Source organism: Saccopteryx leptura, chromosome 3 (assembly GCF_036850995.1).
Source record: "Saccopteryx leptura isolate mSacLep1 chromosome 3, mSacLep1_pri_phased_curated, whole genome shotgun sequence".
In the NCBI taxonomy this organism is placed as follows: Eukaryota; Metazoa; Chordata; class Mammalia; order Chiroptera; family Emballonuridae; genus Saccopteryx; species Saccopteryx leptura.
The window spans coordinates 224819141-224888786 of record NC_089505.1 but is presented as its reverse complement, the minus strand read 5'-3'; the positions used below and the strand labels follow the sequence as shown (position 1 = coordinate 224888786).

At 45.2% G+C, this 69646-nt stretch overlaps 5 protein-coding genes across 8 annotated transcripts; all 5 read left to right on the top strand.

Annotated features, from left to right (window-relative positions):
- The first annotated feature begins 13786 nt into the window (after positions 1-13786).
- On the top strand, positions 13787-44105 carry LOC136400654 (interleukin-36 beta-like). Of its 3 annotated transcripts, none has more exons than XM_066377723.1 (5): positions 13787-13832; positions 14775-14862; positions 37717-37827; positions 40251-40390; positions 41137-44105. In XM_066377723.1, the coding sequence occupies exons 2-5, from the start codon at positions 14847-14849 to the stop codon at positions 41347-41349; spliced, it is 480 nt and encodes a 159-aa protein (XP_066233820.1). In that variant the 5' UTR covers positions 13787-13832; positions 14775-14846; the 3' UTR covers positions 41350-44105. The 3 variants fall into 3 exon arrangements, with proteins under 3 accessions (XP_066233820.1, XP_066233821.1, XP_066233822.1); XM_066377724.1 differs by lacking the exons at positions 13787-13832; positions 14775-14862 and adding exons at positions 35838-35905; positions 36667-36754; XM_066377725.1 differs by lacking the exons at positions 13787-13832; positions 14775-14862 and adding an exon at positions 37071-37256.
- Positions 13797-18600, top strand: LOC136400653 (interleukin-36 beta-like). The gene is made up of 5 exons (XM_066377722.1): positions 13797-13832; positions 14775-14862; positions 15833-15940; positions 16980-17119; positions 17893-18600. The coding sequence occupies exons 2-5, from the start codon at positions 14847-14849 to the stop codon at positions 18124-18126; spliced, it is 498 nt and encodes a 165-aa protein (XP_066233819.1). The 5' UTR covers positions 13797-13832; positions 14775-14846; the 3' UTR covers positions 18127-18600.
- Positions 24840-28000, top strand: LOC136397834 (interleukin-36 receptor antagonist protein-like). The gene is made up of 4 exons (XM_066372326.1): positions 24840-25055; positions 26357-26442; positions 27023-27150; positions 27332-28000. The coding sequence occupies exons 1-4, from the start codon at positions 25027-25029 to the stop codon at positions 27554-27556; spliced, it is 468 nt and encodes a 155-aa protein (XP_066228423.1). The 5' UTR covers positions 24840-25026; the 3' UTR covers positions 27557-28000.
- Positions 44106-49439: 5334 nt separating the features above from the next.
- On the top strand, positions 49440-52258 carry IL36RN (interleukin 36 receptor antagonist). Its single transcript, XM_066372325.1, has 4 exons — positions 49440-49468; positions 50770-50855; positions 51435-51562; positions 51744-52258. The coding sequence occupies exons 1-4, from the start codon at positions 49440-49442 to the stop codon at positions 51966-51968; spliced, it is 468 nt and encodes a 155-aa protein (XP_066228422.1). The 3' UTR covers positions 51969-52258.
- A 6359-nt stretch (positions 52259-58617) lies between these two features.
- IL1F10 (interleukin 1 family member 10) lies at positions 58618-61937 on the top strand. Of its 2 annotated transcripts, none has more exons than XM_066372324.1 (4): positions 58618-58828; positions 60533-60618; positions 60899-61026; positions 61383-61937. In XM_066372324.1, the coding sequence occupies exons 1-4, from the start codon at positions 58653-58655 to the stop codon at positions 61530-61532; spliced, it is 540 nt and encodes a 179-aa protein (XP_066228421.1). In that variant the 5' UTR covers positions 58618-58652; the 3' UTR covers positions 61533-61937. The 2 variants fall into 2 exon arrangements, with proteins under 2 accessions (XP_066228421.1, XP_066228420.1); XM_066372323.1 differs by having other exon boundaries at positions 61320-61937.
- The last annotated feature ends 7709 nt before the right edge of the window (positions 61938-69646 follow it).

Sequence of the window (69646 nt, the reverse complement as noted above, 5' to 3'; positions counted from 1 at the left end):
TGAAGACAAGGGTCATCTATTGGTGGTCATAGCAAAACTGTTGGTAGAGAAAGTGTGGAGTCTGGTGACAGACATGGGGGCCTCACTAGGCCAGCTGCTTCAGGAAGCTGTCATGTAGGAGGCTCTGCCTAGTCTCCTGTAACCTGCACAGTCCTGCAAGGCACAATGCTGTCACAGAAGTCACCTGTGGATCAGAGATGTGGGAGAACTTTGCCACAGACACAAGCCTGGAAGTTGCAAAGCCTAATTCTGAACACACGTCATTTGTATGTTTCTTGCTTTAGATACTAAACTAACAGCTTAGTGCAGGTTCTCCCCAAAATAGACCTGGAGAGCTCGTTTATGAGATAATCCCGAGAAAACTAACAAGGGGAATTCTAGTGAGCTGGTCAGAGCTGTGGGCAACGGGGGCTGGAAGCCCTCTGAGAAACCCCAGCCTGCTCCCACCAGAGGAGGGGGTGCTGGGACACATACCCACCAACCCTTTCTCCCCTTGGTTCAGAAAGCCCTGGAGGTGTGAGGCTGACAGGTGCTGGGCACTGCCACAGGGGCAGTGAACGCAGGTGGGCTGATGGGATGGGGCTGACAGTTTCTTCTGCAGACACCTCGTGTGCGTTTGCTAGCTCAGAGCACTGGAACGTCTGCGAGCTGGCCCCGTCACCGCTAATCCAGGGTCCCTGCAAGGAAGATGCCTGGAGCTGGCCATGCCCAGGTGAGGGGCCCTTGAGAGGAGGGGCAGCTGGCACACTGCCTCTGAGAAGCTGGAAGACTGAACCTTGCGGTGATTTTTTCTGGTGTGAGATTGGCACAGAATATGCTGTCTTGGACCAGGAGTGGCAGAAGCCACTCAGGTCTCAGGAGGCCCCTCCCTCTTCAATTTACCTTGCACCCCGAGGGCATCCGCTCGAATGAAACATGATTGCCCTGCGTCATTGTGCAGCAGCAGAATTCCATCATTGTTCCTGGGGCAGCCCCGGAACGTTTCTTTCCTCAACTCAATGCTGATGACTAATTTCCTGGATTTGCTCTTAAGGGCTTGGTGGCCCTCCTTTCTCAGCCTGCACAGACAAGTCACCCCATGCTGCAGCTGACATTTCTCACATAGAGCCTCACTGCAGCCCATGGCGCCAGGAACCAGCAAACTTCCAGCCTGTCAAGCAAGTCCCTGCTCCCAAGGGTGAAACTCCTTTCTTCTCCATGTGTGTAAAACATAATTCTTCACAATAAACATTTGAATATTTGCTAGCTTCTACTATTAAAAAAAACACAACACTTTAAGTTATAGGAGGATCACAAAACAGGCCTCTGTGTGTAAAAGGAAGTCCCTGACCTTGACCCAGAGAGCATAGGTAGACACTCAATTGGATGACAAGGTATAAAACAGTGATTTTCAGGGGCAATTGTGTCTCCTGGGGATTTGTCAGGTCTGGAGTTATTTTTGGTTGTCACAATACGGAGCCAAGGCTGTGCCCCTGGCATCTCGTGGGTAGAGGCAAGGACACTGTTACACATCCCCCATGTACAGGACAGCTCCTGATGACAAAGGGTTATGTCTCCTAGTCACACTGAGACTGGACTGATCTCATGGGAAACAACTATGTTTTAATTAAAAATTCATGGCAGCTTTCTGTAAATATTCTTTAGATTTCTCCATTTCCAGGCAACTGGTCATAAATAAACCAGTGCTTTGTATTCTAAAAAACTTTTATGTTGACAATGTCTTCTTTCAAACCTTCACATTAAGAACCATGGAAATTATGGCTAAAGTTTCAGTCCTAATCTTAGCATATAAACATTTGGGGCTTTTTTATTGTAATCATCGTGTGAAAGAGAGTTCTCCAGGACTGCTTTAATGTGTGGGGAAGGCTACCTTGGACAGGAGCTGTCAGTGTGTAAAGAATATGGAATAATTCAGGCAGTCATGTTGTACCTTGGGGTTTCCCCCTTGTCCTTCCAGAGAGAACACATGGGTCTGACCCCCACACAGAGCCCTGCCGCCCTTTCCCTCGAACCCTGGCTGGTTCATCCTCCATCTGTTCCAAAGGAGACTATCTCCTCGGTATTACACAGAACTGCAGAAAACCCACATCATCAATTTTGGGTTGACTCTCCAGTCAGTTCTCTGTATCCATGGGTTTCACCAACTGTGGGTCAAAAATATTTTTAAAAACATCTCAGAAAGTTCAAAAACACAAAGCTTGAGTTTGCCACGTGCTGAGCACTACATTGAGCTATGGGGATGAAGTGACGTGCAGGTACCCTATTGGTTGACTCTGCGCAAAAGTAGGTGATGTGCAAATTTACGTTTACTCCAGTTTACATGAGAGCCTCAAGCATCTGTGGATTTTCATACCTGCAGGGGGAGGGGCATCCTAAAACAAATTTCCTGCAGACAGCAGGGGCAACGGCACAGGTTCAAGGTCGGTGTGGAGGGGAAGGCTGTGCTCCTGGCTGAAACTCATGCCCTGGTTTCCTCTATTCTAGCTTGGAGGGAACTTCTGAGGTGAATATTGTAATACAAACCCATTCAGCAGGGTGGCAGAGTTGCTGAAATTCCATACAGCTTTCAGAAGTGAAACCAGGTTAAACGGGGAGAGAGCAGTGAAACCTACACCTACAATAGGAAGGCAGAATCTGTGGCCGGGCTTCCCACCCAAGGGCACCTTCCTGCTCCCAGTATGTCCATGCGGGATCTAAGTATTGAGTCAGGCTATGTGCCCTCTCCCAGAGGCCACAGGGCTAAACTATGGCACCTTCAGAAAAATGATAAAGAAAACATGACTTCACGTACTTACTAAAAATGCCTCAAATGAGAAATGAGGGTGGAGAGTCTTTCATTTCATGTCCAGGTGGTGCATTTTCAGATACGTTGCTCTGTGGAATCTAGCGTGGCCCACGGGGTCTTGAGCTATGCCGTAGGGAAGTTATAGATTCTGCTGGTTTGGATGAATTACAGTGTTGTTTAGGAAACTTTCTCCTAAAGCATCCTCATAAGATCTCATGAAGACTTAAATGGAATTCCTTGAGTGGAATTGCATGGCCATAATGGCCATAAAATTGACTGTTGTGCATTTAAAAGGAGTTTCATAGTTTGTGAGGCAGGTTCTAATAAAGTCTCTCATTTCTAGGAAGAAGCCAGGAGAGTTGTAGGGAAGGTGGTACCTTCCTCAACTTAGGTTTCTACTGGAAGGGGAGGTACAAATAGGGCCTTGTGACTAGAAATCACACTCCATATTCAGTGCTAATGTTGGTACACAGCTCACTGAAGAGTTACCATCCTATCCCGGGGAGGGTCTCTGAGCATCTCCTGTGAGTTTTTTGTGAACTCACAAACCATAATCAGATACACCTCCCATCCTGTACGGAATCACCCATCTAACCTTGAACCCTCTATGATTGGGATTGGGGAACTTCAGTTAAAAGCCCAGAGTGAATGTCTCTTGGATGCAAACACCAAGAAGCTTGTGAGTGAGTGACCTTTGTGCAGACACAAAGGAATGCATGTGGAGGGGCTTTACAAAATTAGCCTAGAGCTTCTAGATCGCCCCTTCCTTTGGGCTTGTTAATTAGCAAAAGAAAAAGAATGTAGTGACCCAAATTAGCCCTTTCTCCATGTCAGCAAAATGGCCATTAATCATTCTTTCCCCTTATCACCTAACCTCCCTTCCTTGTAACTTTGTTACCTTTGTTCTGCTTCTGATCAGTAAAAGCTAAGGGAGAAGAAAATTCAGGTCTTCTTTGTCTCCCTTGTCAGGCCTCTCCCTCTTCCTTTTGACATCAGTTTGTGTCTTGAGTAGGTTTTTTCCACATGACACTGGTAGTTCCCAGCGGGCTAGAGTGCTACAAGTGGTGAGCCCCGACATGATCGTGTGGAATCTGTGCGTGAAGATTAGTTTAGCAGCCGCATCTTACAGGAAATTTTGGTAAGGAACAGTCCCTACTCTCCTTGAAGGAGGGACTGACACACATAGGTCAGAGAGGGGTTTCCACATGGGTCAGGAGCTCACTGAACAGCAAACAGTGCATTTATGTTAGAAATTTACAACACTTGCCTGACAAGGCGGTGGCGCAGTTGAGAGAGCATCGGACTGGGATGCAGAGGACCTAGATTCGAGACCCCAAGGTTGCCAGCTTGAGCGCGGGCTCATCTGGTTAGAGCAAAAGCTCACTAGCTTGAACCCAAGGTCGCTGGCTCCAGCAAGGGGTTACTCGATTTGCTGAAGGCCCGCGGTCAAGGCCCATATGAGAAAGCAATCAATGAACAACTAAGGTGTCGCAATGCGCAAAAAAAAACTAATGATTGATGCTTCTCATCTCTTTCCATTTCTGTCTGTCTGTTCCTGTCTATCCCTCTCTCTGACTCACTCTCTGTCTCTGTAAAAAAATAAACAAACAAAAAAAAAAAAAAGAAAAGAAATTTACAACACCTGCTTCTCACTGTTCAGTGTACTGTAGAGCCTATAACGGGGGTCCCCAAACTTTTTACACAGGGCGCCAGTTCACTGTCCCTCAGACCATTGGAGGGCTGGACTATAAAAAAAAAACTATGAACAAATCCCTATGCACACTGCACATATCTTATTTTAAAGTAAAAAAAACAAAACAGGAACAAATACAATATTTAAAATAAAGAACAAGTAAATTTAAATCAACAAACTGACCAGTATTTCAATGGGAACTATGGGCCTGCTTTTGGCTAATGAGATGGTCAATGTCCAGTTCCATATTTGTCACTGCTAGCCGTAACAAGTGATATGACACGTGCGTCCGGCATCACCGGAAGTAGTACAGTATGTGAGCGATACCACCAGTGAAAGAGGTGCCCCTTCTGGAAGTGCGGCAGGGGCTGATAAATGGCCTCAGGGGGCTGCTTTCAGGGCCGTAGTTTGGGGACCCCTGGATAGCAACTCTTACTTGCTGTATGAGAACATTGCCCGTGGTTCTCTGATGAGGGAATGTTAGAATCTGAATTATGGCAGCAAGTAAATAGGTAAAGTTTTGAAAAGGCGGTTTGAAAAAGGATTAAAGGTTTCTGTTCTTCTTCTCACAACATGGCAGAAAGTAAAAGAGAAATCTCAGCATAGTCAACCTGAACCGCCAGTTACAGCAACAATGAAATCTGAGAAAGCCAATAAGGAGGACAAACACCTCTTCCTCCTCCCTTGCCTTCTGAGGAGCTTTCGGCACTTCCATATCCTCCTTCCACCTCTTCCCCTCAGGACCTGGGAAGAGTCATACTCCTTCCTTAATGGAAAATTGTCTCTGAGAAGGATTAATGCTAGGAGACCCAGATACTATTAAAGCGACAGCTTTCCCTGTTATTGTACAATACTGAATTTTTCTGATTTTGTTTAATGTTTTAGCTACAATCCTCTGAACTATCATTTTGTTTCTTCCCTATTCTTTGCTTTGAAATTAGTCCCAGACTAGGGGACCCTGGAGGATCTGACTACAGTACTTCCCAAGCAGCTGCTGAGTGTGTATTTACTCAGGGAGGTTCTGCTAGTTCCATCCTCCAGTGCACCTGTCACAAAAAACCCTGACTGAGGCTGGGCAGGCATCTTTCTGGTCTGGTTGCATGCTGAAATCCTGGTTCCTCTCTAGTTTGTCTGATTCTGGTTTTTTGTTTAGTTTTTGTCTGATATTGTAACAGAATGGATAACACCCTGTTCATTCCTAAGGATAGTCCCCCCAGAGTGAATTCTGACTAAATGGTCGACCTATGCTTAAAAATCTATAAAATATTATCAACTGAAAATAGCCAAAATGTGGCTTTTGAGGCCTAAGTTAAGTTCTTGCATGCAAAAATTGAAAATGCAAACTCTAATATTGAACTGAATAAAATAGTTTCATTCCTGCCTTGTTTCTTTAAAATTGAAATATATAAGAAATGCTCTTTTAAATTTAAGTAGAATAAAATTTTGGATCCTAAACTCATTTCTTTGGATAGTACTCTGTGAGGTCTTGCCGTACTAATTGCTGTACTCTGTGTTCTTTGTCTTTAGAGTTGGAGGCCAAGTAGCAACTTTGCTATTAGGATTAATCAGAGTTATTTATGTCATGTTTGTATCTCTGTACTGTAATTGTCTTGTTTGTGTGTAAAACTGTACTCAGATCTGTGAAACAGAGGGATAAATAATGGATGGCTGGTTTTTAATTTTGGCCTCTTTCAGTTGGAACTACTTAACTGGAAGTCTGAACAAAAAACTGGGAGTCTGAACAAGAAAACCCTTGCTGGATAAATGAGAGCCTGAACTTACTCAGCTCCAAAGATAAGGGGCACTTCCTCCTTCCAGCCCCAATCTCAGGTATTCTTGGGTGACTAAGAATCTCTGTGGAGGTGTTAAGAGGGTGCAGTGGACCAGCGTGGCTAGTAATTGTCCAGGTCTTGAATGAGAATGGTGAAGAATGAAGAAATAAAGTCAGAGAATAGAAGTATGGGATTGGGAGTTCTCTGCAAGCTGATGGCAAGCCAGAGCTGAGCAAAGCCCCAAGTCTGCTTTATTATACAGTGCAGAGCCATATTCAAAATAAGGAAGTCTCTGATACAAAGTCACACATCTGAGGCATAAACAGGAATCCCCCACCATGCATAACTTAAATCAGCAGTTGAACAAACAAAGGGTAAGAAGAAGGGCATGTAAATTGCATCTAGCAACTTAAGCAAGTGAGGTGGGGGGATGGGACTAGTAGAAACACTCAGCTTTGTAGCCAACATGGAGGTGTGGGGAAGAGCTTAGCCTTTAGCTTAAGCCTTAAACTGTGAAGACTTTGTCATCTTGTAGTCTCCCACAAGAGGGCATTCCTCATAACATGTAGGTTGCCCCATAGGGACTTATAAATTCAACTGTAATTTAAAAATTGGACATCTGGGGATGCACATATATATAAATACTGGTTACCTAGTGTTCCAAGTCCTGACAGCTGTATTAGGCAGCTGAGGAGAGAAACTGAGACATGTAAGAGGGTTTGAGGTGACTTGGGAGGTAAAATTCCTCTGGAGCTCAACCCACAGGTAGCACACTTGAACCCACTACACAATATCCTTAGACATTTGTTCAGATTCTGCAGATGTACAAAGAAAACTAAAACTAACATGGGGAATGGTACCTTTAAGGCCAACAAGTCCCAAGGGCATCAGCCCCCTATTAATAATCCTGTAGGTTAACTTGAAAGTATCTATTGAGATGGAAAAATTTCATTGTAAAGTGGCCAAAAGTGAGGACCTTGTAATCCCTCCTAAGTAATTAATTTCTGGGCACTTAATTAGAGAATGCCAGCTCTAAAGTTAATATTAAATGAACATAAAGAAAACATTGATTAGAAATAGAAACTTCTGGGAGAAGCACAGAAATTCTTTGGGAAAAAAATTTTTAGAGACTGTCTCTGAAGTAATAAAGGTCTTTGAATTTAATGCTAACCTCCCATTTCTCTTCTATAGCTTCTCCACTATTTGTTTTCTGAGCTTCTTTGTCTGGACTCTGCCTCCTCCTCTCTTCTTCCTTTCTCTTCTATCTCTGCCTCCCCTACTACCACTCACTACTGACCTAGGAAAAAAATAAAACAAGAATTCAGACAAGAATTATCCAGGAATTCTAGCAGCTCCCTTTGAAGAAAAACTGGTTTCAGGTAGAGAGGAACCAGGAATTGTGTATGTTCCTTAGACTAGAAGAGAATTAACTTAAATGAAAGATTTCCCTGATTTTATCTGGGACCCTGATGGGTTCACAAAGAAATTTAAAATTTAGCTGTGGGAACATTGATCCTGGCTATTCTGACCTATTCCAAATAATATGTTTACTGGTTTCTAGGAGCCAAACAACAGAATTTACTTAGCTCAAACTTTTGCAGCAATGATGACCAGGTCATCCTGTTTTAACTGTGGGAAGCTTGGACATATGGCTAAGGATTGTAAAGCACCCAAGTAGGAAGCTTTTTTTTTTGTCTGTTTTTTAATTGCAAAAGCCAGGTCACCTTAAAATTATAGGGAACTGAAATGAGATTTAAAATATATATATGAATTAAACTTGTAGTTGTACCAAGGAATATGGAAGGGCATTTCCCTTTCTCCTTACTAACAGTTTAGGAGAAATTAAAATTACAAAAGGGAAATTGTTAAGGCCTTTGCAAATAATGGGGGCTACTTAATCTGTTCTTAATTCTACCCAACCAAGTTGTATACTACTTCAGAGTATAGCTTATGTACAAATAGTAGGAATATGTAATCAACCAATTATTGTTAAATAAAAACCTATCCCTTTCCAATGAGGGAATATTAAGGGGTGATATATATTTTGTTAATCAAATTTGCCCTAGTGAACCTAATGGTAAAAAAATTTTTTAAAACCAATGATTGCCCACATATCTTCCAGAAGGGTAAAATGTATTTAAAAGTAAACCAAATACTGCACCAATTGAGAAAATAATAATTTAAAAGAAATTCCCGTGAAAAGAAAATAATTTTGAGACTAAAGGTTTGTTGCAGGACATTCCAATACAACTTTGGGCTTTTCTCAGTATAGATATTGGCAAGATTTGCCAATATTCTTTAAGATCTGATGCACTAATAGCTGGAATTAAGATTATTATACTAGATTACTTAAAAAGACATTTATAAATCTATGTACAAGCCTTTGTAATTCTAGCTTTCCAGTAAAATAGATTTATACAAAATCTTAAAACTATCGTTAAAGTAGTTATTCCTAGCCATCCTGTGGTTCCAAATCCACATAATTTATTACCAGCTATTCCTGTGGATTGCCAATTGTAAAGCCTGTGGCCAAGGCCACCATCACAGCCACCTGGCCCATGCCGGTTTGCATTGGATTCGGACAGATGGTAATGAAACAACGGAGCCAAGAACTGGTAGGCCATTAGCTTTAATCCTAGCTTGCAAGTAAAAACACACACTGGGCTCCAAAACCCACTCATTCAGTGCTCACAAAGCCACTGACTTATACAAATTTCCTAGAATCAAAGTTTTCTAACCTCACCAGTCTCATTCACCTCTGTTCCCCATCTCCTCTCTGCACAAACTGGCTTCTCCTTCAACACTCTGCCATCTTGGGTGCTTCTCCTGACCTCCTCCACGTGGCCTTACTCTGCTCTCCTCTCTAGTACTAATTTCAGGAACCAAGAGAGAGCAAGCTCCCGATCTGCCCCCTTTTATAGTTTAGAAATCAGAACTTTTAATCCAATATACAAACAAGGAAGTCTCTGATACAAAGTCACTTATCTGAGGCATAATGGGATTCCTCATGAGAGTGCACCACCCTACATCAAAAAAAGTGGAAAAGGCTTAGTCTTAAAACTAAGCCTTAAGGTATAACAACCCTGCCTGCTTACAGCCTGTCCCCCACACCCAATGCAAACTATAAGCGAGTAAACCTATATATAACATTTACCAACTTATTTGACCAACACTGGGCAATGGGCTTCTATGTGGGCAGCACAATCTTTAACAAAGTGAACATAATATATTTTATCTGCCCAACACCAATATTTTTCAATAATAATAAAGTCATGTAATGCCTCTTTGAGCATGTCTATAAAAGGATAGGGTTACCTCTTTGCTTTCACCTGGGAAGGTCACAAGTTTAGTTAGTAACACTCCAGGGATATACGAAGAGTCCTATCTATTGTCTTAGATACTAAAAGCTGATTTGAATAGTTCTGAATTTTCCAGAGATTTCACTCTAATCCAATTCATAGATAAGATACTTGATGCTCTAGGGCAGTGGTAGTCAACCTGGTCCCTACCGCCCACTAGTGGGCGTTCCAGCTTTCATGGTGGGCGTTAGTGGAGCAACCAAAGTATAAATAAAAAGATAGATTTAACTATAGTAAGTTGTTTTATAAAGATTTATTCTGCCAAACTTAGCAAAAATCCGACATAAAGTACTTGGTAAGTAATTATTATTATATGCTTTAACTTGCTGTAACTCTGCTTTATAGATTTTATAAAATAAAGTTACTTCCTTACTTTATAAATCACCATTACTGTGGAACCAGTGGGTGGTTAGAAAATTTTATTACTAGCAGAGATACAAAAGGGGTGGTAGGTATAAAATGGTTGACTCCCCCTGCTCTAGGGCAAGCTCTGATTCTCTACCTTTACTGAAATACTTGGGATATCTCACATTTAAGAATTGGCTACTAATTAACCCTGAAAACTCAGAGGAATGCCATCTTTAAAAAACTAAGCGCTTAGCCTGATCAGGTGGTGGCGCAGTGGATAGAGCGTCGGACTGGGATGCGGAAGGACCCAGGTTCGAGACCCCGAGGTCGCCAGCTTGAGCGCGGGCTCATCTGGCTTGAGCAAAGAGCTCACCAGCTTGGACCCAAGGTCTCTGGCTCCAGCAGGGGGTTACTCGGTCTGCTGAAGGCCTGCGGTCAAGGCACATGTGAGAAAGCAATCAATGAACAACTAAGAAGGCGCAACGTGCAACGAGAAACTAATGATTGATGCTTCTCATCTCTCTCCGTTCCTGTCTGTCCCTATCTCTGCCTCTGTAAAAAAAAAAAAAAAAAAAAAAAACAAAAAACAACTAAGCACTTAAAGGATTTCTGAGTTTGATTGGATATTGTCTCAATTAGGCTCCAAGTATTTATTACTAAAATCAAGTTTACATAAAATTTTAATTCAAGAACATGGAGATCATCATAGACCTATAAAATGTTATAGTCAGCAACTTGATTTCAGTAGGAAAAAGGCTCCCTCCCTGGATAAGGGCTATCTCTACTATAGCCATGTGTTATAAACAAGTAGAAGAAACAGTTATGGACTCTTCTTTATTGTATAGATTCCCATTCAGGCATGATCCGTGCTACACACCTGCTACTGTGGAAGCAGCATGTCATGCTATTTCTCACTTCTTGGAGTCCATTTCCATTTCTGGCTGCCCTGAAGTAATTAAAACAGACAATGGCTCTTACTATATTTCTAACACATCCCAAATAGTTTTACAAAACTGTAATATTAAAAATGTTACAGGTATCTTTTATAATCCAACAGGACAGGCCTGTATTGAATGTGCTCACCGCACCTTAAAAACCTGTTGTAACATGTGTGGTGGATAAAAATCAGAAGGGATATCTCAGATGCACAGGGATACCCTGAAAAGCATGAGTCTTACCCCAACACCTGACCCCCCCAGTCCAGGATTCCAATGCTGAGAAGAGAAGTTCCCATAACTTTGGGCTAAAAAACCTTGTGGGCATTTAGTCTGAGGAGGACAGAGGCTGGAGTCCCAAGCAATTCTTAAAAGATCATTGCACAGACTTATTTAAACTCACTCCCCCTGAGCTCTGGCACTGGTGCAGCAGTTTGAAGGGCATCAGAAACATATGAGGAGGGATAAAATTGTCCAGTATCAAACAAAAGCTAGAGAGTGTGGGGCAGGTTTCTCTCAAACGGAAGGGCTAGCAGAGGCCATTGTTCTTTTTCTGAGCCTACCCCGCATAGAGCCGGCAGGCAGGGGCCTTATATGAGATTCCATCAACCTGGCTTACACTGTTTGCCCTGTCTTGGTGATTCCCTGAAGCTTCACCCACCTAATTTTCAGGTGTACTTAAACTGTTCCCAGTGGCTTGTCTTCTTATAAAGTTATCTGAGTGTCTATCCTCTGTCGGGTTGCTTCCTGCTTCACCTACAGGACACCTTTGTCATCAGGTCACACTATCAAGCCCAGAAGATACAGCAGCTCTACCTAATACATAGAAACAAACACATAGAGGCTTACAAACTGAAGAGACAAAGAAACATGTCCCAAATGAAAGAGCAGAACAGAACTCCAGAGAAATAACTTTAAAAAATGGAGATAAGCAGTCTACTAGATGCAGAACACAAAACACAGGTTATAAGGATGCTCAGTGAACTTAGTGAGAACTTAACTTTAACAGCATAAAAAAGGACATGAAAACCATAAAAATGAACCAGTTAGAAATGAAGCTACACTAACTGAACCAAAAAATAATTTACAGGGTATCAACAGTAGACTCAAATCAGCCATTTGGAATATTAGAAAAAAACAACAACACCCAATCAGAACAACAAACAGAAACAAAAATCCAAAAAAATTGAAAATACTGTAAGGAGCCAACTTCAAGCCTACCAACATTCGAATTCAGGATGTGGCTAAAAGAGAAGAGAGAGAAAGTAATTGAAAACCTGTATGAAAAGATCATGACAGAAAACTTCCCTGACCCAGTGAAGGAAATAGACACACAAATCCAGGAAGATCACAGAGAGTTTCAAACAAGGTGAACTCAAAGAGGCCCACACGGAGACACATCATAACTAAAATGCAAAAGGTTAAAGACAAAGAGAGACTCTTAAAAGCAGCAAGAGAAGAGCAATTAGTTCCCTACAAGGGAGCTCCCATAAGACCATCAGTTGATTTTTCAACATAAACTTTACAAGCCAGAAGGAATTGGCAAGAAATATTCAAAATAATGAAAAGCAAGGACCTACAACCAAGATTACTCTACCCAGCAAAGCTATCATTTAAAATTGAAGAACAGAAAAGAGCTTTCCAGAAAAGAAAAAGCTAAAGGAGTTCATTACCACCAAACTAGTATTACACAGAATGTTAAGTGTCATGAAGAAGAAGAAGGAGAAGGTGAAGGAAAAGGAGAAGGAGCAGGAGAAGGAGAAAAAGAAGGAAAAGGAGAAGGAGATGATGATGATGAAGAAGAAAAAAGAAGAAGGAGAAGGAGGAGGAGGAAGAGGAAGAGGAGGAGGAGGAGGAATAAAAGATAAAATATTTAAATATTAAAATGACAAAAATACATATTTATCTACAATTAAATATAAAGAACAAAATAAATGAACAAGCAGAACAGAAAAATCTCACAGATCATTTTGATGGTTCTCTGGCAGAGGGGTTGGAGGGATGGGTGAAAAAAGTGAAAGGATTAAGAAGTACAAATTTGTTGTTACAGAATAGACATGGTACGCAAACTATAGCATAGGGAGTACAGTGGTACCTTGAGATATGAACAGACCAACATACGAATTTTTAAGATACAAGCTGCGACTCAGTCCATTTTTTTGTTCAAGATCCAAGAGAAATTCCGAGATATGAGTCGTGATTCAGGAAGCTGCCGCTAGTTGGCACATTGGCACATGGGTCCAGTATCGGCAGTTTGATAAACGAGTTGACTGACTTATGAGCTCGGTTACAGAATGAATTAAATTTGTATCTCAAGGTACCACTGTATAGTCAATAATATTCTAATAAGTATGGATGGTGTCAGATGGGTGCGAAAATTATTGAGATGATCACTAAGTAAGTTATGTAATGTATAATCACTGGGGTGTATGCCTCAAACTAATGTAATGTACGTCAACTGTAATTGAAAAATAAAAATGATAATAATAAAATAATATTAGTTATGTAACACCCCTTAGAGAGTGATGGTGAATTGTTTCAAGCCAGATGTGGATGAGGTGTGGCTCATGCAGTCATTGAATCAAGCGCCACACCTCAGTTTCCAAGGCAGTCCAGAAGGAAGTTCTCGTCTGAAAGAAAGCATCTGGCCCTGTCTGTATTTCTTCACTGTTGTTTCCTGGCACATGACCTGCTTTGGTTTCTCCAGGACCCCAGAACAACCACACCTGTATTTGATTGCCAGTCACCCATTGACACCCCTTGTGACCTCTGTGCTAGACAAGCTTTCATGACAAAGAGGGCACACCCAGACCAGGAAATGACCCTCTTCCTATGCTCATTTAAAAACTCAGGAGTCCTAGACAGCCTTCTAGAACCCTTGCTTGCATGCTGGTGGAGCCTAATGCCGGCCCAGGGACTAGAAGATCTCTTTGAACAAAGGTAACTTCTGCTGGTCCACACCATATGGTGGGCAGCTTCTTTCACTGCTCAGTGTCTAACTTAGAGGAACCTCTGGGGCTATGGGGGCCAGGTCTCAGACACAGGACATCAGAGGAGCTGCTCCCACGAGTATAGGTGGCTGCTTACTCCCTCGAGGGATAAATGTAGGATCAGTCACCAAGGGCTGAGGCAGGGAGGGTGGTGAACTACCAGTTCTCACTATGGGGACTCTGTGGAATTCTCAGGGAAATGTTCGGCTGTCCTAAGCACAAGCCTAGAGACAGATGTCCTCTGACAGTCAAACATCTAATGGAGCCTGTGGATGTCCATGGAAGGATCCTTAGAGATGCCTGTTTGGATGGGGAATGGGGGGTGGGATAGGGGTCAGAGAGACAGGATTGCTGCCAGTTATTTAGGATGTTCAAGCTTGAAGTTGGGATAGTTGGTAACTTACTGGCTGTAGAAAGCTAAAGAGAGATGAACACACACTCTTTCTTCCTTCCTCTAAACCTAGAAACTCATACAGGCGTCCCCAAACTACGGCCCGCAGGCCACATGCAGCCCCCTGAGGCCATTTATCCGGCCCCCCACCGCACTTCCGGAAGGGCCACCTCTTTCATTGGTGGTCAGTGAGAGGAGCACTGTATGTGGCAGCCCTCCAACGGTCTGAGGGACAGTGAACTGGCCCTCTGTGTAAAAAGTTTGGAGACCCCTGTAAATGCCTTGGGGGTGTTCTGGAATCTCCAAAGCCCTCACAGCCTGGAGAGCCAGGACCATCTAGTCACGACAGAGATGGGGGTTTCCGTTTGGGTTTTCTGGCTTTGGAACATGCTCTTCCCATCTTCAGTTGGAAATGTGCACCTGGGCCAGGATCTCGGGGCAGCCTCCTCCAGGGGAGGGGAGAGCAGTGAATACCTTGTTTCTTTCCTCTTTTCTTCACAGGACCAGCTGCTGACAACCTCCTCGCCACCATCTGATCTACTGCATCCTTTATACAGAAAGTCTTGACATAACATGTACACTCCACAGTGTAAGTGGAAAATTATGAACCAACTTGGTAGTCTCCTATCTGCCTCCCAAGGACAATAGAGTACAAGGGTCTCTTTCACTTGCTTAGCTATAGATATATTTGAAAAAATAGTCAGATCTTGAAAATCTCAGAGCACTTAGTTCTTCTCTTATTATGTTTATTTAGAATTATTTATGTGTTCGGATAAAGAAGGCAAAGAAAAGAACAAAACAAAACATACTGATGACCAATTTAACTGTTTTTGGTTTGTTAGTACCCAGAGACTGCCAGTCAGAAAAGAACAAGTCACCGATACCTGTTGAAAACCTACATGAATGCATGTAGATCCTTCTGAGATGCTTTGATGCACAAACCAGCCCCGGCCTTGGTTCCCTTTCCTTTCTCCTCATAGCTGTTCTTTCTCAGAACAAAAGCCAGTACGGTCACCCAATATTCTGAGGGAGACATGTTTCAAGACCCCCAGTGGTGCCTGAAACTGCAGACAGTACCAAACCCTGTATGTACCTTTCCTTTAATGGAAGCACTTTATAGCTGCTCTCTGGCATATCCAGATCACCAGCATCACTACTCTTGTGCTTTGGGGCCATTGTTAAGTAAAATAAGGGTGCTGGAACACAAGCACTGGGATAGCACAACAATACATCTGATAGCCGACTCTGAAGCATCTCATGGGTGAGAATGTTTACATTGTGGACATGCTGGGCAAAGGGATGAGTCACAGCCCAGGTACAATTCTCAGAACGGTGTGTGATTTAAAACACGAGTTGTTTATGTCTGCAATTTTCCATTTAAAGTTTTTGGACCACACTTGACAGTAGGTAATTGAAATTACAGGAAATGAAACAGTGGATAAGGGAGTGGGGGGACCATTGTATTCCTGTAGGACACAGCCAGGGCCTGAAAGTTTACAATAACCTCATGTGTTTTGTGTTTTATTTTTTTGTTTGTTTGCTTTTTTGCCATCTGACAGGGCAGGAAAGTCCAGGATCCTATATTATTCGTGATACTCAACAGATGGTGTGGGTCCTGAAGGAAAACTCTTTATTTGCAGTTCCTTCTAGCGGCAATGTCCAACCTGGTGAGTGACAATTAAAGCTACTGTTGCCTCTTAAAGGTGGGAGGTAGGTAGGAGGTTGGGGGAGCTCAGGCTCAACAGTCTTCCTTAAAGCCTTGAACGTACAAGTCCTTTTTCACACAAGGCTTTGACATTCCTTTTTCTCCCTTCCACCCCCTTCACTACCTTATCCCATTTTCTCACTTACTAGCCTCCCTTAGCTCTAAGGTCCTGGATTGACTTTACCTTTGTGGAGCGGTCTTTGTTGATTTTTTTTTTATCTAAATTCGGTCTCTTTCCTACTGTCCCAGACTTTGGTCACTTCCCCTAAAGCAGGTATTGCAATGTATTGTGGTTCCGGCCACTGCCCTGCTTACATAGTTTCATCTCCTTTTCCATGCGAGCAATGAGTAAGTCTGCCTTGTCCTAAGTGGGCATTGGAGAAAGCGATGGGTGGGTGAATTCCCCACCCCCTGCCCAGAAAGTTTCTTTTTGGGGGGCTCCTAGGCCCAGTTATTTAGGATTTAAATTCAGGTGATAATGACAGAAAACCCATGTGACTGGGACTTACATGAGATAAAGTGCATTTCTTTCTCATGTGAAAGAAGGCAGGCTGAGTCCAGGGTGCCTTATCAAGCTCAAGATCACCTCAACCCTCACCTCAGTGTAGGAAGACACAGAGTATAAAGAAGGAGTTCTTCCCAGCTGAGGCAGCTCCCCTAAAGAACATTCTTGGAAATGTCACACAAGTCTTCTAACTTACAGCTCATGGGCTACAACTTAAGCATATGGTCCAAGTTCACTGCAAGTGTGGTGGGGGATTTAATTTGTATTTTGGGAGAGCAATGTGCTTTGGCTATAGCTGGGTTCTAACATTAAGGCAGAAAACAGATATTCATTTCAAATTATGATGGAGGATTTCTACTGCATGGCTCTTTGGAGGAGCATGATGGGACAGACTTGGCTGGTCAATAACCCTGCTGGGAGGGGTCACCGAGTGTTAGGCAGAACTGGCCTCTCTGCTGCTTAAAGCATGATGCCTGTTTCCATCTCCCTGTTCTAGTCACTGTTCACACAATGCCATGTACAGACACAGAATTAAATGATGGAAAAGAAGGCAATCTGATCTACATGGGAGTCAAGGGCGTGGACCTCTGTCTGTCCTGTTTAGAAGTTCAGGGCCACCCAACTTTGCAGTTAAAGGTGAGTGGTTGTGTAGATAATAAGAGAAGTTCTGTGAGACAGACTTTTTATTTCATTCAATAATGTTACTGAATAAAAATAACATCTCTTCAAGCCTGGATTAGTTGGTGTAAGGAACCTTACTTGGCTGATCCCCAAATCAATATATACTGCTTTTGGAATGGGTGTAACACTTATTTTAATGTCAGAGCATCCTCTGAATGCCAGAGAGGACTCCCACAGGGACATTTCAGAAAGGTCAGGGCTGTTGGCTTCCCCATTCTCCATCTTCCTCAACTGCCTCCCAGGAATCCTCTGAGACATTGGGGCGCTCCCATATAAGCACAGGCCACACACGCAGAGGAGACAAGGGAAGGCCGTTAACCTGGGTTCTGTGGATTTCATGTCTGTGATCCCTGCACTGAAAGAAGCATTTGTAGTCGTGAAGCTCATCCTTCTGTTATGATGGACACCATAATGTATAAACCCACTAAAGACAGAATCTTGTGAGACTGGCCTGAATCTGCTGGTGAGTCCATCACTATAACACCTAAAAACACCTACAAGACAGTTAACCCTCCTCCTCTGGGGGAATAGGCTGTTGTCTCAACAAGGCAGGAACGGCTGGTGTTGTGGGGTTCCTGGGGGAGTCAAGCTGCTGGGAACCAGAGCATTCCCTATTCTCAGACCTGGCATCCTCTTATCTGCCCGTGTCCCTCCCTTTGGCAAAAGCAGTCACTGCCAGGGCTGACTTAGTTTAGCTCCTTCTCTAATAGGCCTTTTTCTTCTCCTAGGAGAAAAACATAATGGATCTGTACAAGGAGAAGACAGCGCAGAAGCCCTTTCTCTTTCTTCACAGCCCAGAGGGCTCCACCTCCTCCTTCCAGTCAGTTGCCTACCCCGGCTGGTTCATAGCCACATCCTCTCACGGTAAAGAGCCCGTCTTCCTCACCCAGGAGAGGGGCAAAACTTACATCACCAACTTCTATTTTGATCCTGAAGAAAAAATCTTGTCCTGGCCTTGGTGACTAATTAACTGATGCCCATCTATAGCCCACCTCATGCTCAGCACCAAAGTCACCTCCTCTAGACACGCAATGGCACACCATGTCCTCCCCTTGAACGCCATCCCTGTGTGGAACCTGGGAGCCACTTTTTATTCTTTCCTATCTTGTCCCACCATCCACTTAGCTGTTACTGCAGTTAAGTCAATATCCCAAATGCTCCTTGTACACAACCCTCTCTCTATTCCTCCTGCCAACCCACGGTCTATCAGGGGTCCCCAAACTTTTTACACAGGGGGCCAGTTCACTGTCCCTCAGACTGTTGGAGGGCCGCCACATACAGTGCTCCTCTCACTGACCACCAATGAAAGAGGTGCCCCTTCCGGAAGTGCGGTGGGGGGCCGGATAAATGGCCTCAGGGGGCCACGTGTGGCCCGCGGGCCGTAGTTTGGGGATGCCTGAACATTGTTGTTATTACCCTTTTAATAAAATATATTATTTATTAATTCCATGCATGTTCATTATATATATAGTAATACATACTCCCAAGATAAACCTAAAGGGTAGATTCACATGAAATAAAAATTTAACATGTTAATAATCATGATGAATTCTTAATATCATTAGTTAATAATTTGACACATAGTTTATACTTTGCTTAAGATTAATTGTTTAACAAAATGAATGTAAATCAATCCATGTTCAAATAATCACTTGTATAATTTTGAATTATTTTCAAGAAACTTCTTGGAACTCATTGTACTGTTCTTGAGTTTTACTTTGTAAAGCGACTGGAAGGAGAAGAGCCAGCTATGAGATTTTCTTGTTATTGTTCATATTTTTTGGAATTTTAGTTGAACCTTCCATCAATAGTTTCTTTACTGGGATGCTTTTAAGCCCATTGTCCTTTTTGAGAGGGTTACTTCAGTTGAAGCCTATAATAAAATCTACAAATTCACTTCACCAATCACAGATAAGCTGCAATTTGCTATAATATCTGGACTGAATGTGATCCTGACAGGTTCACCTGCCCCTGTCTCTAACATCCTGAATCTGCTTGAAGTGTTGGGAGGCCTCTCCTTTTCTCCCTAACTGAAAGCAGCATCTTAACTCCCTTGCAATCCTCAGCATTTTACCTTCTCATGTGATGTTTCTTTTGCTAGACTTTATGCTTTGCTCTCTTCTCCTCTACCAAATTCTAGGTACACAGAGAACAGAAGTGTGTCTTTTATGTCTATTTACTCCCTTAAGTGCCAACTATTGCTTCTTAAGTAACAGATTCTCAAATAATATAAGTACATTTTTTATTTTCAACAGATCCTGACAATCCGCCCTTTAACTTGGCTTTTCCAATTTATATCCCAGTGAAATGTTTATACTTCCCTGCCCAAAACTTACTCTTAAATTAAAAACTATTGTTCACCCAATGCTCAAAGGATGCTATTGTTACTTTAATTCATACACCCTCGATTATTAGTAATCCATTCACTACTCAGCACATTGCAGACTTGACTTCTAACTTTTACCCAGAAAACTTTCTTTTGACGATCAGCAGTGACATCTGTAATGTCAAATCCAATGGACATTCTGCCGTCCTCACCTGAATTGGCATTGGACACAGCCTGCCACTCTGTGTCCTTCTTACACTTGCAGCCACAGGCTCTGTGGCTGGTCACGCCTAGTTTTACCCCAGCCCCAGTGGCTTTTCCTTCTCATTCCTCTTCTCTATTTCCTCCTCATGTGACTTCAGAGGTTGAAGTGTTACAGAAAAGGACATCTCTGAGTCCTTTTCTCCTGTATGCTGTCTCCCTGGATGACATTAGTTATTCTCATGAATGGAAGTGTCCAGATGCATGGTGACACTTTGATCTGCACCAAGACCCTTGTTGGAACACCAATTTTCATTGTATCAGAGCATGCAGGTTGAGTATGTTCTAAGTTGAACCCTTGATTGTTGCCCAAGATACCCTGTCTTACACTCAGTGACTCAAGGCAGAAAACCTAAGCTCATCTTTGAGTCCTCCTTTTCCTGAAGCCCTACATCTAACCCATCAAGTCTATTTCCAAAGGTTTTACCTCAAAACACAGCTCAATTCCACAGGTCTCTCCCCAGTGTCCCTGCCACCCATACTGCATGCAGGGCAAACACCGTCGTTAAGTCAGTATCGTGGCTGGTGCTCCCATCAAATTCTCCATTTATGTATCTGTTAAATCCATTCTCTGTGAGTTAGCCAAGATTATTACCACCAGTTGGAATTCAACTGTGTCATTCCAACGTTTAGACTCCTCCAATGCTTCCATTTTCACTGAGAAGGAAATGCAGATTCCCTATCTTTTCTCCAACCTCTTTTCCAGCTTACTCTTTCCCTCCATTTCTGTGTTTAGTCATGCTAATCCATCAGTTTCTTAAACATTCCAAGTTCTTTATAACCCCAGGACCTTTGCATGTGTTATGCTCATGTAGATCCCTGTTACCTATATTGGTTTCTTTTTACTATTTATCTTTCTAGCTTCTTCAAATGACACCTCCCCAAGAAGCCTTCCCTAACTACTATGTCTAAAGCAAGCTACATCCTCTACTTCCTGAAATTTCTATCTCAAATTTTTATTGTTTCCTTTGCATAATTTGAAATGACTTTATTTGTCATTCTTTACTTCTATCTTTATATAATAAAGTCCCTGATTGTCAGGAAGTAGTGTTTATATATTTCACCATTATATTGCCAGTTGCTAGCAGTGTCTGTGCTTAATAAATACATCTTGAATAAATAAATTGTTCATTAATAAATTGATAAGTGAATGAATTAATGTGGCTCTTACCTCCTCCCCAGGAAGTCAACCTTCCTTAGCAAGACTAGCTTTATTTGGATAAAACTTACCTTCCTGCTTCTAAGCCTAAATGTCATAGAGAAGGGAGCTCCAATGTCTGCAAAGTCCTTCAGTTTTGTGACAGCAGCTCTTGCAGCCCTCTTTAATCTTTCTTCTTTCACAGAAACCACCAAAGAGGGAGAAGAATTCTTCCCCACTCCTGACGTGTCTTTTGTGACATATCTGGCCTTCTTCCCCACCTCACCCATCTACCCAAGGCAGGGAAGACCACACATTCTGGTCCACACCGTCTGTCCTGGTGTAATGCTGATGCCACCTCCTTACACTCTCAAGAGTTCCACATCGTATGACAAATTTTGTGGTCACCCTACTTATTAGAACCTGGGATTTTGTAGACTTGCTTTGGAAGTAGACTGAATTTAAGAAAGTATCCATTCTGCTCTGCTCTTCCAAGACCTACATTCCTACAAGACTCATCCTCACATGAGAAGAATGTGGCCATCCCAAGTGACTATCCCTGGGGGGGGGGGGGACTGTAAGTCTCATGGTCTTACTCTGTGCTTCATTGATTTGCAGAATAGAATCTACATTCTCTAATATTGGCTTTATCAGGAATAAACTTATCAGTAAGCAGTAAAATTAGACTTTATCTTAATTCTTGATTGGTTCATAACTCAAATAGAAAGACGGTGACCTTTATTACTCTTTCTTTCAAACTATTAACATGGAAAACAGCCAGTTCTCACCTTACTGCCAGAATCACTGGTTTCAAAGCATGTTCCACTCCAGAGGGAACCTGCATCTGGGGCACCCTGAAATGACAACTAAGCATAGCTGCACTGAAGCGCTGGTGAAGGAGGAGGCTGGAACATCAACTGGGACAGGGACAGCCACATGAATGTTGGCCACTCATCTAGAATATCATGACGTGTGCTTGGATCTGCTATCAAGGTCAACTGTCAAGGACCTATGACTGAGTCTCACCTGTCCTTGCCCATCAGCCTAAACCACCATGACCACCTCCACAGGCTGACAGCCTCAGGTTGACTTATTGCTATGAGGAAGATGTCCCTCAGGAGCTGTGGGGGTCTCAACCGATGAGAAAGAGAGAGTTAGCATCAGAATTGGGGAAGGGAGAATGTTTAGGTGCAATTTAAGTGAAGCAGTGTCTCAATGGGCTCAAGGGCGAGGGTGTGTGTGTGGAAAGTGACTGTGTCAGGTCAGAGTGTGAAAGGACCCAGGTCCGTATTCTGGGAAGGTACAAAGCAAGGTTGATGTAGAAGGTTGTGTCTAAAACATTCCCTGGAGCTCTGTGCTGGGGGTGGAATCGAGGTTGCCCTTCAGATCCTTCAGGCTAAAATAATTCAAACATTTCATTTCTGAATGTCCACAGTTTTAACAAACAAAGCCTCTTAGAAATTATGAAAGTAGCAGTCACTCAAAGAAGAGAGATGTTATGACACTTAACAGCTGTGGACCGTCCTTGGAAGAATCCTTGTTTCCTGTTAATTTGCTGCTGGCTGGACCTGTGTCCTGTTAATCCCGCCCGGTGAAAGGCTGGGCGGGTTTCCTCCCTCACTCTCCACAGGTAAGCTTAGCACACCTCTGAGGCCCCAGGGCGAATAAGATAGGAGCAGCAGACCCACCAGCAAGCAGTCATGGCTTCCCTCTCAGCTGGTGAGACCAGAAAAGACCCTGAGGCCTTTTCAACTCACCAGCTCCTCTGAATCTCCACCACAGAGCCTGAAGCGATGATTTCACGAAGGGCCAAGCGGTGAGCATCATGAAATGTGAGTGGATCCACCTGCTTAGAATGTGCCATGTTCCAAATCTGAATCACCATGCCTGTACTGTCCCACTCAGGACAGCAAGGACAAGAAAGGAAATGGCACTATCCTTTCTCAGAGATCAATGTTTCAGCCTGTCTGCTCCCAGAGGGTCCAAGATCAGTTCAGAGCTAAATTCCTTCAATGCCTGCCTTCTTTGTCTCCAGCCCTGCTATAAGAAGCACAGTCTCCAGCTACTCGCTGCCCAAGGAAAAGCATCTATCCCTTTGATGTCAGCTCAGGGAGAAGGTACAGTGGTGAGCTTGGGCTCAGGGCCCCAGACCCTTTTGTGGATCAGGGTCCCCTGGCTCCCATGCACACGGCCCCCTGTACTCTGACCAGCTCATGCTTCTGAGCCTTTAATCACAAAAGCACATGGAGGCTCCTCTTTGTCTGGAGAGTTGCTTCTTGGTGAGGCTTGAGTGGGGAAATGACATGCAGCACAGGTCAGACCACCTAGAGCTACTCAAGAAAGAAATCCCCAGGACAGTAAAAATAAAGATATGAAATGACAGGAACATTTTGAGGGATCGTCCTGATTCAGGTCCTGGACCCTTGCTATCTGAACATGGTAACTGCCTGGGGTTGGGGAGGGCTTCCAAAGTCTAGATGAAGGTGTTCTGCTGAAGGGCGCCTCCACCTTTTGGTCTCAGCTCCCCGGAGCCCAGGACAAGCCACTGCTGTGGGCATCTTGGTCCTAAAAGGTGGACTCAGAGCCCTCAGCTCAGAATCCAGAAGAGAAAGGCATCTTCTGGGCACAAGCCTGGCGTAAACAGGAGTCTGCCTCACTCTATCTCCTCCTCTCACCTAATAAAGTTTATTACGCAAAAAAGGACACTTTTAAAAAGCAAATGTAAAGATATATTCTTAATACTTATGCTGAAATAAAAGTAAAACTAAATTGTTGCCAGCAAACTAGGGCACATTAAAAAGCCCTAGTTGGTAGGGATTAATAGTTGGGGTGGAGGCCAGATGTGGCCATAAAAGGTGCCATATGTTGACAAAATAATTCTGTGTCTAGACTGCATGGTGATTGCACAAAGCTACAGGGTGTACACAAAGCACAAAGCAAATGTGTGTGTGTGTGTGTAATGAAGAGGCCAGTTCTTCAAAAGAACAGCAATCTTAAATGTGCATGCTCTTAATAATGCTTCTAATAACAGACTTCAGAATGCAGCAAAACTAATGGAATTAAAAGGAAAATGAGACTTACTTCCAATGATGGTTGGAGAATTCAATACTCCTTCCTCCATAAATACTAGAACAAGTAGACAGAAAATCACATATAAAAGACCTGAAAAACACTGTCAACCAACTAGACCTAATGGCATTTATAGTATAGTCCACCCCAAACAGCTAAATACACTTTCTTTTTCAGTGCACACAGAATATTCTACAAGGTAAGTCATATTCTGGGCTGTGCAATTCATCTCAATAAGTTTTAAGGTATAAAGATGATACAATGTATAATCTGAGACCATCACTCAATTAACTAGAAATCAATAACATTTCACTTTTTTAGATTTTATTTATTCATTTTTATTAGAGAGAAAGGAGAGAGAGAGAGAGAGAGAGAGAGAGAGAACAGGGGGAGGAGCAGGAAGCATCAACTCCCATATGTGCCTTGACCAGGCAAGCCCAGGGTTTTAAACCGGCGACCTCAGCATTCCAGGTCAACGCTTTATCCACTGCGCCACCACAGGTCAGGTGAAATCAATAACATTTCAGAGCATACTACAAGGGTGCAATAATCAGAATGGTGTGATACTGTCATAAATTTAGACAGATAAGCCAGTGGAATAGAACACAGAGCCCAGAAATAAACCCACACATGTGGTCAAATGAGTTTCACAAGAATGCCAATACCGTTCAATGGGAAAAGGACAATCTTTTCAGAATTGCTTAAAGGAAGAGAGTCTCCAGAACCTTCCTTCCTGGGAGAGATAGGGTGGTGTGAAGTCACTTTGGGAAACCCAGCTCCTCCTGTCTGCGCCATTTCAGGTCCCCTCCCTACTATGTTACTAAAGGGCCCAGGTGTCCTTGTGACTGTTTTGCAGGAGCAGGCAGACAAGGTCCTCGGCTCCGCCAAGAGGAAGGAGTGTCCTTGGGCAGCTAGCAGGACTGGTCTTCCCTCCTGAGCACACCTAGGATCCGCCACTCTGTGCTGGGGGGTCAAGAGGCTGCTACCCAGGCCCCCGCCAGCTCAGCCTCTGTCTCCTCCTAACACCTTCAATTTCACAACAGGACGGTCCATACGCTGAAGGCCAGGATGGTTCTGAGCGGGGCCCTGTGCTTCCGGTGAGTATCTGAGTCTCGAGCTGGCACATCCTTGGGGGGAGTGAAGGCCAGGTAGATCTGTAGTCTAGCCTTTTCCAAGGGGGAAGGATCTGGAACACCTGAACTACAGGTCTCTAGGTGGGGTGGGCAGCTGGGCAATTGGGAACAGCCACTCTGTGCCCCAAGAGAAGTTTCTCTCGCCTCTTCAGTCTGCTGGTCACCTCATGGGAGCTCCTCCATGAACAGAGGGACAGGTAAGTCACCTGTGTGGAGCTGCAGGATCATGCATTCATATTGAGAGAGGAATTCAGGAGACCAGTCTGAGCCCTTTGTTACACCTACTACAGTGACCTGACATGACCAGCCCCTCTGTCCTACTTTCCCCTGCTTCCCTTTGGGACAAAACCACAGTAACGAAACCATCATTCAGTCTGTCTGTGCTCGAGCATGCGCAGACCGGGCACATGGCCATGTCCTGGACGCCGTAGCCATGAAGGACACTCGTCCTTGCTCTCGCTGGACTCAGAGCCTAGACAGCTTTTCCCAAAGTGTGTTCTGTGGAACCTCAGTCCTATGAGCTGCTTTACACTGGGGCTCCCTGATACGTAAATGTGGGAAATAAGCTTTTTACGTTTCCTTATAAGTGAAAGCAAATTAGGAACTTCGAAGTAGATATTTGTTTGTTTTAACCAACACTGAACCAATTTGTACACAGCATACTGTTCCCCACATAACATCAGGGTAACTCAATGTAGGACATGCCTTCATCTCACGGGATGCCAGAACTGAACTCATAGATGGGAAATGCACTTGAAAAGTATGATGAAAACAATTTAAATTTAAAGAAATGCTTAATTTAGTAGGGTATATGTGGCTGAGCCTATGGAAAAGGCCCCTTGATATCTTCAGTGATACCTGAAGACTTAGATTTTAACCTGGAAGAGGCCTGGGCATTGTGTAACGTGTCATCGCAGCCTAGCCGTGGGCGGACCTGGGGCAGAGAGGTGAGTGGCATGTCTGCGTCTGCAGTGACTGAGCAGAAGAGGTGCAGAGCAGGACAAGAACCCAGGATCTGACTCTCCATTGTGAGGCATGGGAGGACTGCTTGGTGTATAAAGGCTTGAATAGGATAAAGGAAAGAATCCCAGACTCAGTGGAGGGTGTGGGCCTGTCCACTGGTCAATTGTGAACCCCGTGGGGCTGGGAGAAGGTTGTGCAATTGGTTTGGGCACAAGGGAGACAGTGCCTGGGATTGGGGGACCCTGGAGCTGGGCAAGCTGGACACCCACTCTCCCCTGACTGTCATTGTCCTGATTTTCCAGAATGAAGGATGCAGCACTGAAGTTGCTTTATCTGCACAATAACCAGCTTCTGGCTGGTGGCATGCATGCAGGGAAGGGCATGAAAGGTGGGTGGCAAGCAGAGCCCTTCCTCCCTAGATCCTTGTATACTCTGAGGGTGGGGCTGGAAGGTTAGGACAGTCGTGCCAGACCCAGGTCTAACAGAGTAACCAGGGCACCCGTAAACCAGGCTTTGAGGAAGAAAAAGCTACACCTTCCAGCAAAGTGAGATGTGTCCCAGTGCCACCTGGTGCATCTATGCGAAGGTGGGAATGTTTTCCAAAATGAATGTCTTGTCCTTCCTTCACAGGTGGACATAGGTCATGCATTGCTTTTCCTGGAAGCCAATGCTATAGAGAACTAGGCAGGCTCTCTGTGCCTTATTCTCAAGTGGGGGGGTGTTTCTGTCCCTTTACCCTGGGTGCCCTCTGCTCTAGGAGATCCTCGGTCACCCTGAGTGATGAGACCCTGGGAGTTGGTGGCACCTTCTAGTCTAATGCTTATTCATTCTGCACTGCACACCGTGAGCGACAGGCCCCCTCTCTAAAACAGCACTCACCTGTCCACAGAGACCTGCTCCCTGAAGTCCAGGATGGGGGAGGGGAGGGAAGGCAAGCAAGTCCCCTGCATCTGGCTTCCTTCGTCTAGGCGAGGAGATCAGTGTTGTCCCCAATCGGTTTCTGGATGTCAACCTTTGTCCAGTCATCCTGGGCATCCAGGGAGGGAGCCAGTGCCTGTCGTGTGGAACAGGGCAGGAACCGACCCTAAAACTAGAGGTGAGTCCTGTGGGGTGACATCTGGCTTCCTGAGCAGCAGAGGCTGGGCCCTGAGGCCGGGCTCTGGAGGTCTGAGCGCCTCTCCCATCTCCCATTATTGCCGCTCTGTGTCCCATGCCCTCTGCCCAGCCCTCCTGGCCACTCCACTCACACTCTCAGCTGCCATGCCCTCTGCTCGCAGCCCGTGGACATTATGGAGCTCTACCGCAGCCCCGAGGATTCCAGGGGCTTCACCTTCTACAGGCGGGACACAGGGCTCACCTCCAGCTTTGAGTCGGCTGCCTTCCCGGGCTGGTTCCTCTGCACTGCGCCTGAAGCGGACCAACCTCTCAGACTCACTCAGCTCCCAGAGGATGCCAATGGGGACCACCCCATCACGGACTTCTACTTCCAGCAATGTGACTAGGGCAATGCCCCTCCAAATCCTCTGGGCAGAGCCAGTGGGGACAGGAGAGAAGGAGGAAGCCCAGCTGACCAAACTGGATTGGTTGGGCACATAGCTGCTCTTTCCTCTCTTGGTTCCAGGTTTGGGAAGATCCTTCTGAGATTTGGGACTTAGTTCAGTTTCTTTTTCTGGTGGATGGTGATACTGATGAGAAAACTTGCAAGAATGACACGAGATTAAAAGGGGCAGTGGTGGAAATCCTTCATGCTTCATGGTAATGTGCCCGGTGCCCCTGAACCCCACAGGTCAGCCCTGTCCCAAGTTGAGACTATTAGGGCCACCAGCTGCCCACATTAGTTTGTCACCATCTCTGTACAGGAGACGGGGTGGGAGGGTCAAAGAGTTAAGGACCCAAGGCTCAGTCCCTTCCCCCTTCCTTTTAATTCAGCTGCCATCCTAGGCGCCTTTTCCATCCCCACCCTCACGCTGTCACCATGGGCAGGGCGGGGTAGCGATGCCCAAGGAAGTGGCTCCACCTCAGAAGACCGAGGATGGGCACATGTGTCACTCCTTTTGAAACCCAAGGAACAATTAAAATCCAAGATGCTGGTATTTAGTCACATGGTAAGATGCTCATGACATATTAAGTGAGAAGAGCAAGTTACAAAATGGCATATTTTGTAATTCCATTTTAATTAAAAATACTTATTAAAAATATTAAAAATGAAAGATTTTACTCTAACTTTAGCAATGTCAGGGTGCTGTTATTATAGGTGACTTTTATTTTGTTCTTTTTTATTTGCTTGTGTATTCTAGTTATTATACAATAAAGGTGGGTTACTTGTGTCATTAGGATAATTAATCTCTAGGTGATCAGGGTAGACGTCATTTCTGGAGGCCCTCAGTTGAACACAGACAACACACTCCCTTATTCTCATCCCACTCTTCCCTATTATTCACAGGAACACTGAATTCATTCGTTTATGTTTGCCTCTTCAACAAATATTGATGAATTCTATTAATGGACCACACACCATTTCTGACACAAAGGACATGGTTAATAAGACAGACAAGTGTCCTGTCCCAATGGAGCTGGTAGGTAGGTGATAAGATCATATGTGCATAGATATATACATACATGTATGTCCATGGTCGTGGAGACATTATTTCTGAAGAAAACCATGGAGAAGAATTAGGGATAAGAGCATGACTGAGGGGCTCTAATATTGTCTAATACAGAAGGTGTCAGGGGAGATCTCATTCAGAGGGTGCTTTTTGCAAATGCATGGAAGTGAATTGAACCCTGTTAGGTCTGGAGAAGCCCTCTGCTGCAGAGTCAACAGGAAAGGCTCCCGTGAGGCTGAGCTCTGGGAAAGAATCAGCAGGCCCAGAGCAGCCAGAGCAGGGCAGCGAAGGGTGGGACAGAGGCATGGGGAAAGACAAGCAGGGCCAGATCATGTGGGCTGGTGTGGGCAGTCCTTCAGTTATGATTCTGGGTGACGTGGTGAAGCCATTAGAGAATGCTGACGGGAGTGATGTCACCACACTGCGTCTGTGACTCTGCTGATGACTGAGTGGACGTTTAACTGTAGGGGTGAGAACATGACTGGGAGCCATCCAGGGGCTGCTGCAGTACTCTAGGGGAGAGAGGGAATGGTGCATTTCAGAGAATAGAACTGAAGCCAGTGGTGGTGAATTTACACAGAGGCAAATTTTGGCATAGAACGAGTCAGATGTTTAACAGGTAGGGCTGACTGACATTATTGGGCTTCAAGGGGAATGATTCCCATCCATGCCGTTGGGGGGCTGAGTCTGATCCCCAGTGCAGAGCTACGAAGCTGCAGCCCCTCAGGTCCACCTACCGTGCGAGTCCTCTCTGTTGGACACAGTGCAGGTTTCGCTAGCCATCACGGGACGCAGACCTGTGTCACAGCTGCTGGAAACACCACACGATGGTTAAGAATAGAGACCTGGGTTCTAACTTGGCTAAATTTCTCAGTAGCTAAGTAATTTTGAGTAAATTTTGTTATCTCTCAGGACCTCTGTTTTTGTTTATTTCATAAAAATTAAGATTAATGTCCCCTCAAAGGTTGTGGTGAAAATTAAAAGATTAATCAGGTAGATCTCTATGACTTTGTCAGACACAGAATAACTCTCAGTATTGGTTATGTATCAGTCAATGTGGTGGCCCAGGTAAACATGGTATTCACCCCCTCCCACAACCACACCCAAATTGCAACAGAACTACAGAACAACCATCATTTAGAACTGCCTGACATCAAGCTGAATGCCACTAGGGAATTAAAGAATCCATACTGAGATGGTAGGAGGGGTGGAGACACTGACCAGGCTGGTCTTACACCCACATGTGGGGGATATAATCAGGAGGGATACTTTGGATGCAGAGTTTCCCCCTGAAGAACGAGGGGTCCTGGACCCATATCACGCTGCCAGCCCAAGATTTTGGTGCTGGAAAGAGAGTCCACATAAGTTCTGACTGTGAAAACCACTGGGGATATAGGCTCAGAGAGACTAAGGCTGCTGGAATCCCTGGCATTCTTCTTAAAGGAACTGTGCATAGACTTACTTGAACTTGCTCCATCTGAGCTCCAGTACTGGACAGCAGTTTTCAAGTCACCAAGAACATATGGAAAGTGCTGGTCAAATAAGTTTGTAAATATGATGTATTTGTTTGCTCACTTTGTGTGTGGGAGACAGGTTGTAAGCTGGCAAAGTCATTATAGTCTAAGGCTTAGTTTTAAGACTAAGCCTTTCCCTCCTTTCTAATACTAAGGTCTTCTCAAAACTAAACTTTTTCCCACACCCTTGACTGTTGCATGATGGGGGGGGGGGGGTACAGTCTTATAAGGAATCCCATTTATGCCTAAGATAAGTGGCTTTGTAACAGAGACTTCTTTATTTGCATATTGGCTTAAAGGCTTTAATTTTCTACACTATAAAATGAAGCAGACCAGGGGCTCTTGCTCTCTCTCAGTTCCTGCTATCAGAATTGCAGAGGCCTCCCTGATCCATTGCCCTCTATGGGAAAGACAGGTTTTCTGCTTTTCCCTTGGCTTTCTTGTGGCTTGCTTGTATTGGTGAGACACTATTAACAGAATGGCAAACCATCCTCTTACTCTGCTATTACTTTATCATATGCCCGAATTCAGTGAGAACCTGCATGTGAATGGCCACGATGGCGGCCCCTGGCCATACAGGGAGGATCCAAAGTGTCTGGCATCAGGACTGTGCTGGGTGGTTGAGGGGGCACCTTTCTCTCAGGCAGAAATGCAAGCAGGGGTCATCATTTTTTCCCTGAGCTCTTCCCCTACAGAGCCAGCAGGCAGGCACCATATCTGATATTCCATCAACCTGGCTCATTGTTCACCCTGCCCTGGTGATTACCTAAATGTCCCACCCAGTTTTCCACCCCGAACAAGCTGTTGCCAGGGGCTTTTCTATACAAATCTTGGCTCATGCTTCAGATTTTTCTAAAATCTCTCAAACAAGCAGCATCTGGACTGAATGTGCCACGTACCTCTTTCTAAGTGGCCCCAGGCCTAGCACAAGCAGCAGCTAAACTTGGTTCACAGCTTGGCCTTACCTGGGCTGCTCTAAGCCCAGCATAAATAGCACCATCTGCAGATTGCTTTGTAGGTCATGCCTGGTGGCCCCAGGCAGAACACAGGAGGAAGTTGACCTTGGCCTGCACCTCTTGGGAGGCTCCAGAGATAGTGCACCCAGTGGACAGCTTCAGATCACTACAAAGCACCACCCAGCCACCTCCACAACTGACACTCAGGGACAGACTAGCAGGCATCAAGCTCTGCTAAAGAATGTCCTGCTCTGTGGGATAGACCTCTGCACAGCTGATCCTCCACAGGGTAGAAGGTCAGTGGTCATTGGTTACAGCCAGTTTTTGTAGCTGATAGGCCTAGGGGTAAATCCCATCAACTGACGAGCCAACACCAATCAAGCCTGAACTAAAAGAGGAGGATGTACACAGCATACACAGGGAGGCTGAAATTACACTTTAAGTGTCCAGCTTGGGTAATCGGGGAAACTGTGCCACTGGACCCTACAGAACACCTGCATTAGGCCACTCTACTAAGCCTGGGGAGACATAGCAGCTCTACTTAATACATAGAAACAAATACAGGGAGGCTGCCAAAAGTGAAGAGATAAAACAAAATGTCCCAGATTGAAGGACATAACAAAACTCCAGAAAAAGAAATAAACACAAGCATCTACTAGATACAGAGTTCAAAACACTGATTAGAAGGATGCTCAATGAACTTACTGAGAAATTCAGGACAATAAATGTTGGGAAAATAGCTGTGTTAGGCTTGCTCGCTTGTACTTTGCCTGATTACTGCGTGAGCACATGTGCGTAGGCTATGTGAGGAAGGCTGTGGGTGCTTGCCCTCAGAATTGTGGATGACGGATTGTGGACTGCCTCCTGCCACTGTGAGGGATCATTTTGCTCTTCATTCACTTGCTGCCATGAGAAGAGGTTTTCCCCCTCCTGTTTGCGTATCTGCTGTTGTGAGAATCTATTAAACGATAATGGCCCAATGCTTTCTGGCTCTGCAGTTTCTCTACTGTCTCCCTGAATCCAGTGGGGACCTGCCTGGCCTCAACCACTGGCATTACATCTGGTGAAGTTGTTAGAATTTGAGTCACATTGGTATGAAGCCACCAAAACCCTTGAAGGGTTGGGTAGAGGAGGCGTCATTGTTCTCCAGCACATGGTTCCTCATGATTGTCCTTTTGGGGGCCGTGGGCTAGGTGTTCTTTATAACCCTGCAAGAAGAGACACAGCACTAGCAATGGAATGAACTGGAACGAGCACTGGAGGAGGAGGCTGACTGGGTTTGAGAGCTGTAGTGTGAGATGCAGGCTGACCATCAATGGCACCTGGAACTGGAAGGGTCACTGGAGAAAGAATTACAGTTTTGTGAACTGCAAATTTCCCTGGAAGCTGAACGTTGGCACTGACAGTTGTTAGAAAAACAACTGTGGGTATAAGAGCTCGAGTCTAAGCATCAGGCCGAGAGCCGGCAGCTATAGGATCCATGTAGAAAGAGCTGCATCCGTGCAGGTGTAGTGACTCTGAATCAGTGGGAGCAGGTGTTTCCAACTATTCCTTTTTTGAGGAGGAGGTTTCAGTTGAAACTGATATCCGCAGACTCAGAGCCCAGTTGGTGGTCACCCAGAAGCTAGAGATCCAGCAACCAAGAGTCCCGCAGGAGCAGGCACAACCCCCTCTGCAAGTAGTGGAGCACTCTGGGGTCCAGCCCTACGCCCAGGCAGAGGTAATAGAGTTGGTGGTACAATTCAAGCAGAAACCCACTAAGCCCCAGGCAGCCCGGTTGCTGCAGTTGTGGAAAATAGGGGTGGATGGCATCATGTTATCTAGAACAGAGATGTAGAAATTGGCTTTCATTTCCACACACTTCCCATTGAAGCATCACCTTTAGTACTTCCATGACAACCCAGGAAACCATACCCTATTAGAATGGATGATGGCTGCCATTTATACAGTCTGGCAGAATGCTGGAGACTTTCTGGGGTCAGTGAGTCAGTGGCAGACATATATGGAGCTGCCCCAGGTCCTTTGGGAATTAAGTATGAAGAATGCTGCTTTCAATATGAGGTCCTATGGGCCAGATGAGGAAATGTATATGGAGGGATGAGGAACCCTATTCTCTGTAGCCCGCATCAGCCCTTTTTGGGTCACTAGTGGCTATCATTTGGTGGAGCTGGAGGCAGCATGGAACCACAAGGCTGTGAGGGCTGCTGCCTGTGCTGCCCCCACCCAAGCCCCACACAGACTAACAAGAGAAGTGGGTTTGTAAAGAGTACATTAACACTGGTGTCGGTAGATTTGATTGCAGCTGGGGAAGATGGGGAGAAATGAGATGGCAAATCTAAAAAAATTCTGTTAGAGCTTTGGTGGCAGCTTGAACTGGAACAGAGGTTCTAGCCGCTAAAAAAGCAGGGGAAGCAGGCAGCCCCAGCAGCTGCCAAGAATATGCCTGGTGTTCAGGTTGCACAGTTGCAAGATTATTTTTTGGACACATCTGTAGAAGAGGCGGATCCTCCATGACCCATTGTCTCAGTTTGAATAAGGGGAAGGCTGAGGGACCTGTCCAATGGGATTGGTGGGGGCTGGAGGCCCCATGTAAAATTAGCAACCCACTGGTCCCCTTCTAATGTGCAGCAGGTGTTGCATTAGAAGGTAATAGGTGCCTCTTTTTTTTTTTTTTTTTTTTTTTTTCAGCAGCTAAGAGAACTGTCTAGGTGGCACAGACCTTGAATATATTTGACCCCACTAAGCCCAGTTACCTTGCTGAGAGGTTTGGATGGGGCTTCTGGCAATGGACTGAAAGCTTATGAAAAAGTGCTGAGACCCATTAATAAAGAGCTATGTGGCTAGTTGCATGTAATAGACCTTTACCTTCATGATTTGCACAGACAGCTGGGCTGTCTATTGTGGACTGATCAATGAGTAGGGTAATGGACTCTTGGACTATGACCAGAGTGGGCACCAGCTCCCTTGCTGGATTGACATGCCTCTTGTGGACAGGACTATGAGAGACTTCGATGGGGGTAGTGGCACCTGTGGAGACTCTCTTTCACCAGGAAGCTGCTCCCATTCGGTTGCAAAGATGCACCAAGGACATTTTCTTCAATAGACATGGCCCTGGACTGTATAGGCCTTCCCACCTATCATGGGGTAGAGGGCTAGAGATTGACCTCCAGTTAATGCACTGGGCAAAGGCTCAGGGAGACACTCTGGACCAGTCAGAAATGAAAGATACACTAACTGAAATAAAGGCTAATTTACAGAGAATCAACAGTAGAATAGATGAAGCTGAGAATCAAATCAGCCATTTGGTATATATGAAAGCAAAAATCACCCAACCAAAATAGCAAAAAGGAAAAAGGATACAAAAAATAGAGGACAGTTTAAGGAGCCTCTGGGACGGCATCAAGCGTACCAACATTCACTTCGTGAGGGTGCCCGAAGGAGAAGAGAGAGTACAAGGGATTGAGATTTTATTTGAAAAAACAATCACTGAAAATTTCCCTAAACTGGTGAAAGAAAAAGACATCTAAGTCCAGAAAGACCAAAAAGTCCTAAATAAAATGAACCCAGAGAGACTCACACCAAGACACATCATAATTCCAATGGAAAAAGTTAAAAAACAAAACAAAACAGAGAATCTTAAAAGCAGCAAAAGAAAAGCAGTTGGTTACTTGCAAGGGAGTTTTGATACGGCTGTCAGCTGATCTCTCAACAGAAATTTTGCAGGCCAGAAAGAATAGACCAGAAACATTCAAAGTCATGAAAAATAAGGACCTACAACCGAGATTACTCTACCCAGCAAAGCTATCATTTAAAATTGAAGGACAGATAAAGAGCTTCCCAGACAAGAAAAAGCTAAAGGAGTTTATCACCAACAAACCAGTATTCCATAGGATGTTAAGTGTCTTCTTTAAGAGGAAGAAAAAAATAAATAAAATAAAAAATTTGAACAATAAAATGGCAATAAATACATCTCTATCAACAACTGAATATAAGAAACAAAATGAACAGGTAGAACATAAACAGACTCATAGACACAGAGGACATTTTGACAATTGCCAGATAAGAGGAAGGTTGGGGGATAGGTGAATAAGGTGACAGGGTTAAGAGTGCAAATTGGTTGTTACAAAATAGTCATGAAATGTAAACTATAGCATAGGGAATAGGATGAATAATCTGGTAACTTAATGATGGTGTCAGACGGGTATGAGAATTATTGGAATGATCACTTAGTAAGTTATGTAATGTCTAATCACTGGGGTGTATGCCTCAAACTAATGTAATAATGTATGTCAACTGTAATTGAAAAATAAAAATGATAAAATAAAAAAGAAACAGTGGTTATATAACACCCTCTAGTGAGTGATGGTGAATTGTTCCAAGATAGATGTAGACGAGGTATGGCTCATGAGGTCATTGAATCAAGAGAGTCAGACCTCTGTCCCCAAGGTGGTCCAGAAGGAAGTTCCCCTTTGTAACAAAGCCTCTGGCCTTATTTGTATTTCTATACTGATGTTTCCTGGCACATGACCTGCTTCGGTCTCTCCAGGACCCTAGAACAGCTACGCCAATGTTGCCTGCCAGTCACCCATTGACATCTTACAGGACCTGTGTGCAAGACCGAATTTCTGACAAAGAGGGCACACCCAGACCAGGAAATGACCTTCTTCTTATCTCATCTGTAACCTGATAGTCCTGGACAGCCTTCTAGAACCCTTGCTTGCATGCTGGTGGAGCCTGACGCCGGTCCAGGGACTAGAGGATCTCTTTGAACAAAGGTAACTTCTGCTGCTCCACAACCATGTGGTGGGCAGCTTCTTTCACTGCTCAGTGTCTTGCTTAGAGGAACCTCTGGGGCTATGGGGGCCAGGTCTCAGACACAGGACATCAGAGGAGCTGGAGCTGCTCCCACGAGTATGGGTGGCTGCTTACTCCCTCGAGGGATAAATGTAGGATCAGTCACCAAGGGCTGAGGCAGGGAGGGTGGTGAACTACCAGTTCTCACTATGGGGACTCTGTGGAATTCTCAGCGAAATGTTCGGCTGTCTTATGCTCAAGCCTAGAGACAGATGTCCTCTGACTGTCAAACATCTAAAGGATCCTGTGAATGTCCATGGAAGGATCCTTAGAGATGCCTGTTTGGATGGGGTATGGGGGGTGGAATAGGGGTCAGAGAGACAGGATTGCTGCCACTTATTTAGAATGTTCAAGCTTGAAGTCGGGATAGTTGGTGACTTACCGTTAGTAGAAGGCTGAAGAGAGATGAACATACACTCTTTCTTCCTTCTTTAAGCCCAGAAACTCATTGTCCTAGGAGGTGCTTGGGGTGTTCTGGAATCTCCAAGGTCCTCACAGCCTGGAGAGCCAGGACCATCTAGTCATGACAGAGATGGGGGTTTCCATTTGGGTTTTCTGGCTTTGGAACATGCTCTTCCCATCTTCAGTTGGAAATGTGCACCTGGGCCAGGATCTCGGGGCAGCCTCCTCCAGGGGAGGGGAGAGCAGTGAATACCTTGTTTCTTTCCTCTTTTCTTCACAGGACCAGCTGCTGACAACCTCTTCACCACCATCTGATCTACCGCACCCTTTATACAGAAAGCCTTGATAGAACATGGTCAACCCACAGAGTAAGTGGGAAATTACAAACCAGCTTGGTAGTCTCTCTGTCTCACTGAAAAAATAGGGGACAAGGGTCCCTTTCATTAGCTCAGAGACAGGTGTTTTTGCTAAAATAATCAGATCGTGAAACCTGCACTTGAAAATCTCAGAGCTTTAAGTTCTTGTTTTATTATGTGCATTTAATTTATTTATGTATTTTGATAAAGTGAAGAAAGAAAAACCCAAACAATATACTGATGACCAATTTAACTGTTTTTGGTTTGTTAGTACCCAGAGACTGCCAGTCAGAAAAGAACAAGTCACCGATACCTGTTGAAAACCTACATGAATGCATGTAGATCCTTCTGAGATGCTTTGATGCACAAACCAGCCCCGGCCTTGGTTCCCTTTCCTTTCTCCTCATAGCTGTTCTTTCTCAGAACAAAAGCCAGTACGGTCACCCAGTATTCTGAGGGAGACATGTTTCAAGACCCCCAGCGGTGCCTGAAACTGCAGACAGTACCAAACCCTGTATGTACCTTTCCCTTAATGGAAGCACTTTACAGCTGCTCTCTGGCATATCCAGATCGCCAGCATCACTACTCTTGTGCTTTGGGGCCATTGTTAAGTAAAATAAGGGTGCTGGAACACAAGCACTGGGATAGCACAACAGTACATCTGATAGCCGACTCTGAAGCATCTCATGGGTGGGAATGTTTACATTGTGGACATGCTGGGCAAAGGGATGAGTCACAGCCCAGGTACAATTCTCAGAACGGTGTGTGATTTAAAACATGAGTTGTTTATGTCTGCAATTTTCCATTTAATGTTTTTGGACCACAGTTGAAGGTAGGTAACTGAAAACAGTGGGTAAGAGTGTGGGGGCCACTGTATTAATGGATACAACCAGGGCCTGAAAATTTATAATAACGTCTTGTGTGTTTAGTGGTTTTTCTTTTTGTTTTGTTTTGTTTTGTTTGTCATCTGGCAGCACAGGGAAGTCCAGGATCCTATATTATTCGTGATATTCAACAGATGGTGTGGGTCCTGAACGAATACAACTCTTTAATTGCAGTTCCTTGTACCAGGGATGACAAACCTGGTGAGTGACAATTAAAGCCACTGTTGCCTCTTAAAGGGACACCAGCACCAAGGAGGATGGGCTGAGCTTGTTACAAAAAGGCTGTGGCCTACTTCTGGGCACCAGCTTAGTGTCCCTAGGAAGGTTATGAAAGAGCAAGATAACTCCTTCCCACAAAGGAAACACTGGACCTAGGATGAGGTGTGATGACGGGAGCTCTCCGTACCCTAAGATACTGTCTCCCAGTGAGAAGGGGTTGTGCATTCGGTCAGCAGCCGCCCTTCTCCTTAGAACTTCTCTTATTTAAATTTCAACCATGTCCACAGATTAAACTACTTCACCTTCCACCTCAATCCTGCACACTGTACTAACTTGGCATCCTCTCTTCTAGTAACAACAGAATATTTCTTCCCATCAAAAGTTAACCCTTCTTCTGTCAATTATGCATCAACATATCTGGGGGAAAGCCAGTCTAACTCAGTCAGCTCTTTGCCTTTCCCTGGACTTCCGTGTTTGATCTCATTTCCCTGTTCCCTGCATTTCCCACCTTTGTCTGTCTGTAGCGTCGTTTCCATCACTGGCATAATTGCTCTGATGTAGTATTTCCAAACTTAATTTTAAAAAGCTTCTCTTGATGCCCACATTTCATTCCTGTGATCATTCTGTTTTTCTCTGCACAAGGTACCATTCTATATACCGACCACAGCAAACTCTGTGGATGAGCTGAATATACATCCCGTTTGTTTCACCTCCTGCTCACGCTTGCATCAAACAATTTGACTTCTAAACTTGTCATTGACCTTCCTTTAAACTCGTCTTTTCAAGGTCACCTATATACTTTCCACACTCACATTTGGTTCTTCAGCCACAGTCAGCATAGATAATTCTTCCTTTCTGAAACACTCTCCATCTTCTCTTTCTAAAAGAATTTGTCTTGTAGTTCACTGGCTCCTCTTCCACATTTTTCTTTTTGACTCCACTTTCCTGTCAATTCTCTCGGTGCTATGAATCCCCAGGCTCAGTGCTATCACTTCATCACCCCTGAAGATCCTGCATGCTGGTCTCTTAGATTGATGTATCACCTCTATCATTGGCATTTATGCTTCCACCTGATGAACATGTCACTCATGTCCCTTCAGTGCTCCCTCAGACACTATTAACCTTGTCTATCCCAAGTGGAACTATGGATCTGAATTCTCAGAACTGTTGACAATCTTGTCCTACCCTGTCTCCATTAGCAACACTCCCATAACCCTGTCTGCTGGAGCCCAAAATGCAGGAGGATCCTTGATTCCTCCCTTTGTTCAATCTCTATCAAATCTATCAGCAAGGACTGATGAGTCTATAGGAAGAAAAACTATATTTCTAAGATGATTTTCATGTCTCTCCTGAACCACTGCCCTCCCTCGTACTTCATTAGTGCAACCTCCCATCCATCCTCCACAAAGTATCCTGAGCAACCAGTCTTCTTGGAAGCCTTGACCGTACCAATTTCTTTTCCACTTGTGGCCTTGACCATTCCTTTTTTTTAACAGTCCTCCTCACAAAAACCTCCACCACCTTATCAAATTACCTCACTTACTAGCCTCCTTTTAGCTCTAAGGTCCTGGGTTGACTTCACCTTTGTGGAGAGGTCTTGGTTGATTTTTCTATCTGAGTTTGGTTTTTTTCTTACTATCACAGCGTTTGGTGAATTTCCCCAATCAGGCATTGGCATTTGTGTGGGTCTGGCCATTTTCTGCTTACATCTTTTCATCTCATTTTTTGTGGAGGCAATGAGTATGTCTGCCTGTCCTGAGTGGGCATTGGAGAAGGTGGAAAGTGGGTTAATTCCCCACCCCCTGCCCAGAAGAAGTCTCCTGCCCAGGCTCTGGGCTTAATTATCTAGAAATTAAATTTAGCTGGTAGTGACAGAAAACCCGTGTGACTGGGATTTATATGAGATGAAGTGTATTTCTTTCTCAAGTGAAAGAAGGCAGGCTGAGGAAAGTGTGCTGAGTCCAGGGTGCCTTATGAACTAGAAAGTCACCTCAACCCTCATCTGAGTGTAGGAAGACACAGAGTATAAAGAAGGAGCTCTTCCCAGCTGAGGGAGCTGCCCTAAAGAATATCCTTGGAAATGTCATATAATTCTTCCACTTATAGCTTATGGGCTACAACTTAAGCATATGGTCCAAGTTCACTGCAAGTGTGGTGGGGAATTTTATTTGTATTTTCAGGAAGCAATATGCCTTGGTAACACTTGGTTCTGATATCAAGAAAGAAAACATGAAATGCATTTCAAATTATGATGGCGGGTTTCCATTCCATGGCTCATTGGTGGAGCCTCCAAGTGCCGACCCTGCTGGTTAGAAACCCTGGCTGAGAGTGGTCACCAAATGTTAGGCAGAACTGTCTTCTCTGCTGCCTGGAGCATGACACCTGTTTCCGTCTCCCTGTTCCAGTTTCTATTCTCACAATGCCATGTACAGACACAGAATTAAATGATGGAGGAGAAGGCAGTTTGATCTACATGGGAGTCAAGGGCATGGATCTCTGTCTTTACTGTGGAGAAGTTGAGAACTACCCAACTTTGCAGCTTGAGGTGAGTGGTTGTGCAGATAATAAGAGTATTTTGTGAGACAGACTTTTTTATTACATTTAATATGTTACTGAATAAAAGTAACATCTCTTCAATCCTGGATTAGTTGGTGTAAGAAACCGGATTTGGCTCATCCCCAAATCAATACACACTGCTTTTGGAATGGGTGTAACACTCATTTTAGTGTCAGAGCTTCCTCTGAATGCCAGAGAGGACGCCCACAGGGACATTTCAGAAAGGCCAGGGCTGTTGGCTTCCCCATTCTCCATCCTCTTCAACTGCCTCCCAGGAATCCTCTGAGATGTTGGGGTACTCCCATATAAGCACAGGCCACACACACAGAGGAGACAAAGCAGACCATTAGCCTGGGTTCTGTGGATTTTATTTCTGTGGTCCCTGCACTGAAGGAGGCATTTGTGGTCAAGAAGCTCATCTTTCCGTTATGATGGATGCTGCAATGTGCAAACCCTCTCCAGACTAGGAATCTCATGAAACTGGCCTGAATCTGATGGTGGGTGCATTGCAAGAGCATCTATGAGACAGCACCGCTCAGGTAAGAGGACGTTGTCTCAAAGAATCAGAAGCACCTGGTGTTGTAGGGTCTCCGGCAAGCCAAACTGCAGGGAATCCGTGCATTCTGACACCTGGCATCTTCTCATCTGCCCATGTCCCTCCCTTTAGCATAAGCAGTCACTGCCAGGGCTGAGTTAGTTTAGCTCCCTCTCTAATAGGCCTCTTTCCTCTCCTAGGAGGAAAACATAATGGATCTGTACAAGGAGAAGACAGCGCAGAAGCCCTTTCTCTTTCTTCACTGCACAGAGGGCTCCACCTCAACCTTCCAGTCGGTTGCCTACCCCGGTTGGTTCATAGCCGATTCCTCCGAGGGGCATCAGCCCGTCATCCTCACCCAGGAGAGGGGCAAAACTTACACCACCAACTTCTATTTTGATCCTGAGAAGTAAATAGTGCCCAAGGAAAGAAGAGGGGTGGGGTTAGGGTGTTGGAGAAGCATCGACTCATTTTTCCGTTTAGTTCTGCAAATGTTTGCTTCTCATACATGACCTGACTGGGGCTTAAATCAGCGAGCTTAGGGTTGAGTCGACAACGTCAGGATGGAGCCAATGACTTTGGAATTAGTGATCCCGGGCTCAAAGCAGCTACACCAAAGCTGGGTGATTATTGGCATCACTGTCCTTTCCTGGCAGATGCTCAGTGCTTTCAAATCATTGTTTCATAGGTTTTGTCTTTTTTCTTTATTTAGTAGATTTAGATGGGAAGTTAAATTTAGTCCCTTTTCCTTATATTTCTGGAAGCAGATACTGAAGCCAATTTACCAATAGAAGATGTCTCAGATTAGGTTCTATGTGATGCAGTGCAAGGCAGGCTAGCAATGTGCCTGGTGAAATACTCTTCTCATGAGTTTACTGTGTAGTTGCAGAAGTAATTCACATGAAGATGAAGCTGTTACCTAAATTCCAGTCAAAGTTAGGCCCTGATAAATCATTTCAGGAATTTGTCTCAAGCTGCTTTAGGCAATTAGAAGAATAGTATAAAAATGCTAATTCTGCTTGTCAGGCCACATCCTGCAAAGGGGGCCCCAAGGAAATCGGGAATTTGGCTCCTCTAATTCTCTGAAATGAAATTAACAATTAAAGGGGATAAACTCTAAACACTCTTAAATACAAAAGCTGATGTATCTGTTATTGCTAAGTAACACTGGCTTTCTTTGCAGCCCATTCATGAAGCAGTCACAGAGCTGCGAGGCTTAGGGCAAAGAAAATTTCCCTAACAAAGCTCTAAGTTTTTTTTACAATGGAAAGATAAAGAAGGTCATACTAAATTTTTTCATCCTTCTGTGCTCTCCAAATTGCCTATTAATTTGTGGGTTAAAGATGTTTTGAAAAATATGATAGTGTTACTTGTCAGTCCTAATAAGTTTAGTCAATGACAATGTTCCTGCATATATAGAAAAAGTATTTACTACATTTTGTCAGACTTTTGGAATTGACCTGAGGGGCAGGTATTCCTTACAGTCCTCAAAGCCAAGGCATTGTAAAGTATGTCCCATCAAAAGCTTAAAGGTCAATTAGAAAAAATAAAAAAGAGAGAGTCATACTCTAGAATAGTGGTTGGCAAACTCATTAGTCAACAGAGACAAATATCAACAGTAACGATTAAATTTTCTTTTGAAAGCCAAAGTTTATAAATTTAAACTATATAGGTAGGTACATTCATTATCAAGGTAGTGCCCACACGTGGTATTTTGTAGAAAAGCCACACTCAAGGAGCCTAAGAGCCACATGTGGCTCGTGAGCCGTGGTTTGCTGATCACTGCCCTAGAACTCCTGTAAATCTTCTTTATCATACTCTTTTTAGTTAAAAAAATTTTTTTGAATACTGAAAAAAAAATTTGTGGGTTAAAGATGTTTTGTAAAACATGATAGTGTTATTTGTCAGCCCTAATAAGTCAGTCCATTCAGTAGCCAAGAGACTCTGGAATTCAACAAGGAAAGATGGAGAGACCCGCTCACAGGAATGAGGCAAAGGCCAGATCCTGTTCTCTTGTGGGGCTGAGGATATGTGTGATTTTCCTAGGTCTGTTAAGGCTTCTCAATGGTTTCCTAAAATTCTGGTAAGATACCATAAGTCAGGAGGAGAGACTCACCACACAAAGCAATTATATGAGACTTATTTTACTGAAAAAAAATTTTTAAACATTTCCTCCTCAAGACTTACTTTAGCTAAAATGCATTTTACACCAGCCAAGTAATGGCCTAAGCCTGTCATGTTGTACTGGACTATATTAATTGGCCCTAAGTGGCAAAATTCAATAAAATTACAAACTTGGGGAAAGGCTATGTTCCAATTTTGTCATCAATAGGTCATCATTAAATGCCAGTGAGAAATAAGGAAAGTGAAGCCTTATGGATTAACATCAGCCCCTAAAAAGCTGATTGATCCAGGAATCCAAAATGCCCATTAAGCTTAAGGCAAGGGCTTAAGGCACTGGAAGTAGTGGTCATGAGATTTGAAAACCAGCTACAAAAAATGAAAATGTGACAAAAATTCCAGTATCATGCAAACTTTTCCTAAGTGTGACTCCTACTCCTTGTGACAGTTCTCAATGGAACTGAAGTGTGGTTAGGTTGCATGTATAAGGCATTTGGAAGGGTGATGGTGTCAGCATAGTCTTAATAAAATTACATTAACATATTAAAAACATTCAAAACAGCAAAGACTCTATTATAAATTCTGCTGTATAGGCTAAAAATTTACTTAATATTCTAAAAGGCTTTAATCCCTTCAATATACTAAGACATTTCTTTGAATATCTGTTAGCATTGGCTATATTAACTTTATGTTTATTCTGTATTTTTCCAAACTGCCTCCGAATTGAAATCTAAAAAATCAGACAAATTCAAGTCTTAGCACACAAACTAAAATAAAAAAATTAAAAAGGGGGATATGTGGAAGACTGCAAGAATGCAATGCCTTGCCGTTTAAGGCTTAGCCAAAGGTTAGGCTTTTTCTCCACACTTCCATATTGACTATGAAGCTGAGTATTTGTGCTTATCCCATCCTCCCATCTCACTTGCTTAATTAAGTTGCCTAGAGATAATGTATATGCCCTTCCTCTCACCCTTTGTTTGTTCTGAAGTTTAATTTCAGTTATGCAGGGTGGAAGGTGTTCTGCACTTGGGAGGATTCTTGGATTGCCTTGGAGATGTGTGACTTTGTGTCAGAGACTTCTTTATTTGTATATGGCTCTGCACTATATAATAAAGCAGACTAGGGGCTCTTCTCTGCTCTTGCAATCTACTTGCGTTGCATAAAGACCTCCAATCACATCCTTTTTTCACTCTGAGTTTATTTCTTCACTCCACACCATTCTCCCTCAAGACCTGGACGATTCCTAGCCGCGCTGGTCCACAACACCATTCTATGTGTTAGAGTCTCGCAATGGCGGATGAGCATGCAGGCAGGAAAGAAACACTTCTCTCTCTCCTTATGGACTGACTTGCAAAACAGACTGGTGGTGGGAACTCCTTCTCTGCAAACAATAGCAACAAATGGCCCCTCCTAATGGCATCAGGCATGCTGAATCCTGTATTCTGCCACCCTGAGGGTAAGCACCAATCAGGTAAAGTACAAGGTGAGCAAGCCTAACATACTTGTTTGCCCAACAATAACAAACATAATTGTTAATAAAAATTTCAGTATGTATATAAAAATTTATGTTAATCTAGGAAGAATAAAAAAAGAATTGTATGCCGTTGATACATCAGCAGAAAATTTAGTGAAGCCAAAAAAAAAAAAAAAATAAGTCAACCAAACAAAAAACATGAATGAAACAAAACCAAAATTATGTGGGCAAAAACCTAAAATAAAATGATATGATAAGCCCAAATAAGTTAGTAATTTCAATAAGAGTAAATGAATTTAATTTATTATTCAAAAATGCATACTTTAAAAAAAGCACATGTAAAGACATATTCTTAATCTTTATGCTGAAATAATAGGAGTAAAACTAAATCATTACTGTAATACTGAGGCATATTACAAAGCAATAGTTGTTGGTAGGGACTAGGGTTTGAGATGGAGGCCCGATGTGCCTATGAAAGTTTTCTTGTACTGATGAAATAATTCTGCATCTACCTTGCATGGTGACTGTACAAAGCTACAGGGTGATAACATTGCAAAGATATGTGTGTGTGCGTGTGCATGTGTGTGTGATAAAGAGACTAGTTCTCCAAAAAGATGCAACAATCTCAAATGTGTTTGCTCTTAATAAGAAGCCTTCAGAATGCAGCAAAAACTAATGGAATTGAAAGAAAAATAGAGATTTACCTCCAAGGACAGTTGGAGCATTCAATATTCCTATCTCCATAAATACTAAAACTAGTAGACAGAAAATCACGTATAAAAGACCTGAAAAACACTGTCAACCAACTAGACCAGATTGACATTTGTAGAAAAGTCCACCCAAAAGAGCTAAATACACTTTCTTTTTCAGTGCACACAGAATATTCTACAAGATAGGTTATATTTTGGGCTGTAAAACTCATCTCAATAAATTTAAAAGTATAGAAATTATACAAAGTGTAGTCCAAGACCATCACTCAATTAACTAGAAATCAATAACATTTCAGAGCATACTACAAGGGTGCAATAATCAGAATGGTGTGATATTGTCATAAATCTAGACATATAGGCCAGTGGAATAGAACACAGAGCCCAGAAATAAACCCACACATGTGGTCAAATGAGTTTCACAAGAATGCCAATACTATTCAGTGGGAAAAGGACAATCTTTTTAACAAATGAAAACTGGCTATCAAAATGCAAAAGAATAAAGTTGGCCCTTATCGAACTAACACCATATACAAAAATTAACTCAACATGGATCAAAGATCGGAATGTAACAGCTACCCAATAAAACTCTTAGAAGAAAACATAGAGAAGAGCTTTATGTCATGGGGTTTGGCAATGATTTTTTGTCTGTGACACCAAAGGACAATAAAAGAGCAAATAGATAAATGGGACTGCATAAAAATAAAAAGTTCTGTGCATCAAAAGACACTATTAGCTTTCCTTTAAATGAAAAAAAAAACAGGCTTCATTGATTGAGAATCATATATCTGATAAGAGGTTAATATCCACAATATATAAACAACTCCTACTACTGAACAACAACAAAACAAACTGTGTGGGAACACACTGTGTGTGTATAGATTATGTGTTGTGAAATTGTGCACCTGAAACCTGTATAAATTTGATAACAAGTGTCATCTTAATAAATATAGTAAAAAGGAAAAGATAAAATACATGCAATCTAAACTTTTAAAATAAACAAACAAACCAAAAATATAGTACTAAAATTTCTGGCTAGAACATTAAACCAAGGAAAGGAAATATAAGAAATACAGATTTCAAAAAAAGAAATAAAAGTGGGCTTATTTCTAAATAGCATGATCCTTTTGTTTATAAAAAACAGCAACACGTGTTTCCTTAAGAATAGAAATGAGACAGAAATATCACCTTTCACCACTCTTAAAGAAAACAAAAAACAAAAACAAAAGAAAAAGAAAAGAAGAAAAGGAAAGAAAAAAAAAAGAAAAACCTATTCATAAACGAGCAAAGGACTTGAATAGTCTTTTGAATTTCTCCAAAGAAGATATACAAATGGACAATAAGAACATGAAAAGGTGCTCCACATACTAGTCATTAAAGGAACACAAATCAAAGTCATAATGAGACACCCTCTCGCAATAGTCAGGAAGGGTAATAAAGACAACAAAGCAGAAACAGTACTGGTGAGAATGTGGTGAAGACCCTTGTGCATGGTTGTGGGGACTGTAAAATACAGCCACTGTGGAAAGCAGTATGATGGTTCTTCAAAATGTTAAAATAGAATTGCTATATGGCATGACCTGTGGTGGCACAGTGGATAAAGCATAGACCTGGAAATGCTGAGGTCGCCAGTTCAAAACCCTGGGCTTGCCTAGTCAAGGCACATATGGGAGTTGATGCTTCCAGCTCCTCCCCTCCTTCTCTCTCTTTGTCTCTCTCTCCTATCTCTCTCTCCTCTCTAAAATGAATAAATAAAATTAAAAAAAAAAAAAAAATAAAATAAAACATTTGGGAAAAAGTATATATATGTAAGAATATAAAAAAAAAAAAAAAAAAAAAGAATTGCTATATGACCCAGCAATCCCAATTCTGGTTATATACCCAAAAAGATTGAAAACAGGGACTCAAAAAAGGTGTGTGTTCCCTAGAGAACCGAGTAGCTGCTGGTGGGACTGTGGGCCATGCTCCAGCGCCACACTGAAGGCATATCCATCATCGTTTGTCCAGAGGCAGATTAAGGTCAGTTGAGGCCTCCGAAGCAGAAGAATATATTGGGCCCTTTAAAAAAAAAGAGAGAGAAACAGGGAAAATAAAAATACATCTTAACCATATTTCTAAATAAATAAAAAATATTATGTACTATTTATGTCCAAATTGCACATATGAAACCAAACTTGGTGCCATTAGAAAAAAGTGTAAAATTGGGGTTTTCTGGGGCCCTGCAGAAGTCGGGGCCCAGGGTGTGCGCCAATGCACCCACTGTTAAATCTGCCTCTGATTTTTGCCTTATTTTCAAGTTTGGAGAACTTTCTCAACAATGCTCTGTTTCGTCTTTCTCATTTCTGCCTTCCTAGCTCATCAGGCCATTTGTACACACCTCCACTGAGACACATTGCAGCATGGATAGCACCAATAGCACCGGCAGAGACCTGCCCCACCCTCAGCGAGCTCATGCAGTCTGGGCTGGGGAGGCTGCACTGGCCTCACTCTTCAAGAGGCAAAAGGAAGGAAGAGCCTTGAGAAGCCACTGCGGTGTCCTCAGGCACTCGGTGCAGTTCACTGGAGTCAGGGGCTCGGAGGAGGCAGTGTGGGCAGATGGCATTTTACCTTTTTAGGTGAAGTACTATTCACTTCTCAATACCTGCAGTCACTATGATCATAGAAGCCTGTTTGCTTAAAGCCAGTTTGCCTGTGGAGAAACTCCTTCTGGAATGTCTTTCTGGTTTGGTTCTTTTTGCAACTATTTCAGTGTCATTTGTATTGGGTCAATTTAAGAATTTTGTAATAAGGTAACATCTACACCTTTTATTTTTCTCAAAAGTGTTTATCACATTAGTGGCATAATGTGAATGATAGAAGATTATTTTTTATCTTTTAAACAATGTGATGTTGTATTTATTCTTGAATACTCTAAGGATCATTTAACCAAGAAGCCTGAACACAATTTTAAGAAAAGTTATGCCTTCACAGTACATGGTTATCAGTGAGATTGTTTGTTATTATGTTTGACCTTTACCTTTCATTCACACTGATCATAGAGAGTGTGTGGATGGATTAATACTACCTCAATTATTACACAATCACACATTATTTTACCAGTTGGGAACTGAAGACAGATCAATACACACAGCATGAGATAGATTTTATTTCCTAAGGAAATCATCAGCCATGTGAACAAAGATGCTGATACAAAGATATCTGTCACAGTGTGATTTTCAATAACAAATAACAATAATATAAAGGACTAAAAATAATTGATTACTATATAGAAATGATATTGCATCTACACAATAAAATACTAAACAACTAATGAATGTGATGACATCATTATTTATATTTGCTGTGGAAAGATATTCTGCTGTTTTTCTACATGAACAGCAGGCTGAAAAGAGTGTAGATCTTACAATAACAGTCTCCGGTCCTGAGAAAACCATGGGTAGTTACCTGTGTCCACAAGCAGAGGAAAAGCTGTGCTTGCGGGTTTTCCGATGGTGCCATAGTCTCACTGTTTAGTGTCAAATATATAGTAGTAAACCCAATCAATCTGGATTCACAGGTGTTTCTACATGAATAGCACAGAAAACCTCCTTAAACAGGAGAGCCCCACCTTTAGCAACATCCACAGGCTTGAGGGATTGAGGAAAGGAGGGAAGGAAGGCAGGAAGGAAGAACGGATAGAGAGAGGGAAAGAGGGGGTTGTTTTAAAGCTACCTCCCTGAGCTGCTGTCTGCACAGACTTCTATGAGTCTGGAAGGGCCCGAGGTCCAGGAACTGAGTGCTCAGGAAAAGCTGAGAAACCCCAGGAAGTTTTCAGAATTGCTTAAAGGAAGAGAGTCTCCAGAACCTTCCTTCCTGGGAGAGATAGGGTGGTGTGAAGTCACCTTGGGAAACCCAGCTCCTCCTGTCTGCGCCATTTCAGGTCCCCTCCCTACTATGTTATTAAAGGGCCCAGGTGTCCTTGTGACTGTCCTGGCAGGAGCAGGCAGACACGGTCGGCTCTACCAGGAGGAAGGAGTGTCCTTGGGCAGCTAGTTGCATCCTCCACAGCAGGACTGGTCTTCCCTCCTGAGCACACCTAGGATCCGCCGCTCTGTGCTGGGGGGGTCGAGAGGCTGCTACCCAGGCCCCCGCCAGCTCAGCCTCTGTCTCCTCCTAACACCTTCAATTTCACAACAGGACGATCCATACGCTGAAGGCCAGGATGGTTCTGAGCGGGGCCCTGTGCTTCCGGTGAGTATCCGAGCCTCAAGCTGGCATGTCCTTGGGGGGAGTGAAGGCCAGGTAGATCTGTAGTCTAGCCTTTTCCAAGGGGGAAGGATCTGGAACACCTGAACTACAGGTCTCCAGGTGGTGTGGGCAGCTGGGCAATTGGGAACAGCCACTCTGTGCCCCAAGAGAAGTTTCTCTCGCCTCTTCAGTCTGCTGGTCACCTCATGGGAGCTCCTCCATGAACAGAGGGACAGGTAAGTCACCTGTGTGGAGCTGCAGGATCATGCATTCATATTGAGAGAGGAATTCAGGAGACCAGTCTGAGCCCTTTGTTACACCTACTACAGTGACCTGACATGACCAGCCCCTCTGTCCTACTTTCCCCTGCTTCCCTTTGGGACAAAACCACAGTAACGAAACCATCATTCAGTCTGTCTGTGCTCGAGCATGCGCAGACCGGGCACATGGCCATGTCCTGGACGCCGTAGCCATGAAGGACACTCGTCCTTGCTCTCGCTGGACTCAGAGCCTAGACAGCTTTTCCCAAAGTGTGTTCTGTGGAACCTCAGTCCTATGAGCTGCTTTACACTGGGGCTCCCTGATACGTAAATGTGGGAAATAAGCTTTTTACATTTCCTTATAAGTGAAAGCAAATTAGGAACTTCGAAGTAGATATTTGTTTGTTTTAACCAACACTGAACCAATTTGTACACAGCGTGCTGTTCCCCACATAACATCTGGGTAACTCAATGTAGGACATGCCTTCATCTCACGGGATGCCAGAACTGAGCTCATAGATGGGAAATGCACTTGAAAAGTATGATGAAAACAATTTAAATTTAAAGAAATGCTTAATTTAGTAGGGTATATGTGGCTGAGCCTATGGAAAAGGCCCCTTGATATCTTCAGTGATACCTGAAGACTTAGATTTTAACCTGGAAGAGGCCTGGGCATTGTGTAACGTGTCATCGCAGCCTAGCCGTGGGCGGACCTGGGGCAGAGAGGTGAGTGGCATGTCTGCGTCTGCAGTGACTGAGCAGAAGAGGTGCAGAGCAGGACAAGAACCCAGGATCTGACTCTCCATTGTGAGGCATGGGAGGACTGCTTGGTGTATAAAGGCTTGAATAGGATAAAGGAAAGAATCCCAGACTCAGTGGAGGGTGTGGGCCTGTCCACTGGTCAATTGTGAACCCCGTGGGGCTGGGAGAAGGTTGTGCAATTGGTTTGGGCACAAGGGAGACAGTGCCTGGGATTGGGGGACCCTGGAGCTGGGCAAGCTGGACACCCACTCTCCCCTGACTGTCATTGTCCTGATTTTCCAGAATGAAGGATGCAGCACTGAAGTTGCTTTATCTGCACAATAACCAGCTTCTGGCTGGTGGCATGCATGCAGGGAAGGGCATGAAAGGTGGGTGGCAAGCAGAGCCCTTCCTCCCTAGATCCTTGTATACTCTGAGGGTGGGGCTGGAAGGTTAGGACAGTCGTGCCAGACCCAGGTCTAACAGAGTAACCAGGGCACCCGTAAACCAGGCTTTGAGGAAGAAAAAGCTACACCTTCCAGCAAAGTGAGACGTGTCCCAGTGCCACCTGGTGCATCTATGCGAAGGTGGGAATGTTTTTTAAAATGAATGTCTTGTCCTTCCTTCACAGGTGGACATAGGTCATGCATTGCTTTTCCTGGAAGCCAATGCTATAGAGAACTAGGCAGGCTCTCTGTGTCTTATTCCCAAGTGGGGGTGTGTTTCTGTCCCTTTACCCTGGGTGCCCTCTGCTCTAGGAGATCTCGGTCACCCTGAGTGATGAGACCCTGGGAGTTGGTGGCACCTTCTAGTCTAATGCTTATTCATTCTGCACTGCACACCGTGAGCGACAGGCCCCCTCTCTAAAACAGCACTCACCTGTCCACAGAGACCTGCTCCCTGAAGTCCAGGATGGGGGAGGGGAGGGAAGGCAAGCAAGTCCCCTGCATCTGGCTTCCTTCGTCTAGGCGAGGAGATCAGTGTTGTCCCCAATCGGTTTCTGGATGTCAACCTTTGTCCAGTCATCCTGGGCATCCAGGGAGGGAGCCAGTGCCTGTCGTGTGGAACAGGGCAGGAACCGACCCTAAAACTAGAGGTGAGTCCTGTGGGGTGACATCTGGCTTCCTGAGCAGCAGAGGCTGGGCCCTGAGGCCGGGCTCTGGAGGTCTGAGCGCCTCTCCCATCTCCCATTATTGCTGCTCTGTGTCCCATGCCCTCTGCCCAGCCCTCCTGGCCACTCCACTCACACTCTCAGCTGCCATGCCCTCTGCTCGCAGCCCGTGGACATTATGGAGCTCTACCGCAGCCCCGAGGATTCCAGGGGCTTCACCTTCTACAGGCGGGACACAGGGCTCACCTCCAGCTTTGAGTCGGCTGCCTTCCCGGGCTGGTTCCTCTGCACTGCGCCTGAAGCGGACCAACCTCTCAGACTCACTCAGCTCCCAGAGGATGCCAATGGGGACCACCCCATCACGGACTTCTACTTCCAGCAATGTGACTAGGGCAATGCCCCTCCAAATCCTCTGGGCAGAGCCAGTGGGGACAGGAGAGAAGGAGGAAGCCCAGCTGACCAAACTGGATTGGTTGGGCACATAGCTGCTCTTTCCTCTCTTGGTTCCAGGTTTGGGAAGATCCTTCTGAGATTTGGGACTTAGTTCAGTTTCTTTTTCTGGTGGATGGTGATACTGATGAGAAAACTTGCAAGAATGACACGAGATTAAAAGGGGCAGTGGTGGAAATCCTTCATGCTTCATGGTAATGTGCCCGGTGCCCCTGAACCCCACAGGTCAGCCCTGTCCCAAGTTGAGACTATTAGGGCCACCAGCTGCCCACATTAGTTTGTCACCATCTCTGTACAGGAGACGGGATGGGAGGGTCAAGGAGTTAAGGACCCAAGGCTCAGTCCCTTCCCCCTTCCTTTTAATTCAGCTGCCATCCTAGGCGCCTTTTCCATCCCCACCCTCACGCTGTCACCATGGGCAGGGCGGGGTAGCGATGCCCAAGGAAGTGGCTCCACCTCAGAAGACCGAGGATGAGCAGGTGTGTCACTCCGTTTGAAACCCAAGGAACAATTAAAATCCAAGATGCTGGTATTTAGTCACATGGAAAGATGCTCATGACATATTCAGTGAGAAGAGCAAGTTACAAGTTATATTTTGTAATTCCATTTTAATTAAAAATACTTAATAAAAAATACAAAAAAATGAGAGATTTTACTTTAACTTTAGCAATGTCGGGGTGCTGGTATTATAGGTGACTTCTTTTTGTTCTTTTTATTTGTTTGTGTATTCTAGTTATTCTACACTGAAGGTGGGTTACTTGTGTCATTAGGATAATTAATCTTGAGGTGATCGGGGCAGACGTCATTTCTGGTGGCCCTCAGTTCCTACTGCCTCGGAATGAGATTTGAGTTGTGTGCATGCTGCTGCCTTAGGTGGCGGCGGCAGGCTGGAGTCGGATCTCGGCAGAGCTGTGAAGGAGGAGGGTTTGGTGGGTTCTGGCGGTGGGAGTCCCTTGTGGAAGGAATTTACAGAAAAGAACCCTGAACTTTGACCTGGAGAGGTCACAGTCCCTGAGATTTCAAGGTGTGGCATTCAGTCTCCAAGGGTCTCCTGTGGTGGTTGAGTAGTATCTCCCTAAATTTGTGTCCTCTGGGAACCTCAGACTGTGACCTTATTTGAAGACCAGGCCTTTGCAGGTGCAAGTAGTTGAAGTCATGCTGTATTGGGTTGGGCCCTACACCCAATATATCTGGTGTCCTGGTAAGAACAGGTGACCCAGGGAAGAAGGCCACGTGGAGGTGGAGGCAGAGACTAGAGTGTGCTACAATAAGGTAGGAGTGTCGATGGCTGAGGCGCCTAGAGGAGGCATTGTCCCCAGCCCTTCAGGGGAGCATGGCCTGCCAATCTCCCCAGTGGAGAGAGAGAGAGCACATTCCTGGTGTTTTAAACCACTAAGTTTCTGATAGTGGGGTGTGACAACCCTAAAAAATCAATACCCGGTCTGTTGTCCTCACACTCTGTCCCCTCCCACTTCGCACCTGTCCTCTCAGTGAGCAGTAGACTACAGCAGACATCACGCGGTGCCACTTCCGAGATTCCCGCAGCTTCCACGTCAGTCTCTCTGTTCCTCTGTCCCCTTGAAGCTGCATGTTGTTAGCAGCAACAGAGACCCGAGTGTTGAGTGTTGAAAAATGAAGGTCGACCAAGGGCCGTGTGAGTGAGCATGGAGGCGGTCCCTCCAGCCGTGGCCAGGCTGCCGACCCTCCGACTGCGACCTGGGGAGACTGACACAGAACTTTCTAATTGTCTTTTCAAGTGTGCACGTCCTAGCTGCCCAGTGGGCTGTAGAGCTACGTAATAGGGACGTGGGCTGTATGTCTCTGTCACACTGCAGTGTGAGTGCTCAGGGAACACCACGGATTGCCTGGATGCACACCCCATGCTTTGGCCGCTTACACAGAGGGACAAGAGATGGAGGGAGGGTGTCAAGAGCGACCCCCGGCCTCAGAAAACAGACACCTGCTCCCATTCCTGCCATCTTCTCTGACCTCACTCTGCAGGTGTCTGGCTGTTGGGCTGACCTCTCCCACTTCCTCCCCAAGCCCTTCAGGGAACTTTGCAAATGACGTGAGAGGAAGAATTACAATAAGCAGTTGGTCCTCAGAGAACACTATGCTTAAGTGTTCTGTGCCGTGGGAGTGAGCAGATGAATGAATGGATGGACAGATGTGTAGATGGATGGACTGAGGTCAGTTCTGTCAGTTCGGGGCCTGGGTGTCCATCCCACTCATCTCACACTGGGTCATGTGTGCTACTCATCCAGGGCACATGGGGCCTGTTTAGTCCATGAGGGATCTAAGGTCAGTGTCCTCCAGAGGTGAGATTTCTTACATGTTCTGTCCCTTTAAATTGATACCAACTATTGCACGCCCCTCCCTTCTTTTTAAACAGGGTCGTACTCACATGCTGTCAGCCCCCACTCTCACTCTGCAGGGCTCAGCCTGGCTTCAGACACCAGAGGTGGTTCTGTCCTGGGCCCCTTGCACACACCCCTCTTCCCTCTGCCACCTTCAAGCCTAGAATGGAGCCCATGGGCCACCACACGGAAGGCAACATGAACACATATGACCCCAGCACTATTGATCTGGTAGCCCAAGCCGCCAATAACAGTGTCAATGACAGTAGCTACAAGCAGGGGCCCAGCGCCTGGCTTCTGTGAACAAACGCTCATTAACACCCCTGCCTCCTCATTAGCTATTAGTGCTGCAGACACTGTGAACTCCCAGGCTGTCCTTCACATCCTGGAGCCAGTTTTACAGATGCTGTAGGCCTGACCCACCTGATCGGGCAATATAAACCCAGGACAGGGGCCCTGGAGAAACCAGGTGGCTGTCCCAGGCACACAGGATCTGCAGGTCAGTGGTGGGCAGGCAGGATTCTTTCTTTATCTTTTTTCTCTTATTTACCAACATCTCCAATATGCCTTTTTCTTCCAGTCCTCTAGATGACAAGATGTCTTATTCACAGAACACTGTGGAATGCTAGATAAGTCCAAGGTCACATAGAAGCAATTTAAAGAGAAGCTATGGGTTAAGTCAAGTCAAGGTATTTTTAATATTTAGAACCATAGATTTTAGAAGGTAATGTCAGAGGAAATATCTATTCAGGGCTGTTCATTAGTGTGGCATGAGGTTTGGGTCTCTTTAGAAACACCCCGCTGCCGGCTTTATTAGTCAAGGAAAATGCTCACAGGTTCTGGTGTCTCTGTTGTTCCCTGACTCAGCAAGGCAGGTTTCTTTTATTCATTTTACTTTCATTAAGTTCCTATGTACAAATTCAGTGTAAAGTTCAGTTTTTGAAAGTACTGACCTGCCCAGCCTCTTATTCCAATGATGATAAGTTGGAGGACCAGGATAAAGGGACTTTCTAAGGTGGCAAGGCAAATTCAAATCAATAGCAGCATTAGGTCTTGAACCCAACCTTGCGTTTAAATCTGCTGCGTGGTTCTATGCCCTGCCTGTAAACAACACTCGTGTCTGTGGGGAGGTTGAAGGGAGCTATACACTGTGTTTTTTTGGCTTCAAGATCATGTTAATTTTTATAAGGGCAACAAATGTCTAGATATAGAACAATACAGTGAATAATAATAGGAGTTCAATAATAAACAATACAGTGAAATTTAATAGGAGTTCAGTGTAAGATGCGATAATAAAGATTCATTAAACTCTGAACCATGGCATCAGAGGGTGTTTGATCTGATTCTTAACAACCACATAATCTAATTTCATGATTTTATAGATGCTGAACTGAGGGTTGGAGGTTAAGTGATATAACCTTGTATGTCTGAATTGTTACTCTGAGTTGTTAATTAATTTGACAGAACTAGACACTCAATCTACTGTACATGGTTCCATGTTCAGTGACCCTAATGCCACAGGTCAGAATGAATAGAAGTGAGGAGGAATGATTTTTGAGGCAGGGAAATCAAAGACAGCCCTGAGTGTGCCCATTGAAAGGTAAGAGGAAGCCACATGCCTGGAGGGGTGACTCAGTGTCCACGGAGAAGTGAGATGCATGTATACATGTACATCAGGGCTGGATGGTGGTGAGACAGGCAGCCATGTGGATTCCAGAGCTAGGCAGGGAGTACTTAGAAGATGGGTCTGGATTGAAGGTAGAAAAACCAGGAATACAGGCACAGGTCTAATGGCTGTTAAGAAAACAAAGCTACATCTTAAAAAATAATCTATCAGAACTTGTTGCTAAATCAGCGTAGAGTAAAGAGATGGGGAGGAATGGTCAACAACTCTCAGGGTTTTGAATCTCACTGGCTGGAGGAAGATTATGTCAGTGAGAGAAATGAAACTGGAAGGGCCAGCGGGCCGGGGGGGCAGGGAGACAGTTTATTGAACCTTTGAGATATTTGGTTGGGTGTGACAGCAGCATGCCCAGAGCGGGAAGTGCTGCCGGCTACTGTAGATAAACTGAAGTGTGCATGGGGCTGGGGAGCGTCGACCAACACGATCACTGCAGTTATAGAAATGGGTGAAATGAAACTCTCTGGGAAAGAAAGAGAAGTGCTTAGGACTTTGACTTGTGGCTTCCATCCTTAGGCATGCCCCCAAAAGGAAGGGAAAATCTACAAAATCTGAGAAGAGAACATGGAAAAGTGTGGAAGGAGGGCATCAATGTCAAGGGTTGCAAGGGGAAGCAGTCAAATATCAGAGGGATTGAGGAAGACTCTTGATTTGGTGCCACAGAAGCTAATGTCGGTCTTGAAGAACATACACGCATAACATGTAGGAGACCGAGCAGAGGGTAGGACAGAGGTGGTGTGTATGGAGGATGTCCAGGGTTATTTGGTGCTGGTATTTTATACAGGACAGGTGAATTGATGAGCTCTGAAACAACCAGAGATGGCGTTTAGGGAGGGTTATAGGACAAAGTCCAGTGAAAGGCCACTTAGGGACAATAGAGAAGGAAAAGCTTTGGGGATAGGGTGTGTGGCATACAGGGAGAAACTGAGGCAGATGTTCAACACTAGGACCCTAGGCTCCCTGGTGGACTCAACATGGACTTCTCACTCTCCCTCACTCCATCACAGTCTATTCAAAACCCACGCAGGGGACTAATGTGAGGACCTGTAGGGGAGACTGGGATTCGGGGCTGCAACCACAGCATCAAGTGGGCGTCATCGAGGCTCTGCTGCTGTGGACCTCTCTGGGCTGAGCGATCATTTACTGCTTTGCTACTCAAAGTGTGATCAAGGGACCAGCAGCATCGATGTCACTTGGTGGGTGGTATGTTTGATATACAGTCTCAGGTCCTACCGAAACCGATGATATCAGAAGCTGCATTTTAACAAGAGCTGCAAATGATTTGTATGTTCATCAGAGAGAGAACTGAGCTAGTCTATTGGTCCAAACCTGGCTGATCACTGGAATCACTTCTAGCCCAGAAAATAGTCTTGTCTTCATCAAGACAAAGGTCAGGCACTTTGGGGAGCCAGTGGCTTTAACTGAACACCTCTCTTTAAAAAATTAAAACTTATTTTATACTAAAAAGGAAATTCATATTCATATAGGAAGGATGTTGAGATGTGAAAATAAATAACAACCACTCATGATCCTGGCTGGTGCTGCAGCCATGTGCGCAGTCTTTGCTTCTCTGTGTGGCTAAGCCCAGATCTGCACTCCTGCCGGTGCCCTGTTATCCTCTACCCTTGCCAACACTTAAACTCTCACTGCAAAGCCCAGGGATAGGGAACAGCTTGTCCAAAGGGACCCAGAAGCAGATCCAGCACTAACGCTGTCTCAGTGACACCGTCCTTCTAATGTCCAGGTCGTGGAGCATGGAGCTCGGTGTACTGTGGTGGGAGGAAGCCCACCATCAGCATCAACCTGCCCTCTCACCTGCTTCCTCTCTGAGCCCTGCTCCTTCCTCCTGCTTTCTCTTTTCCCATTCCCTCTTATTTTCTGAGCTCTTTTTTCTTCTCTTTTCCCTTCTTGGTGCAAATCTTTACTCAGTAATCCTCAGCCTTAATCATTCTTGCCTTTTAACTTTTCTGGGCTATTTCCCAGCTCTTACCGCCCTCATGCCCCAGTTTTCTCTGTTTCTCTCCAAGCTAGATTCCAGACTAGCTTTATGAAGGTTGTTTTGGGGGAAAGCTCTAGGGCAGATAATCCAGCCAGAGGGAGAGGAACTGCGTGGGGCTTTGTGGTCTGGGGTTGGTACGGGGACACCAGCTTCAGTTTAGATTACTCATCCTCTAAAACACATGTGTCTATATAGCAAGACTGTCCTGTGTTCATGTGGTGTAGCTGGGGGAGCTTTTCAGGGTTTGTTCTTTTGCATGGTGTTAGCCAGGTGATCCAGTTTCTAAGAACAGTACTGTCTAACTCTGCAGGGGGCCTGTTGTTCCCCGGTGCCGGGTCCTCACTCCCTGCTAAGTGGGGCGAGGAGACTGTGGTGACTCAGTGCCACTGGGAAGTGGGACAAGGTTTGAGCTAAATAACTTGGGGTAACTTGTTCAGTTTCCCAGGGCTGGCACCAGGGCAGAGTGAGAAGATCACACCCCAACCAGCTCAACCTGTTTCCAGATGTCCCCAAATGAAGGCGACGTGCGCTGCCCGAAGCATTTGGGGCTAGGGACACCTCCACCTCGGTGGACTCTAGGGGCTAGTTATGGGACAGTGGCCTGGTGGGACCTTCCACCCATTGACTGGAGGGTTTGGAACCCACAGGACCTCTAGCCCTGCTCCACTGCCCTCCTCTGACAGTTCTTCTGTCCTTTCCCTCAACAAGGACCAGTCTCTTCTGATTTCAGGAATGTGTTCCCTCCCCATGGCGAGATACTATATGTAAGTACTCCTTTTCCTGCTCAGGAGCCTGGGGATGACACGGGGGAGGGAAAGAGGCCTAGTCAGGAAGGCAAGGCTCCTTGCTTTCCCAAACCGCCAGTGCCCCATAATTAAGTTTAATTATAATCTCAATCACAGCAGCTCTCTTTCCTAAGAGTCTGCAAGATGCTAGTCATTCTACTTTCTTGTCTCCATCCTAAGAAATCTATGAGGGGGTGTTCTTAAGCCCATTTTACAGATCTGGAAATGAGGCTTCGGGTTTAAAGAAATTCCCTGATGTCACCCAGAGCCAGGACCTAGACTGCACGTTCTCTGTGCTGCTCCATCCTCTTTCTAAAAGCCCAGCAACCACTCTGAGTCTCAATGACAGTGCCTTAACTCTGGCCTCTGTGGCCTTTACTCCCAGTCTGAGTTTCGGGGTCTTACTTGCATTGTATCTCCTTTGCTGTTTGGGCGTTTACGTACAGCTTATTCTTTCCTGTCTGTGCTTTGTTGTAAGTTACTCCAGTAGGGAAGGAGATGGGACATAATGGAAATGAAGCACACTGGCCTCTGGAGTGCCCTTCCTCAGTCCTGTGTGGGCACCCTATCCTGACCTGGAGGCCAGTCAGGGCCCCAAGACGTTACAGCTTGGCTGGGAAGCAATGCACAAGACATGCAGATAACAAGACAGATGCCACACCTTTGGGCATCTAGCTTGAGTTCAGGTCTCCCAATAGACTATTGTTGACAGATGCTCTTGGTTCAGCAGCTGGCAATCCTGAGCTCCTCAGGTCTCTACTTTTTATTGTAAGCGAACTTGCTTTAAACACATACAGTCATTAACTAAGGGAATCATAAATGGCTGTTATTGAGAGAGGACAATCTCCTGGAGGCAATGGTGGCATTGGCCTGGAGCTTGTGCCCTGAAAGGAGGGAAGTCTCCTCAGACCCGAGACGGGCTGTCAAACATCCTTGAAACCAGCCAGGTGACTAAGCTGATCCCCACATGACTTTGACATTGCACACGTTCGCTCGTTCACCGCAGTTTCTCCCCAGCCCAGGCACGTCGTCACCCTCCCAGGCCCATCATTATAGCCACAGCCAAGCCCAGTGACTGTCATCAGGTCCATTTCCGCTTTCTGCTGATCTCCTTGCATGGACACCCATGGCATGGGCACCCCAGAACTCATCTGTCCAGTGCAGGGGACCACATGGTATATCCACCATTATGTAGGCCAATGTATTTTCTATTAAAAAATCTTTAAATATTTGAAAAGCAAATCACACTTCAATATACTCTCAATCAATTCCTTTAATAAGAGAATAAACATCAGTGAAAACTTAGGGCTGGCCCAGAAAACCTGGGATAAGGCTCACTGTATCCCAGGGACATCTCAGCCTCATGAGGAAGCTTCTCCAGAAGGTGGTAGAAAAGGCTGCTACATCAACAGGAAAACTCTCTACCCCAGTGAGACGGCATCAGCTTCCCTCAATGCCTGAAGGCCCTGACAGAGCCCAGGCCTTGTAAAGGGAGGAAGCACAGCCTCTGACAAGCTCCAGGAGGCTTTCCCTGCCTTCAGATGACCTGGTCTTTCCCTGCTCCTTTCTCCCCTGCAGAAAGAGAAGAACCCCCAGATATTTAGTATGGTAATCAGATGGTGAGGTTTGGCACTCAGTGGTGTCGGAAGGGCATGGGCCATCAGCATTGCCACCCTGTTTCAGAATTAAGGATGCGGATCAAAGGGCTCTGTACACAAGAGACGGCCAGCTCCTGGTGGGAGACCCTGATGCGGACAACCGCTGTGCAGGTGAGCCGTGGGGCCTCCACCTGGGGCACTTGCCCAGGCCGACCTGCCACAGGCTCTTCCCTTCCCTCCTGCCTCTGGTGACAGTGAGAAGAGACAGGGAACAGCTGAGGACCTTTCCTAGAGAGAGGGTCATGGCCCCTGGGTGAGCCCCAGGTCATCCTGCAGCTTGCGTACAGGCTCAGGCCAGCTGTGCCCTGGCCCAGTTCCTGCCCAACAGCTCATACAGAGCTTGCAGTATGGGTGCCCTCATGTCCTGGCTCTCTCCTCTCTTCCTTCCCAGAGAAGATCTGCATACTTCTCAACAGAGGCCTGGATCGCGCCAAAGTTCCCATCTTCCTGAGCATCCATGGAGGCAGTCGCTGCCTGGCATGTGTGGAGACAGAGGAGGGGCCTTCCCTGAAGCTGGAGGTGAGACTCGTCCCATCCTGGGGGACCCTGCAGACCCTCTCGTCTTCCAGGACGCTCTGGCACCACTGCTTTCATCTGTGGGTTCCCTGTCAGGTCCATACGTCCCCTCCTGCAGGCTTCCACCATCTCCCTCCACACTCAGTGCCAAGACCCTTGACCTCCAGAGCCCTTAGGAGGCAGTTCCCCGGGTAAAGACCCTCCCTGTGCAACCCCTCACTGGCTAAGCCCTGAGGCCTCCAAGGCTGGTGCTTACTCAGCAGCCACATCCTGCTGCCAGCTGCTTGCCCCCACAGGATGTTAGCATCGAGGACCTGTACAAGGGTGGCGAGCAGGCCACGCGCTTCACCTTCTTCCAGAGAAGCGTGGGCTCTGCCTTCAGGCTGGAGACTGCTGCCTGGCCTGGCTGGTTTCTCTGTGGCCCGGATGAGCCCCAGCAGCCGATAAGACTCGCCAAGGAAACTGAAGCCTCCGTCCGCACTGAGTTCTACTTCCAACAGAGTCCATAGGGAGGCAGGGGGTAGAGCTACAGCCTAGTGCTCCCAAATCAAGCTCATCCAGCTCAGGGCCTATGGCAGGTAGAGCAATGGCCCCCAAAGACATCCATATCTCAATTGCCAGAATCTAGGAATTCGTTGCCTTACAAGGCAAAGGGGACTTTGCAGGTGTGATTAGGTTAAGGGTCTTGAGATTGGGTAACCATCATGGATTATGGGGGGAGCGGTGAGCAACGTCATCACAAGGATCCTCACAAGAGGGAGGCAGGGAGCAGGAGTCAGGAGAGACATGCTGCTAATTATAAAGATGGAAAGGGGGGTGGTGAGCCAGTGAGTGCACATGGTCATGAGGAGCTGAAAAGGCAAGGGAATGGATTCCCCCCAGAACGCCCAGGAGGACCCTTGCTGACACCTTGACTTGAATCCCATGGAGCCCATTCCAGGCACCTGTCATCCAGAACCATAAACTAATAAATCTGTGTTGTTTAAGCACTAAGGTTGTGGTGGTTTGTTGCAGCAGCCGCAGAAAGGGATACAAGGCCCCAGGCCCTGGGTTCTGTGTCTAATGCAGGGGTGGGGGGCCTTGTAGAGTTCTTAGAAGGTTAGCCACAGCCTCTCCTCCAGTCCGTATGCTCCAGAGCTTCTAGAAAGAGCCAAGAAGCTCCCAGAAGAATTCAGCTCATCTCCTCTGTCCATGGTCAATGCTTTGAGCAGTTTAAAGTTCCAGTTTTGGCCTGACCTGTGGTGGCGCAGTGGATAAAGCTTCAACCTGGAAATGCTGAGGTTGCCGGTTCGAAACCCTAGGCTTGCCTGGTCAAGGCACATATGGGAGTTGATGCTTCCAGCTCCTCCCCCCTTCTCTCTCTCTGTCTCTCCCTCTCCTCTCTAAAATGAATAAATTAAAAAAATAATAAAATAAAAATAAAAGAATCATTTAAAATAAATAAATAAAAATAAAACTGTTTTAAAGTTTCAGTTTTAGTTTAAGCATTATGATTTTTCTATCAGACACTTCACAATGTATCAGTCATTCTATAATTGGCACCTTTATTTGCTATTTCTGATATGTGAAGAACAAGGAGGGGCAGTGGGTTTCTAAGGGACAGGCCGACTTTAAGTTTCCAGTCTGCCGGTTGCAGAGGCCAGGCAGGTTCACACTGGATTTGGGCAAATGATAAAGGAACTACAGAGCCAGAAAGTATTGGGCCATTCCCATTTAATAGATTCTCACAACAGCAGATGAGCAAAGAGACAGGGGAAAACTTCTTCTCATGGCAGCAGGCAAACCAACATCAAAACAGCCCCTCGCAGTGGTGGGGAAGCTATCCACGATCTGCCCCGGGGGAAAGCACCCGTAGCCTTAAATAGACTATACACATGTGGCTCTTCCACATGCTCACACACTAATCATGCAAAGTGCAAGCAAGCAAGCCTAACACAGCTGTTTTCCCTCCACCCCTCTAGGGTTGCTTGCCTCACAATCTACACGACAGATATCTTCTGCAATGATTTCTGTGTGAGGAGTGAGGTACATTACATAAAGACTACAGACTACAGCAACAGAATTACAAAGGCACAAGCTACGCCAAAAATGACAATAATTACAAAGGTGTCCTTCACAATGTCTCACTGAGGACTCTGCCCAGAGAGTTAACTGGAAGCCCACCTTCAGCCCCCTACCCCACAGTGCTAACAAAGCCATCCATTGTAGATGGGGGGAGGCCTGTACAGCCCAGGGCCATATCCATTGAAGAAAGTGTCCTTGATGAGTCTCTGCAAGTAGATGGGAGTGGCTTCCCGGTGCAGGAGGGCCCTCCACAGGTGCCACGGTCACCCCATCAGGGTCTCTGACACTGTCCACAACTGGCATGTCCATCCAGCAAGGGAGCCAGAGTCCCCCTCTTGTCACAGTCCCTGCATCAAGAGTCCATTACACCACTCAGTGATCAGTCCATGATAGTGCAGCTGTATCTACAAATCGCCCAACGTGAAAGTCCATTACAGGCACCTAGCCATATAGCTCTTCAATGACAGAACTCAGCACCTTTCTGTAAGTGCTCTGTCCATTGCCACAAGCCCCAGCCAAATCCCTCTGCAAGCTCATAGGGCCTGAGGGCGTCAAACACATTCAAGGCCTGTGCTGCCTTGACATATCTCCTAGTTGTTGCAAAAGCACTACCTGCTGCACTTTAGAAGGGGACCAATGGACTTCCAGTTTCACATGGGGTCTCCAACTCCCCAGTTAGACAGGTTCCTCTGCCTTCCCCCTATTCAAACTGCACCAATGGGTCTTGGGGATCCTCCTCTCCCTCAGCTGTCTCCAGCAAGTAATCCTGCAACCATGCCACCCTCTCACCAACTATTTTCTTGGCAGCTGCTGGGGCCACCCACTTCCCCCTCCTTTTTAGTGGCTGGAACCCTCTGTTGCAGCTTAAGTTGCCACCAAAGCTCTAACAGGACTTTATTACACTTGCCATCTAATTTCTCCCTATCTGCCACAATCAAATCTACCCACATCTTTGTTCAGGTAACCTTTACAGGCCCATTCCCCTTGTTAATTGGGGGATAGCATGGGCAGCAATGCTCACACTTTTATGATTCCATGCTGCCTCCACTTCCTCCAAATATGCCACAATCTATGTAACAGTGTTGATGGGCTGCCTTACATAGAGGCTCAAGGTAGCCACTAGTGACCCAGAAAGGGCTGATGGGGCTCTACAGAGAATAAAGCCCCTCATTCTTGCCATAAATATCAATACGTTCTCATCTGGTGCATGGGTCCTCAGGTTGAAAGCAGCATTCCTCATACCTACTTCCCAGAAGACCTGCTCCAGCTCAATATATGACCACCATTGACTTCCTGCCCCTGGCAAGTCTCCAGCATTCTGCCAGACCATATGAATGGCAGCCACCTCTCATTCTAATAGGGTATGGTTTCCTGAGTTGTCATGGCAGTTTTGAAGATGTTGCCTCAAGGAGTGCATGGTAATGGCAGCTATTTTCTTCATCTCTGTTCTGGAGAGTATGATGCCATCCACTCTCTCTGTCCCACAACTGCAGCAACCAAGCTGCCAGAGAGTAGTTGGGTTTCTGCCTGAATTTTGCCCCTAACTCCATCAACTCTCTCTGGGTGTAGGGCCAAACCACAGAGTGCTCAACTACTTGCAGAGGGAATTGTGCCTGTGCCTGAGGCACTTTTGACTGCTGGGTTTTTACCTTCTGGGTAACCACCGGCCAGGCTCTAGGTGACCACAGTTGGGTTCTGAGTCTGCCAATGGCAGTTTCGGCCCAAACGTCTTCCTCCTCAGAAGAAGAGGAGTTGGAAATGCCTGCTACCACCAACCCAGGGCCACTCCACAGGCATGAATGCAGCTCCTGCTTCAGCCCCTGCTTCAGCTCTTGTGGCTGCCGACTCTTGGTCTGAAGCTGAAACTCAAGCTTTTGAATCTGCGGTTGTTTCTCTAACAACTGTTGCTGCCAGTGTTCTGTTTCTAAGGCAAACTGCAGCTCCCAAACCCATAATTTCTTCTCAAGCAACCGTTCCAATTCCAGGAGCCATTGGTGTTAAGCCTGTATCTCACACTGAAGCTCTCAAAAGCAGTCAGCCTTCTTCTCTAGCAACTGTTGCAGTTCAAGCTGCTGTTGGTGCTCAGTCTGAAGCTCATGCTGGAGCTTTTGATCTTGTACAGCTTTTTGCAAAAAGCTTTTTGTTCCTTCTCACAAGGCTGTAAACACACTCAGCCCATGGCCCCCAACAAGGTAGCCACAGGGAACCATATGCTGGAAAAGAATGGCCAATCCTCTATCCCGCCTTTCAGTGGTGTTGGTGGCTCCATACTGATCTGATCCAAATCCTGTTCACAGCACCAGATGCAGTGTGGGTGGCTGAGGCCAGACAGATTCACATTGGATTTGGGAAGACGGTAGAGAAACTGCAAAACCAGAAAGCATTGAGCCATTTCCATTTAATAAATTCTTGCACGGCAGATGAGCAAATAGGCAAGGGAAAAACCACTTTTCATGGCAACAGGTGAATGGACAGCAAAATAGCCCCTCTCAGTGGCAGGCAAGCGATCTATTGTGAGGGCAAGCACCCATAGCCTCACAGAGGTTATACACATGGCTCTGTGATGTGCTTACTCACTAATCATGTAAACTGCAAGTGAGCAAGCCTAACACAGCTGTTTTCCCTACACAGTGGAACTGATATGTTGAGGTGACTTGTTACAGCTGGGAATACAGAAGGCCAGGGAGCATGTGTGGATGGCTGGAGCAATGCAGAGAGTTAGGAGGTAAGCAAAACCATGGGGCTGGATCAGGGGCCTCAAAAGCAAAGTAAGAGTTTTGGTTCATTTTCAAATGTAAAGGGAAGCCAAGGGAAGGTTTTAAGTAGAGGATAGACATGCTGGGCTCCCTGACTCTAAGGAGTCTAGATTCTTCCCCCTGTATCCCCATGGCCTGGCATTTGTGTGTGGGGACTACCCTATACTTTTTGAGGGCATATTCTGTTTAGTTTTGGTTCACCAGTGCCCAGAACTGCTGCTGGTACACCAGGCAGTGCTGAGCAAATACAAAATCTCAAATTAGTGGATGATCACTTGGTTCTTGTCGGATACCTGAGGAGAGCTCTAGCAGCCAGGGGATGGGTGTCACTGCAGCACAAAGGTGGAGCTGGCAGGGGGCCAGACAGGGCTTCATGAAGGACAGGGCATTAATCTGGGCCTCAGAGAAAAAGCACTTTTCCAGGAAGAGAGTGTGGTAAGGGCCACTCTCGGCAGAGAGAACAACTCAGAGAGGCATGTCGAGTGATGGAGCTCACCTGTGCTTTGTGAGTCATTGACGCGGCTGGGACCCAGGTCTTGTGGTTGAGGAGTTGCTGAAAACTAAGATGAGAAGATCGGTGTGGCCTGACTGTGAATGCTGTAGAAGGAGGATAGACTATTCAGGAGGCCTGGAGGAATCATCCAAGTATTTCAAGTCGAAGCTGGACTTAAGCCCAGGTCTTCGAGGTCAACATTAAACCTACTGGCTGTTACTAGGGCTTCAGCTCAGCTCAGTTTCCTCTTCTCTCCTTCTCAACCACATGTCTTCTGCTTGGCACTGTCCTGGGGTCAGTGCTGGCACTCTGGGTCCAAGGCTGGCCTGATCCATCTCATCTCCTTCCCTCACATAACTCATTGTGACCCAACTGAGCAGAGCCATGAGTGGCATGAGACATGAGTACACCTGGTGACCGTGGTACAACTCACAAGAAAAGGTGAATTGGATCCAAGTTCTCTATTTATGTAAAAAAACATCTTGAGCATCTAACGTATGCCAGTTCAGCTTTAGTGCTTGGGAGATGAATAGGATGGACAAGATTTAAAAGACTCGGTCCCAACAGGGCATCTGCCAGGCTCTGGTGGAAAGAATGATGGTTGTTCTGGCTCTGGGAATTTCAGAGTAAGAAATGGAAGTAACTTCTAACAGGTGCAGTTCATAGATGCCACCTCCCAAGGCTGTCCCTTAAAGTCCTCCGCCTCCCTGGTGACCTCACCTGAGGCTTCACTCCACAATTAGCCCACCAGAACTATTATGACGTAAATTCCTGAGAGAGGCACTCTTTATAAGTTTTATCCACTGTTTGCACCTCAGAGTGAAGTAGGTCAGAGCCAGAGACAGTAAACTGGTGATTAAAATGCATTGTAGTAACCTCTCAAGAGCTTGCATGGAGTCAGTCAGGTGAGGTACCGAGAGATGTGGGCAGGTGAGGATGATCCAGGCAGAGTAGATGGCCAAAAATAGGCCTAAAGGAAGTATTGCATGTGGCTGGTGTGTGTTAGTGCATGAATATATGTGCACACAGGTATATGTGTGTGTGTGTGTATCCTTGAACCTGTATCTGTGCACATGTACGCTGTGTGTGAACATGGATGTCTGTGTGTGTGTGTGCATTGTGTGTGTGCATGGGTGTCTGGGTGTGGGTATTTGCTGTGTGTACATGTCTGAGTATGCATGTGTACTGTGTGTGTTCACAAGAAGCTTCACACATGGGTAGTTGATGCATACAAGGCTGTGTCTTTATTCTAGAAAGCCCTGGAACAATATCATACAAGAGGGTGATGTATTCACGGTCTCCTGCAACCCATGGATCATCCCAGCCAGGATTCAAACCACAGTCACATTTCCTTTTAACTATATTTTCATCTCATGATCTCACCACATATCACTGTAGGCCCTACAAACGTTGGACACAAAACCCCACCATCTGCACAACGCAGGGTAGTTCTAGGCAGGTCTAAACCCAGATTTAGGGAGGAAAAGAGAAAGTGAGAAAGAAAACTCTAATGAAAACCAACCTTTCCTGGATACTATTCTGTGAAAATATACAACCATTTCAGAAATGAGCATGACAGAAATGAACAAAATGAGCATGCACCAAGAAGTTTATATCTTGGTCAGAAGCAATGGCATGTGAGTTATTTGACTACATTTGCAGTTGGATTTACATTTGTATAACTAAAAAACTCCCCTAGTGTTTTACCAAAACAGAGTCCTTCTACTCCCAAACAAATTCCAATCTCTGCCCCTATAATGCTCTAACTCCAAACCATGCAGGTACATCCCTGGAGCCCATTCTGAGGCCAGGAACTAGTAGCTCACCTTTCGGTCTCCAGATGGCGACAAAGATCAACTTCCACCATATGGTGGGGGCTTGGCTTTGTGAGCAATTACACTGAAGTTCCCTGTATTTAATGTCACTGGTGTCAGCCCTGTGCCCCAAGTCTCCACCTCACTTACAGTAGATGCATCTATCTCAGTGTGTAGATCCGAATCATGTGACAACTCCTTCCTTCCTATAGCAGCAGCTCCCTAGCAACTCCTAACAAAAGTAACAGGGCTCAGGTCCCTAAGTCCTCAGAACCTAGGAGGGAAGAGAGAAGTAAACACACTCTCTTATGTGTTTTGTGTGTATATGTGAAGAAGTAAACGTTCCTGATGTCCTCCTCCCTGTGAACTTGTAAGGCCAGTAGGCACGGCCACCATCACAGCCGTCTGGCCCATGCAGGTTTGCATTAGATTCAGACAGACAGTAATGAAACAATGGAGCCAAGAACTAGTGAGCCATTAGCTTTAACCCTAGCCTGCACCCGGCGGGCAAGCAATACACACAGTGGGAAAACACTTCCCTTTTCATTCAGGGCTCCCAAAGCCACTGACTTATCTGAGTTTCTTAGAATCAAAGGTTTTTAGCTCACCAGACTTATTCACCTCTGTTTCCCATCTCCTTCCTTCTCCCTGCACAAACTCTGCACAAACTGGCTTCCCACTCAGCACTCCACCATCTTAGCTGCTTCTCCTGGCCTCTTCCACGTGGCCTTTCTCTGCTCTCCTTTCTCTGCTCCCTCCTCTAATGCTAATATCAGGAACAGAGAGAGAGCAAGCTCCTGGTCTGCCCCACTTTATAATGTAGATTCAAAACCTTTTAATCCAATATACAAACAAGGAAGTCTCTGATACAAAGTCACTTATCTGAGACATGATGGGATTGCACCACCCCACATCAAAAAGGGTGGGAAAGGCTTAGTCCTAAAACCAAGGCCCAGGCTACAAGGATCCTGCCTGCCCACACCCTGCCCCCAACACACATTAATATAATCATACCCATCCCAAGCAAGAAGGGCAACCAATATCATCACCTGGGTGACGGGCTTCCACGTGGGCAGCGCCATCTTTAACAAAGTGAACATAATATATTTTATCTGCCCAACAGAACTAATGCGGTAGTGTGTCCTCTGCTGCCACCCTGTCCCCTCAAACCCACTTGGGGCACCCGGCCCAGGATCTGGTCATAGAAAGTAAAGACAAAGGAGGCTTGAGCCTAAAATTCCAAGGAGACTTGTTGGGCAAATAAGTTTGTAAAATGTGTTTTATAGGTTTGCTCGCTTATATTTTGCATTGGCCTGGGCAGCGCCATGTGTATGTGATCTGTAAAAGGCTGCAGTGCTTGCTCTCAGGGCAGCAGATTACAAACTGCAGATTCCCTTCCTGCTTGGGAGGGGCCATTGTATTGCTAATGTTTGCTGGAGAAGGAAGTTTTTTGCCAGCCAGGGTTTTGTAGGAAGAGAAGAAAGAGTGCAGATGTA

Coding starts and splice junctions, on each gene's coding strand:
- IL1F10 (XM_066372323.1), top strand. CDS start 58,653: ATGGGACAGTGGCCTGGTGGGACCTTCCACCCATTGACTGGAGGGTTT. Junction 58,829..60,532: donor CCCATGGCGAGATACTATAT/GTAAGTACTCCT, acceptor ACCCTGTTTCAG/AATTAAGGATGCGGATCAAA. Junction 60,619..60,898: donor TGCGGACAACCGCTGTGCAG/GTGAGCCGTGGG, acceptor CTTCCTTCCCAG/AGAAGATCTGCATACTTCTC.
- LOC136400654 (XM_066377723.1), top strand. Junction 37,828..40,250: donor TACCAGGGATGACAAACCTG/GTGAGTGACAAT, acceptor TCCCTGTTCCAG/TTTCTATTCTCACAATGCCA. Junction 40,391..41,136: donor ACCCAACTTTGCAGCTTGAG/GTGAGTGGTTGT, acceptor TTCCTCTCCTAG/GAGGAAAACATAATGGATCT.
- LOC136397834 (XM_066372326.1), top strand. CDS start 25,027: ATGGTTCTGAGCGGGGCCCTGTGCTTCCG. Junction 25,056..26,356: donor AGCGGGGCCCTGTGCTTCCG/GTGAGTATCTGA, acceptor CTGATTTTCCAG/AATGAAGGATGCAGCACTGA. Junction 27,151..27,331: donor AACCGACCCTAAAACTAGAG/GTGAGTCCTGTG, acceptor CTCTGCTCGCAG/CCCGTGGACATTATGGAGCT.
- IL36RN (XM_066372325.1), top strand. CDS start 49,440: ATGGTTCTGAGCGGGGCCCTGTGCTTCCG. Junction 50,856..51,434: donor TGCAGGGAAGGGCATGAAAG/GTGGGTGGCAAG, acceptor TCCTTCGTCTAG/GCGAGGAGATCAGTGTTGTC. Junction 51,563..51,743: donor AACCGACCCTAAAACTAGAG/GTGAGTCCTGTG, acceptor CTCTGCTCGCAG/CCCGTGGACATTATGGAGCT.
- LOC136400653 (XM_066377722.1), top strand. Junction 15,941..16,979: donor TAGCGGCAATGTCCAACCTG/GTGAGTGACAAT, acceptor TCCCTGTTCTAG/TCACTGTTCACACAATGCCA. Junction 17,120..17,892: donor ACCCAACTTTGCAGTTAAAG/GTGAGTGGTTGT, acceptor TTCTTCTCCTAG/GAGAAAAACATAATGGATCT.